Here is a 72089-nt window from a genome sequence, read left to right on the forward strand (position 1 = left end):
AGCCAAAAATAACAAGTGCTCAGATGGACCTTTTCTTTTAAAGAGTCGAAAAAGAACGAAAGTGACTACTCTGGAAAATCTATACAGAGGGATTACCAAACCAATCGCAAAACTGCAATATACACCTTGGTGATAAATTAAATAGAAATTACCAAGGACTTATGTACGACAGTCAATCTTCCCGAATGCTGTGTTCAGTGCATTACAATAAGGCGATATACTCGGCTTCCTATGGATAAAGGATTTAAGCCTATTGTGGTCTCCCAATATATATGCGATGGTACGGGGGGCACAAGTCTGTGCTAGCACTTGTCGTATCAAGGAGAAGGAATCACCTAACCTTCAATGAAAACGATAGCCACTAGTTTTAACGACACTGGAACACGTCTCTAGCCTAGACCTCTAGAGATATTGCGTTAAGTTCCAAAGCGTTGTTAGGTTCATTGAAATTTATTTTAAAGTTGATCTTATTTATAGTTTGCCTTTCAATAATTCACCGCGTGATGATGATTTGAAATTCCTAAAATGGAATCTACAATGATAAACAATCTTTGTTTATTTTGAGCAATGGAAATTCTAGCTACTAGGGAAAGAAGATAATAGTGCTTTTAAACAAAGAGCAAAGAGCACACACTAGTGCATCTTTCTAAATCATCTTTTCTCACACAAATCTAAAAAATGCTAAATGCAAATGCATGTATTTGTTTTCGTTCTCCTTAATGTGAAAATTTCCAAAAAGGAAAACTAAATGCAGCAAAGACCTGAAATATTTCATTCAAAATGACATTTTCGACAATTTCTTCTTCAAAAGAGAAAGGAAGACTCAACGACACTTTTCAATTTTGAACAAAAAAATGCTTTCGACATTTCAAATATAAACAAATCAAACCAATACATGAAGAAAAATTCAATTGATTATCAATGGAAGGAAGAATTCACGACACTTCTCTTTTCGACACAAAACAACAATTACGACACTTTTGTATCAAAGCGAAAAAATGATTTAAACAACTTTTCGACAAAGGATTGTAAATGATGAAAAAATACACAAAAACATTCACTAATCCTAATGTAATGGAGGCTGATCTATGTGATGCAAGTGAGCTTCAGTAAGGAGGCAATGTTCATATATAGCAGAACAACTAAACAAAACTGAAAACAAGGTCAAAAACCCTCAATTTCTAGAATGGAAAAAGAGTTCAGTCAATCATCGCACCTAGATTTCATAGAAACAGAGATGCATCACACTTACTACACTCAGGAGATGCGATGCATACTGAGTTACAGTGGAAGATAATGCGATAGTCCAGGGAGCGCAACATGGGTTTTGGCTCAGATGTGCAGCGGTTTTCAATGAGTTAAGCTGGGTTTTGATGAACAATAAAGAGCAAAGTATAGTGGAATGTATTGAGAGGTTACTGAGCTACCAAAAGCGCATATAGATGTGTTTGTAAGTCAAATGTTTAATTGATAAACTAAACCAGAGATTGACTGAAGCAACATTCATCTACTATGCAATTGCAGAGCAAGAGCAGTTCGAAGGCTACCTGGCTGACTTCAGACTTTGTCTATAGCTTATAAAACAAACAATAACAACAAACAAACAAACATCTATTCTTCCCTAGCGGAGTCGCTAATTTGTTTATGGGAAAACTAGTATTCCTATAGAATGCTAGCCCTCTAGGTTTGGCAGCTACCCTAGAAACAACAGTTTAAAGCAATCCAATGATTTCTTCTATGTGTAACAGATAAGAGAAAGATAATGGAACCAACCTAGAACTTCCGCTTAATCCCTTGCTTGCTCTCTCTCCTCTTTGACAAATCCTACAACTCCTCCCCATACTTAACACGCTTGGAGAGTACCCGCACAAGTACAACAACAAATAACCGTCAAAGCATCGTGATCTATTACAACATAAACATTACATAATCAGATATATAATGAACAAATGATAGCATTCACAAATGATAACATTCACAATTGCACAATCATATGGAAGAAAACTTGAAGAACTTTATTAATAGAAGGGAGAATTACAACCTAGTTGTCTGAACCAGCATCATCCTCCCAGCTTCAATCCCTCTTCACCTCATGAAATAGCAAGATCACACCAACAATACAATGCTCTTTCCTCAATTATCAGCACTTCCTTTCGATTCACAATATTCCAGCCTCTAGATCTCTTAGATGTGGGATCCATTTCTAGATGTGTGCAAGGGTGTGAGTCATCCATGGGGTTTGATTAGTGTCATTCCACTTGTTACAATTGGTTCCATTTGGAGATTTCTTAGATCCCTTATTCATCCTTGGGTGAATTCAGAGAGGCAAGTGGCACAAGAGAAGTTTCTAGAAGATTCCATGAGCAACCACCTAGCAAACTATCTCGGACATTTGTCCATCCTCGCCCATCACACCCTATAGAAGGCCTAAATAGTATGCATCGCACCCTGGCAGTGTAAAACTCAGTATGCATCACAGTTTTCCATTGTAGCAATCAGTATGGTTCAATTTAGGTAATTTCTAGATGGTTTCTCAGATGGAACTTTTGGGGAATGATGTATTCAGATGACTATGTTCTTTTAGGGTATGAAACAACTCTTTTAGGGTTTTATGAGCCCTAGTTTATCGACATATAAGTTTGGGGTTGATGTGCCCAAATATGTCTATAACAACAGGACCTGACTTAAGCTTAGAATTGTGCCATGTGCTCTGGAGAGAGAAAGAGATAAGCTTAGTAGGCACAGGTCCTAGTTTCAGTGAGAAAGGAGGTGACACATTGTTTCTTGGAAGTGCGAAATGTGCCAAGGAGGCTCATGATGGGCACAATTCGCATCTGTAGTGAGCAGATATGCCTCACTGTTTGAAATCAGAGAGGTTGTCTATTTTCCAGAAGTGTGCCTTGCTCAAAACAAGCTCATAAATTTTTAAGTGAAGGTTTGAAACAACTTAATAACACAATGTCAATGAGAGAGAAAGGCTACAAGTGTTTATAAGTTTAGTCGCAATCATGATTAGAAGTTGAAAGGTCATGGAGTGCGAAGAATATATAGAAACGCCACTTGTAAGGAAGGCCCAACATGTAATCCATGGAAATGGATTCCCAAGGTCAACTAGGAGTAGGTAGAGGAGTATATAGGAATTTCTTCTTGATGGTTGGTTTGGAAATGGCACAGGCGGTGCAAGATCTAATGTACTTCCCAACATCCTAATGAAGTTTCGGTGAATAAAAATACTTCTGAACTATGGCCACTGTTTTCTCTACTCTGAAATGTCGAGCGACCCGACTATAGTGCACCTCCAAAATCATCTTGCCACGCTCGGTTGAAGGAACACATATGTGTCCCAGGTGGCATAATAGTGCATCATGGAGGTGAAAAATTGGAACTTGCTTCCCTTCCAAGAATGTCTAGTATGTGCTGCTGATTTCTGGATCTTTATTATAAATATGCACCCACCCCAAAGTCTCGTGCCCATAGGAGTCGAGCACAGTGATCAGTTCCATGACTAGTGGTTGCCTGAAGCAGTGTGTAACATTATTGGTGCTTCCCTTCTTCTACTTAATGTTCAAATGGAACTGTTGCAGGTATGTGGACCATTTCTGCTGGAAACCGTTTTGCAACGTCCCTTATGTCTATATGAATTGCAGGGATCGGTGGTCTATCTGGATGTTGTTTCCTTCCCCGGAATGTAATTCTTCCATTAACTGTAGGCCTGCACAATGGAATAAATTTATTTGTCATAAGTGGGATACTTTCATACTGTGTCTGAAAGTGAGACATTGGATGTCCCTAATGAGTAATAACTGCACCAATAGCATAGTTGGAGGCATCTGTCTCAATATCAAATGGTTGCTACATGTCTGGTAATGTGAGCACTAGTGTAAAGCAGAGGTAATTCTTCAACTAGGAAAACACCTTCTGTTTGGTTTCAGACGAAAATTAGTTTGCTTTCACTCTGCCCTTCGTGACTTGACTTAAAGGCCGTGTGATATGAGAGAACCCCAACACAAACCTACTGTAGAAATTGGCAAGACCTAGAAAGATGCGGAGCTCTGTTAGAGTGGTTGGGGTTGGCCAATCCCAAATGAATTGTATCTTGTCTTGGTCTGCATGAACACCCTGCTCATCAATAATATACCCCAGATATTGAATATGGTTCATGCCAAAAGTGCATTTCTCCAAATTGGCACACATCTTGTGTTATCGCAGGGTTTGAAGTACCTGTCGAATATGTTGGAGGTGCTCTTCCCAGCTCTAGCTAAAGATCAAGATGTCATCTAAATACACCACCATGAATGCATTGGTGAAGGGTCGCAAGATATCATCCATCAATATGATGAATTTTGCAGGGGAATTCATCAACCCAAAAGGCATGACCAACCATTCGAAAATGCCCTCCTTGGATTTGAAGGTAGATTTCCACACATTGGAGGGTTCGAAAGGCACCTGGTGATAACCGGAATACAAGTCAATCTTGCTAAAATATTTGGCCCCCTTAAGCTGGTCCAGAAGTTCATCAATCCGTGGGATTAGGTATCTATTCCAGACATTGATCTTGTTCAATGCTTGATAGTCAATACAGAGTCTTCAGGTCTCATCCTTCTTCTGTAACAATACAATTGGGCTCCCACATGGTGATTAGCATGGCCTCATGTGCCCTCTATGAAATAGCTCCTGGACCTGCTTCTTGATCTCATCATTCTCCAGAACAGAGCATCAATAGATCGGTCCATTCGGTAGCTTCACGCCCGAGGTCAGATCGATGGAGTGCTTGACCTAACAATGCAAAGGTACCCTTGTAGGTGAGGCAAAAATGTCCTTGTACTCCTCCATGACCTTATTCATCGGTTGTTGTTGTGCAGAGGACTCCTGTCTGGAAGTCATGGCCACACCCTTCTTCTTTCCCTGAGGGCTAATCATAGGGAAAACAAATTTCATGAAATGGGAAATGATCTTGTTGCATTTCTTTGCAATGATCAAAGAGATGGTGGTAGGTGGGGCTACCTCCGGTATCCTATACAACGTATTTCCCAAAGTAATCATCACAGAATAAGGTTTAGACTCATATACAACATGCCATTTCCACAAGTATGGTTGTCCTAATAATACATCACAAACTTCAAGAGGAGAAACATCACACAGTACCTCATCTGTGAAGGGCTTGATGTTGTAAGGAAGGAGACATTATTGGTTGATGCAAAGATCTCATCCTTGATGAAGCTACCCGATGGTGTATGACTGCGGATGTGCTAACATCGGTATGCCTAGACTCTTCATGACCTCTGCTGAAATGAGGTTATTTTGGCTCCCATTGTAGACAATGAACTGTAGAAAAGAACTCTTCACCCACACCTGTGAGTGGAAGAAGTGTTCCCCCTCCTATGGATCTCCAAGCTCGTTATTCTGAATCTTGGTGGAGTCCACGGTGGCACTGGGCTTCGTGTCAATGATCTTCTTCCCTTTTTCATTCCCCTTGTCAGGTTCTAACTCATAGTCGGAACACGCGTCTGATTCGGAAGCCTTCAACCCGACCACTAGTGACGGCTTGGCCCAACAGTACTTGTGTTGTGAGTGAAGCTCTTATGGAACTCACACCATTTTCCCATGTCATTCTTTGTCTTCATAGTGTTGTTATTTTCTTTCAGCTTTAGTGGGTTTTCTTGGGTCTCCTCACCTTGGCTTTGGCCTTTGCTATGTGGTTCGGGGGCACCTTTTCCTTGCTTCAGATTCACATATCCAAAGTCTCGCTTCTTCTGTTTAAACTTCTGCTCAATCTTGACAGTGTATCGGTATGTTGTGCGAAGCAAGGAAATGTCCAGGAACTCCATCTCATCTTGGATGTACTTGTGTAGGAATTCACGGTACTTCAGTACCAAATGTCGTTCATAATCCTTTATACCTAATTTTTTTCGAAGGGTATGGAAAAAATTTATGAACTGTGAGACATCTTGATCGCTTCCCTTCTGTAGTGTGGTCCACTTTATGTATTTATAATCATAGCTCCCAACAGGGTAATATTGGTCCTTAATGGTGTCTTGGAAAGAATCCCAAGTGGGTGTGGCTGAAAATAGTGAGGATTCCCTCTTGTCCTTTTGTTCACAATAGGTTTCCCACCAGTCCTTGACATGTAGGGCAATTTTGAGAAGTGAAAAAGTAATATTTTCTCTATTGGAAATGTCATGAACTGAAAAATATCCTTCCAACAGATTCAACCATTTATCTATGGCATCTGCATCTATCTGTCCCTCAAATATGGGAATCTCAAATTTAACTTATACCTTAAAAGGAGTGGCGCCTCCAGAGTGGCTGTTAGATGAAGATGTGTCACCTGTGGGTAGTTATCGAAGGATCTGGGCAAAGTTATCCATCATTGCATTATTTTGTCGCTCGAGGGATTCGTTGAGTAATATTTTGATATAATATCCTACCCCCTCATATTTATTTTCTTCCGCCATGGGAGGTCCTCAGGGTTTGTGAGGCTGGTCTTGCAAAGGTTCAACCAGATCGAGCCCTAACTTCTTATACCCTGACCTCATTGAGGACATTCAAAGAAAAATAGAGAAAGAGAAGACTGCTCTGATACCACTGGTCTGAACTTAAATAGGAACAAAACAAATTATATATATAGCCATACATATAGATATGTAGTAGAAATAACACTTCATTTCATTAATACTAGAATGTTGAAATATGCTTATAAACAGAATGGAAATAAACTTGCTCAGGTGATGGTAGCTTATCTGTGAGAAGAGATTTGGTGGCTACATGCCTCTGAACTATGTTACAATGAGGCTCAATGGCCTATTTATTGTTTAACAAGGGAAAACCCTAACCCCAGGAGATGGAACGCCAAGAGCTTGTGGGCCCTGTTGGGGTTAGTTGGGAAGCTAGCTTTCCGGGGTCATAAATTGGTCATATTATCTCTATTTGGCATGTACGATATCTTGTTGGAAAGGTATCTCCAAGTACTAAAATATTTTCTATTGTATACCTCAAAAAAATGTTTTTTATGGGGTCAAAAATGCTTCAAGATTTCAAGGCCTGAAAAACTGCTAAAAAAGTAAATGCTGAAATAAACAAGGAAACAAATGAAACTGAATGGAGTTCTAGATGGAATAGGTGGATGGCCACCAATATCCACCTATATCAACCATCCAATCACTTCATTGTAAAAAAAGGAGTAAGGCTTGTATGGTCAAAGGAAAGTGAGGAAATTTTCTGGCAATTAAAGCATATTTTTACCAAGGCACCAATATTGAAGATTGCATATTTGGACAAATATTTTCTAGTGTGCACTAATGCATACAAGGAAGGACTAAGTGGATTTATCATATAGAAAGGGTATGTAATTATCTACAAGTCTAAGAAGCTCAATGAGAATGAGAAGAATTATGTTACAAATGACCTAGATGTTGTAGCTATAACTGATCACCTAAAGATGTAATGACAATACTTTCTTGGATCGCTCTTTGCATTGCATGATTGGTTTCTTGAATGTCGCTACAAATTTTGATGATTCTTTCTTTATCCCTCCTGCCATCTATGATTCACCATAACATTTCTATCACACCCTTCCCGATATCCATTGTATCAAACAAATGAACTATTCTTAGGTCCTCATAGTAGGGAAACATCATGAATTGAGTGGGATAATTTTTCATTCCTTGTCGAAGCCCATTAATAATAGCTTCATGACTTTCATGATGAAGCATAGAAGAAATCACAACAATAATTATCAAATATGATAAAATAAATTATATAAAAATGAAAATTCAAACATTATATATATGATACATAAACAAATTGCATACCTTGACGATTTTTGTTATATTCCAACTTCCATACGTGAGGTGTCATTCTTCATGGTTTTAATCTAGTCTCTTATTTCCCATTTAAAAGATGTTTTTCAGTAGATTTATACCTATGGTTCTTAGAGAGGATGTGTCTATACCCATAAAACACCTCCTTTCTTAAACATTTTGAACGACGAAATTTCATCTGAGGACCACAAACTGGAGATGCAAATTTACCCTTTGTTTGAAGACCTCCATTAGAGATGGATTAATGCCAATTATATGAAAGGATTATTTAAAAAATATTCATGATATCTTCAAATAATTATATACTATTAAAGTGCAACATCAGAACGTTACATACCACAAAAATGTGTTACTCCTAGGGCATCATGAATTGTCCATAAAAGTGTTCTATGGAATTGAAATTGCCTCTGCCTTATTGTTTTACAGATGTAATACATAGTGATTCAAACCCATAACTTACCTAATAATTGTTTTAAATTACACATAATTAATACCATGATATGCACGTATATAAGTAAATGAACAAATATAAGATACTATGCAAAAAACAAGACCAATGAAAATGTTACATTCAGAAAATTAATGTAAACAAATACCTGGAACAAACATTGTCAACATTATGTTCTCCCTCTTTATTGACATCCAAGGGGGAAGGTTATTATTGATAACAAAAATTGGCCACACTGAGTAAATAGACCTAAGCTCTCCAAATGGATTAACATCATCAGATGTCAATGAAAGAATACCATCTCTACTTCTCTTCTATGCATGGTAATCCAAAAACTGTGTTATGTTTTCATACTTGAACAATCACTACAAACATGGAATTATGTGAATATGATGAAGAACATTTTGAGGCACATATTTTTGTTTTTTGATCGATTCAATATCTATTGCTCTCACATTGCAAGCAATTTGTATTTGATGCATGTTTTCCATAATTTATAATATGATCATTAGGACACGCATCTATAGCTTGATATTCCATTCCAATTTCTTTCATAATGGAATATACATCTCAGTATGTGCAAGGTAAATTATCTCATGATAGTAACATAATTTCACCTAACAATATACAACATAAAAAATCAATATAACAAATATTAATCATAAATTTTCCATTCTTATTTTACACATTAATTAAATAAAAAAGGAAAAAAATAAATATTTTAAGTATAATATGTGATGAAACATATTACATACCTTAGGATCTGTGTCATACAAGTGTTTGACAAACCATTCAAAACCTTTAAGTTCACCAACAATAATGTAGCGGAGATAAGATTTTATTTTAGCCTTCATAAAGTGGTGTTGTTGCCTTTTCTAGCAAAGGTTCATCAAGAATATTATCATCATTGTCCTTATCCTCATCATTGACTGGTCGAGCGAACAAGTCTTGGATCAATTCATTTGTCCCATCATCTTGAGACTTGAACTATGTTAGTGTAGTCATATTCTTCCATAAGATAATTAACTTGGTCTTCAATATTTTCTCCATGTTCCTTAGCTTGTACAATATTTATACTACTACTTAGGGAATTTGAACATTGTCTTGGGGGCCAACTTGAATTTATAATTAGAAATAATCATTCAAATTAAAATTAGTCTACATAACAAATATTATAACAATGTAAAATTTTACAAATACAATTAATATAAACACAATAGATAATGAATATATAGCTTACCAAGGGATGATATTCCTTCATCTTGCCTTTGATGTGCCCATGTTTCCCACAATGTCTTTTAGTTGTTTCTCATAAAAATCTTACTGTATGTAATCTCCCACATTCAACACAAGGGAAATAACATATATACCATCATCCCCTTAATTTTCCCACAACCTAATGTTTGTTGACATTATGCCCCACAAAAAAACTATGCAATGGTTATGTTATAAAATTGAGTAGCATATTAGATATATTATATTTTGTAATGCGATTGATATATATAAGATTAAAGCATTTCTTCACTCGTCAAGTGTAGTGCCCACTTTAGTTTCCTGACCCTAATACGACATTATCTTAGACACTCTATTCTTCAAGGACCTCAGATTGAAGATCTGGACCCATGACACTATTATTAGTGATTGAGATAGTCATGGTTGTGATGTTTACGAATGCTATCCATGGATATTATGGTAGCATGAATGGTTATGTATCTCTATCAGTATTCTGATGATTGCAATATTAATAGTTAAGTGGTCTCTATTTGAAATTATGATGAGGGTAGTAAAGAATATGTATGCGCTCTACTAAAGGCATAATGAGGATAAATTTTATGGGTAGGTATATTTCTACGATGTTACGATGTTGATAGCTTAATTAATATGTATGTTTCCATTGATGATTATTGATGATAGCCATAAAGGATGTGTCCCCTATGTTACCTACTTCCTTTAGTTCAGACTTACAATGGACAATGATGAGAATGACCAGGAATTGTTAATGATGCTATTATGATAATTGACTAACATTGAGAAACCGTGTTACTGATGATTATTGAGTATGGCAGGGAACCATCAGAGGCACCCGCATATGACATGTCGATGACACCTGGTTTGATGAAAATTTATATTACTTTATCTGTGAAAGTCTAAGTCGATCTTGGAATCTGCCATATATGTTTAACTATATTCTGATGATATATTAATGGTTGCAGGCACAGATTAGTTGCTTGACCAAATTACTCACATATGGGTGATGGGGTTGTACAAGTGGATGGAACTACATGGGAGGGGTGGGACAGAGTCCCTGATCTCACCCACTAGCACTCCCACCGTGACTTGGGCTGGAAGGGTTGAACACCTTCGCCTTGAAGATCACGATGCCATGAGGGCAGGTTCCAAAGTTGGTTCGCTCATGAGGACTTTACCGGGGGGCGCGTATCAAGGCAGATTCCTTGATCCCCGACACCATTAGTCTCACTATAGCAAGCAACATAAGAGATGACAGTGGTCTATGACGTTGCACTATACTTTCCCCTCGTAATCACTGGATGCTTGAAGGGCAAGTGGTGTGGCACCCTTGGAACTTCAGGGGAATTTCTTGAAGGGCACGACCAACTTGGCACCCTTGGCATCACAAATAAACTATTAGGTGTGGCACCCTTGGAACTTCTAGGGAAGTTCTTGAAGGGCACAACCAAGGTGGCACCCCTGACATCACAAATAAACTATTAGGTGTGGCACCCTTGGAACTTCTAGGGAAGTTCTTGAAGGGCACAACCAAACTGGCACCCTTGACATCACAAATAAGCTATTAGGTGTGGCACCCTTGGAACTTCTAGGGAAGTTCTTGAAGGGCACAACCAAACTTGGCACCCTTGGAATCATTAAAAATAAATAATAATAAATTAATATAAGCAAGGAATGAAAACTAGATAAATTTACATCAAGGGTAAATGATGATTATAAACCAATGTAATTAAATCAAAAATAAAACTTGGAATAAGGAGGATCATAGGAAGAATTAAAATAAAGTACCTTAAAAACTCTACCCGTCCCATTTTGGAAAATACTAGGAAGATTATGTGGTTTAATTAGGAAAAAGGGGAAAGACAAACATAATAGTAAGGATAAAGATTAATCCTAAACTAATTTAAACCTAATTAAAAAAAAGGGGAAGGTGAATTAAAATGAGAATAATAAATTAAATTTAGAGAAATGTAGAGAAGCTCCATGTGTCAACAACCAACATAAGAATATCCATCTAGGAGATAACCTGAGTTAAATTAGGGAGTAGTTTGGGGATAAAATCTTGACTCATTAATTGACTTCAAGTAATGAACACAAATTAAGGAATAAAAGGGGGGAATAAAGAGACAACTAGGAGAAGAAATAGGAATCTTGTTGAGGTGAGGAAAATATTAGTTTTAAATAAAAATTTAAGTAAATAATTTTGGGAGACCTTGATGTGAGAATGACACATGGGTGGGTGAATAATCAAGTTATTGAATTATAACAAAATAATTAATTATGCATGACATGACAAGTGTCACCTATGAGGACTTCTATAAAAGAAGGGGCAAGCCATGGGAAAAAGCACTTTTGGGAACCCTATTGTTGGATGGATGAGATGTTGTGAGAGCAGTGATTATGAAGCTATAGTGAGTTTGGTGAGGTAGAGGATTTAGAGAGGGGACTTTTGAGCCAAGGTGTGCTCTCCTCTACCATCTAGTGCTTGTCTCCATTGTACAACCCCATTGCAGCTCGGGGGTCCGCGGGGAAGAAGAGTACCCAAGGAGTAGGCTGGGAGGTTAACCGGTGAGTCTTCACATTCAGATCAAGTGCGTCATCATTCACTCGCAGAGGTGACCAGCTACCAGGGAATACCAACAACAGCAGAGCAAGCAGAGTCTCGCCTTCTGGTGAACGGTACATATGTATTTCATTACTATTGATCTTAGTTAAAGGTATGAAAATGTTAGGGTGCAGGAATGTGTGTGCTAAATAAATTGAATTTCAATGCGTTTCCTTTCTGGTTGCCATTGCTGTTTTTATTAAAAAAAAAAAAAAAAAAAAAAAAAAACAAAAAATGAAAAAAATGTGTACATAGTCTGAACATGGTCCTTACACTTGGTATCGGAGCACAAGTTGAACACTTGGTATCAGAGCACAAGTTGAACCCTTGAGGCCTATGGGCCCATGCATGCTATGTGGGTATTCTACAATATATGGCATGTGATGGATTGTAGCTGCACTCTCCACAATAGCTTGCGGCATATCTTCAACCAACTGATTAACATTCTCCACACACATATGCTCATTTCACCACCTACACTGTGTCACTAAAAATATTAGAAGGATCGTGCCCTGAAAAACCGATAATCTTTAGTGGTTTTGACAAGCTTTCAACGTGACCTTCAACTATGCCCGTTCCCCCACCATATTGTTTTATTAACCAGTCGTGACAGCCTCTAAACAGTCACTGGATATACGTTTAGCAGTTGAGATTTCAAGGAAATACACATGGACTCTTCACACTTGTTTTCTGTGCTACACGTTCCACAAAAACAGACATTTTCCCACTGTACCCACGTTCAACAAGACAAGGAATGTGGCCCATATTTGACTAGTATTGAAGGTAACTCGAATTCTTCATCATCAAACTCTTCCAAAAATGACAGTGTGGTATCTCGTCCCTCTTTCCACAAGAGAAATTGAGCATTAAGGGCTCAGCTGTGGCAACTTTGTTCTTAGGGAAGTATGGTTCCCAGACCTATGGAAAAATGACCCAAAATGAATCTGTCATGTGCCCAAAATATGAACAGTTAGAGGTAAAGGCCCACGTCCAATTGTAGGAGAAACTTTGGCCAATATGAAACTCTTTCTACATGATTCCAGAATTCGGCCCAAAATTTCAAAGCAATTGGCAGTTTCCAGGATGAACCGAATTCGAAAGTTTTAGATGTAACCCAGATCCATAGATGATTAGCACAATTCGGCCTTCGGATAATTTCGGTCTTATGACAACCCTCTTTACAAACTTTCGACTTTGATTAAAAATCTGATCATGGCAGATCGGGCCTCACAGAAGGAAAGGCTGGAACTTTAGCTTCTCTAAGATTGAGGCTGAAATGCGTGTTTCTGGATGATCCCATGCCTGATTTTGATACCCTCCTTATAAGTCTTCCCTCTACACGTGGTTGTCGTATCCTTTCACACTTAATTGCTAAATTACAACATGCCTTTTCTTCAAATCGAATCAAATACATCTAACTTTCAGTTGATTACAAAATGTTAAGAGACAGAAATCCTACAACATATATACCTAACATTTTCACCTTGGAAACAGTTTGCAATGCCTTTAAATATATTATTGAACAGAAACTCTCGAACGTTTCATATGCAGAAGGCTATTGCTCAAAACGTAAATAGGTGTTGACTAGTGGGCATGACAAAACAATCACTGACCTGCATAAAACCTGCCTTGCAAAGATCGCAAGGCATTAGCAGCCTGCTCTTCTTCCCGAAATTGCACATACACGTTCCCAACCTATACAACCAAAACCACCTGTATCTTTCAAGTGCTTTTAAATTGCCTAGAAATGCTCATTCAATTCTTGACATACTGATCTTTCTCTTCTTAAATCTGGATATTAACCGATATCCTTTGAAAGGTTGTGAACTTTCCTTTAAAGCAGGGTCAACTCTACCAGCTATGTCATTTAATTGCCACTTCACTATGAATCACCTTTGAAAATTGCAAGTAAGTTTTATATGATCTGCTTTATGCATTCGAATCCAAAATAAATCAGAGCTCAGGAGAAGTCAAGCTCAAGAAAGAGTAAAAGGGCAATCTCAAAAGGGGTTTATTGACATTCTATGTGGCCTTCTTTCTCTTGGCCCTTGCAAAGAAAAATAGGGATCACTACGAAAAAGATCAAACTCTGTGGTTTTGTTTTGACTCGTATTCCTCTAAGGTCATTTGCATCTATTTTGGAGCAATTTTGTGGCATTCCTCCTGGAGCTCATACTTTATGATTCGAGACTGTGCCATTTTAGTACTCTTGCTCAACATTACCCTCTCGCTTCAGGACAATACATATAATGTCATTATATGGCTCTTTTATGACCTGTGGTAATGGTGTGGTTCGCAGATCAAATAGGATTTTCCGTAAAAGATCATCACAAAGATGCGATCTTGCTTTGTGGCACGATGACTTGAACCTCTCTCTGTGAATTTGCATTTCCTGAGACCTTCGTCAATCTGTTCCAGATATATACTACTTGCTATTGGCTACAAGTCTCTCGCTTCAAGAATCTCTCATCCTTATGACCATACTCTTGCTCTCAGATATGGGTCTCACATTGGATGAGATCTCGCATCCGCAACAGAAATCGCATTCCCTGGAAGAAAAAGGTTTGATTTAAAGAGGCCTTGAGGCACATCTCACTCTAAGATGATGGCTTGATTTTGAAACTCCTGGCAAATCTCAGCGTGATCCAAACATGTATGGACTACTCTCAGGACCATTCTCTGTATTGGATATCTGTGTTATAGAATTATGGTCTCTATAAGGCTTCATCTCGGCAAGTATAACTCTGGCACTATTATATATGGGCAATCTCAGCATCATATATAAGTGATCCTGGTATAATGCTTCATCTCCTCACCATAAATATATTTTCTCGAAGTTCATGTTTCATAATAGTTATGACTCATCAAATGGTCTCAGCACAACGTTACAAAGTATTTCCGCCCCCTAAGATCCTTGTCTTGCACTGTTTCTATGACTTACATTTAAATCTCTGGCCCGCTTGGTATCTACACACTCCGTAGACTTTGAACTTTCGAAAAAACTCTTGCTCCCGGTCAAATTAGCCTCTCGATCTGGCTACAAGACGTTGACTTCAGTATCGCTTCACGCTGCAGTTCATTTTCAAAACTACCTTAGGGTTCTATGATATGCCACATGATATCGCTCACCCCTGCAGGAAATTTGATGCTCAACATATACATATATATATAGATATTCATGTTCCGCTCTTGACACTACAGCATCGATATAACTAGACTTTTTTTCAGCAGCATGAATCTGAGTATGATTATGGGCATTGCATCTCTGTCTATAAATATCTAGCTTCAGTCAACGCTATATTTCTTTAATGCCTTGTTATCCTCCAGTCCACGGTAACTTGATACTATTATCATCATGGTTCACTCTAATGGCATGACATTCACTCATTATGTCTACACAATCTCCATGGTTCGATCCTTTTGTTGTCCTGGAGACTCGCACTCTTTATGGTACAAATTAAAGTTATGTCTTATCGAAATGAATGGCAATGTTCAGTACCTCAAGTTATATGGTCTTCATCCCAGTGACCTATATCGACCATGTTAGGATGGACGAGAGATATCACTTTGTCTAATATGTATTGTTGTAACCTCGTGGTATAACACATCGCAGATATCAGTGACCTATCAATTACAACATAGATATTTAACAGCAATGCATAATATCCAGAATTTTCAAGTTTGTAATTTAAAAAAAAAAAAAAAGGTGTTCTGTCACACATTCTCCCGGCTCAATGTTGCTATAAATTGTGATAAACGCTCATCCTTTTCCAATTTGCAAGCTTTTCGTGTATCCTTGGACTTTGCATATATTATCACCTGAATTAGATCCCTGCGTAGGAGATTTTGAGTGCATGTGGGAATAATGGAGATTCCATTTGGAATGTCGAGGTGAGCGCCCTTTAAGAAATGCAAACGATAATTGGCATCCTTGCATGCATATTCCAAAGCTGGGTTATCATGAATTCTCAGACCTTTTCTAAACCATATTAGAGAATTCCCCTGCATTATTTTTCCTGTTAGCAATGCTGGTAGCGCTGTAAAGGGCAACGGTATTTTGAAGACCGAAGAAGCTTGTTTGCTGCTATGGATTTGAGTATAATGGAGATGGGCATGTGCCAAAAACTTCGATGGCTTTATGTATATTGAAAATTCACTCTCAGACGAACAGCATTGTTGAAATAACGAGCTGGAGGCCATTTTTCTAAATTTTTATGTAGTGCCTTTTCTCCGACTTTCTGCTCTAATCCGTGGGTAATAGGTGGATCCATCTCCATTAAAAACACCTCCATATCTCCACACATGTTGGCCGGACAGATCCCGATGTGCTCCACTTGCATCGATTACCGGTTTCTTACAACGTGTTAATTCCCCATGTCAGAGTCAGAGTTTTAGCATTTCTGGACGTTGTAATGATGGCGCGCTGCTATCTCGATTGTTTATGGTTTATCTTGGACATGAGTGTTCTCCATCGGTTAACATTCCTTCCGCTGTTTGCAATGGCTCACGTATCAACACTTTTATTTGATAAGAATCCAACAATGGCTTGCTTTAACAAAAAGTGGCTCCTATGAATTCTGGAAAAACTCAGAAGAATGGGATACGACAATGTAGATAGTGGTGCTCAAGTCTAGACTTGCTGCCAATGCTGCATCCATGCCTGCTCTGTTAGAAAGGATGAAAGTATGAATAGAGAAGATAAACAAGCTTGATCAGTATAATGACAACATTGACTATGTTTTCCCAAGGAAGCTGACTCATTACGGATAAAGGCACTACTGATTGGTAATTATACTTTTCATTTTACAAAGATTGCCTCATATGTTACTGTTGTTCAAATCTACACTCTGAGGTACTGCGGATAATTGCAATATGAAGCCATAACAATGTGGTTATGCATGTCCAGATAGTACGTGATCTAGTAATGATTGTGTCTAGGAAAATGAATTAGAGGACAAACGCCCTCAAAGTAAGCTTAACAGGTCGATTTACCAACTAGGAAAAGTAGAGCAATGGGTTAATATTATAAAATGATTGAATTCTGCTTATACTGGGTAATTGACATCGATTTTCGCATTGTGTCGCTGTTTAATGAAAGGCTGACTAAATGGATATCAGAGAACAACACATTAGCAATAGTGAGATGGGAGAGCGTAAGCATCCATATAGGGAGGAAATAAGAGGAATCTTTAGGACTGGTGGATGAGTCGGATTGGAATTTGCTAAAGATGTTAGATATTAGGTTAGAGCTCTAGAAAAAAAACATCAATCAATCATGTCTTGATGGTAGAACAACCATGCTATATAACATAAACAATTGATAATATATGGTACTAAAGGGTCAATGTTCAATTATTTTCACATAATTTATCCCATCATTCCAAAATCAAAGATGAACCACGAAAGATAAAGATATATAAAGCGATCATCCCTAATGGCAACTTATGCTAATGTGGATATGTGAAAATCCATATATATATATATATATATATATATATATATATATATATATATATATATATATATATATATATATATATGTATGTATGTATCCTAAATTTAGTATTCCTTTATAATTCTTTATATAACATTTTTGAGATTATATTTGTATATTAAATTCTTCTTTCATTTTTTTTCTATAAATATCAACTAAATAAACCTAAAAAAAATAAATATAATAAATAATAATAATAAATAAAAAAATTATCTTCCTAAATAATATGCATAAAGGTTATTCATAATATGCATGAGGGTCATTCACAATAAATGTCATCATTATTAATTTATTCATTCAACATTTATATATTATTATATTTTGTCTTTATATCATGGAGGAAATTTATCATGGACTTTTATGCTCCATTGGTATCAAAGATAGTTTGAGATATTGAACTTGTCATTTCTACCATACTTGTCACTGTGATCACCCAAAAATATTCTTTTCCATATTGTTAGTTGGTTTTTATATACTATTTTCATTCGCTATTGTTTAAAAATGCATAGTTTAATTGTTTATATTTTGGTTTCTTTCATGAGGATCTAGTGATGCAATTTTTGGCAAGATTATGATTTTTTTGGTTACTTCAATGCATTTTGAATGCATAAATGGATTTATTACCTTTAAAAACCCTTTGGGGTGCTCAATCTATACATACTATAACTTGTAATTCAAACAAATTCCTATTGGATTTCAAGCAGAATTGATTGCAAAAGAGCAAAGGATTAGAAGAATTAGGCTTGACATTAAAAAATAAATAAAAATAAAAAAAATTGTGTTGCCAAGTTCTCTATGTAATTGTCGTGCATTGGAATTGTTGTATCACTCTGCAACGCATACACCAACATCATTCCATGTTGTACAATAGATGTGATTTCTATGTCATATAGTTGCCATATCATATTGATGTGATTTCTATGTCATATAGTTGCCATATCATATTGTTGTCCATTCGTCACAACACATAGTTGCAACTCAACCTTGTGTTGCCATTTTTGTATCATTATATGAGCAATTTGAATATTTAGAAAAAAATGTTTATGCTTTGTTAAGAAAATTGAGGCACGACAAAACCATACAATTAAGCATGGAAGACCTCATTCACTCAACTACCAATAATTAAACTACAAAATTTAAAATTTCTTCTCCAAAGGCCAATTTAGAATGGACAAATTAGAGACATGCAAGTGGTAGATACTCAATTCAAACATATCATTGATTGATTAGAATCATGATAAGTTGAAGAGAAAATCAAAGCCAAGAATCATGAAAACTAGAGAAAAATAAAAGTGATAAAAAATCACTCATATTAGAGCTTTTATAAAAAAATGAAACTCAAGAATCACAACAAACTAAAGAAATATATAATTGATTTAAAGGAACACATATAAAAACTTTCATCTAGTGTAATTCTCTACATACAACCACTCCACAACCAAGTTCTTCAAATGCATCTATTGTGACTAGTCCAAAGTACTGATTGTAGTTCCTAACAAAATTCAAGATTTAGAACATGGTAAACAAAGGTGGATTACGTCATAGGTGAAATATCAACAATAATTAACACAATTATTATTGACCATTACAAATATTGAAGTCCAAGCTTAAGGTGGGTAGTTCCTCCTATGAAAAGGCATAGGCATCCCCTATGAATTTGAGTTAATACAAAATTATTGCTATCTTAATTGCATGATTGAATGAATAAAACTAGAGAGATTTCTCCTAAATTAGTCAATTTGTCATTTGAAGGAAGGTGGGTGTTATTAATTGTTGCTTTAAATGGTTGTGATTTTGATTATGATGATTTTGTTGGAAAAGTTTATGTATGACTCTTCCTTTAACTATTAATTTTAATAATATCTATAATGTATGTTTTGTACATTTATACAAAAAAAAAGTGGGTTGCAATGGTCCCCAGATATAGTCCTTCAGTTATAACGGAATTCGTGTTATAGATACCTTGGGAAAATTTTAACCTGCCCACCAGAGGATTGGCAAGAGTTTCAGGAAGAGTTCCTAAGATTATGTGTCGACGTTTCTCCTTTATGTTCTAAGGACTTCGGGACGAAGTCCATTGTTAAGAGGGGGTGTATGTAGTGCCCACTTTAGTTTCCTGACCCTAATACGACATTATCTTAGACACTCTATTCTTCGAGGACCTCAGATTGAAGATCTGGACCCATGACACTATTATTAGCGATTGAGATAGTCATGGTTGTGATGTTTACGAATGCTATCCATGGATATTATGGTAGCATGAATGGTTATGTATCTCTATCAGTATTCTGATGATTGCAATATTAATAGTTAAGTGGTCTCTACTTGAAATTATGATGAGGGTAGTAAAGAATATGTATGCGCTCTACTAAAGGCATAATGAGGATAAATTTTATGGGTAGGTATATTTCTACGATGTTACGATGTTGATAGCTTAATTAATATGTATGTTTCCATTGATGATTATTGATGATAGCCATAAGGGATGTGTCCCCTATGTTACCTACTTCCTTTAGTTCAGACTTACAATGGACAATGATGAGAATGACCAGGAATTGTTAATGATGCTATTATGATAATTGACTAACATTGAGAAACCGTGTTACTGATGATTATTGAGTATGGCAGGGAACCATCAGAGGCACTCGCATATGACATGTCGATGACACCTGGTTTGATGAAAATTTATATTACTTTATCTGTGAAAGTCTAAGTCGATCTTGGAATCTGCCATATATGTTTAACTATATTCTGATGATATATTAATGGTTGCAGGCACAGATTAGTTGCTTGACCGAATGACTCACATATGGGTGATGGGGTTGTACAAGTGGATGGAACTACATGGGAGGGGTGGTACAGAGTCCCTGATCTCACCCACTAGCACTCCCGCCGTGACTTGGGCTGGAAGGGTTGAAACACCTTCGCCTTGAAGATCACGATGCCATGAGGGCAGGTTCCAAAGTTGGTTCGCTCATGAGGACTTTACCGGGGGGCGCGTATCAAGGCAGATTCCTTGATCCCCGACACCATTAGTCTCACTATAGCAGGCAACATAAGAGATGACAGTGGTCTATGACGTTGCACTATACTTTCCCCTCGTAATCACTGGATGCTTGAAGGGCAAGTGGTGTGGCACCCTTGGAACTTCAGGGGAATTTCTTGAAGGGCACGACCAACTTGGCACCCTTGGCATCACAAATAAACTATTAGGTGTGGCACCCTTGGAACTTCTAGGGAAGTTCTTGAAGGGCACAACCAAGGTGGCACCCCTGACATCACAAATAAACTATTAGGTGTGGCACCCTTGGAACTTCTAGGGAAGTTCTTGAAGGGCACAACCAAACTGGCACCCTTGACATCACAAATAAGCTATTAGGTGTGGCACCCTTGGAACTTCTAGGGAAGTTCTTGAAGGGCACAACCAAACTTGGCACCCTTGGAATCATTAAAAATAAATAATAATAAATAAATATAAGCAAGGAATGAAAACTAGATAAATTTACATCAAGGGTAAATGATGATTAGAAACCAATGTAATTAAATCAAAAATAAAACTTGGAATAAGGAGGATCATAGGAAGAATTAAAATAAAGTACCTTAAAAACTCTACCCGTCCCATTTTGGAAAATACTAGGAAGATTATGTGGTTTAATTAGGAAAAAGGGGAAAGACAAACATAATAGTAAGGATAAAGATTAATCCTAAACTAATTTAAACCTAATTAAAAAAAAGGGGAAGGTGAATTAAAATGAGAATAATAAATTAAATTTAGAGAAATGTAGAGAAGCTCCATGTGTCAACAACCAACATAAGAATATCCATCTAGGAGATAACTTGAGTTAAATTAGGGAGTAGTTTGGGGATAAAATCTTGACTCATTAATTGACTTCAAGTAATGAACACAAATTAAGGAATAAAAGGGGGGAATAAAGAGACAACTAGGATAAGAAATAGGAATCTTGTTGAGGTGAGGAAAATATTAGTTTTAAATAAAAATTTAAGTAAATAATTTTGGGAGACCTTGATGTGAGAATGACACATGGGTGGGTGAATAATCAAGTTATTGAATTATAACAAAATAATTAATTATGCATGACATGACAAGTGTCACCTATGAGGACTCCTATAAAAGAAGGGGCAAGCCATGGGAAAAAGGACTTTTGGGAACCCTATTGTTGGATGGATGAGATGTTGTGAGAGCAGTGATTACGAAGCTATAGTGAGTTTGGTGAGGTAGAGGATTTAGAGAGGGGACTCTTGAGCCAAGGTGTGCTCTCCTCTACCAGCTAGTGCTTGTCTCCATTGTACAACCCCATTGCAGCTCGGGGGTCCGCGGGGAAGAAGAGTACCCAAGGAGTAGGCTGGGAGGTTAACCGGTGAGTCTTCACATTCGGATCAAGTGCGTCATCATTCACTCGCAGAGGTGACCAGCTACCAGGGAATACCAGCAACAGCAGAGCAAGCGGAGTCTCGCCTTCTGGTGAATGGTACATATGTATTTCATTACTATTGATCTTAGTTAAAGGTATGAAAATGTTAGGGTATGTTTCCTGAAATGAGTGGCAGGAATGTGTGTGCTAAAAAAAATAAAAAATAAAAAAATGTGTACATAGTCTGAACATGGTCCTTACATCAAGAAGACCCTACAACCTTTTAGAATCGTTGTATTTATAGCGAAAATGTCACAACATCTCTTAAAAACAAACATATTTATAAATTTACTTATTGTTGGAATTCCAACAGAAATGACCAAGTCAAAGTTGACTTCTAAAAAAATGACACAACCTTCCATTAATAGCTTAATAGATAAATAAGAAGGTTGTTTTTTGGTATTGCGATGACCATCAAATTTCTTTGCTCTTACGACGGTGTGGAGAATACCATTAGAATTATGACATGTTGAAGACATGTCAGCAGAGTACCGACAAATTTTGGCTACGCAAAAAAAAAGTGACATTAATTCTTATAACTTTCAATAGTACAACCTATTTTAGCAATACCATCATACTTTTCCGTTGCAATTTATTAATATATATAGTATTTTAGGTATCCCAAAACTATAATCGATATCTATAGACCTATATCAGTGACATAGGTCTCAACAATGTAGCATAGGAAGTGTTATAGGAAAGGTTGTTGACTATATGTTATTCATGCATGAGAGTTTGCAGAGAACAAAGAATTGAAATTGAATATTACTTTATACTTGAAGAGTTTAGAGATGTATTTACAGATACCAGGGGATTCCTCCCAAGAGAGATATTGATTTTTCAATATAGCTTATGATAGGAATAATACGTGTATCCAAAGTCCCATACAGGATGAGTACTCCATAGATGGTGGAATTGAATTTGTAGCTAAATGAAATGCTAGAAAAAGGATGCACTAGACCAACTGTATCTCCTTTGGGAGCATGAGAATTGTCTGTGAGGAAGAAACATGGCACTCTCAAATTGTGCATTTTCTATTCGTATATGAACAAGGTGACTTTAAAGAAAAAATATCCATTTCCATGGATCAGTAACTTGTTTGAAAAATTGATAGTAACCACATTATTTTCCAAGATATATTTAAGTTTTGGATATCACCAAGTCATAATACAGTATCAAGATATTCATAAGATAGAACTACAAACAAGGTATGGGAATTATCAATTTGTAGTCTTATATAAATTTATATTAGTCTTCATTGATGGTTGTATACTTACTTTTTTGAACGCTAAGGAGGAGAACAAGGAATACTTCATGATAGTGTTGCAAGTACTCAAGGAGCACCAATTACATGCTAATTTCAATAAGTGTGCCTTCTACCAGAGGTAGATCCATTGCTTGGGTCACATGATTTCAAAATAGGGAATCATAGTGGATTAAGATAAGATAAAGGCCATTATGGACTGGCCTAATCTATGGAATGCATTAGAGGTGATATATTCATAGGATTGTTAGGATATTATATGAGATTCATCCAAGAATTTTCCAAGATAAACCATCCAATCACTTCATTGCAAAAAAAAGGAGTAAGGCTTGTATGGTCAAAGGAAAGTGAGGAAATTTTCTAGCAATTAAAGCATCTTCTTACCAAGGAACCAATATTGAAGATTGCATATTTGGACAACAATTTTTTGTTGTGCACTAATGCATCCAATGAAGGACTCAATGGATTTCTCATATAGGAAGGGTATGTAATTAGCTACAAGTCCAAGAAGCTCAATGATCATGAGAAGCATTATGTTACACATGACCTAGATGTTGTAGCTATAACTGATGACCTAAAGATGTAATGACACTACTTTCTTGGATACAATTTTATTTTAATGAAAAGTTATAATGGGAGAAACTATATGTTCTAGTAGCCTTGTCTAATTTTTAGGAAATTTAGGTGCTTAACACTAATATGAACTTGAATTCTATCACATAAAAGAAAAAGGAAATTGAGTGATAAACACAATAAAATGAAGTATGCAAGTAATGCATATGGTAGCATTTAGTATGTGTGAAACTTATTTGAGGGCCATAATAAATGATACTTTATAGAGTGATGATTATTTAAAATATATCAAGTATCACTTGCGACAAAGGATTGAAGGATAAACTTGTGTATGGTATCAATTTATTGCGGATGTATTATTAATGTACTAGGACAGATTGCATATACTAGAATCCAAATAGTTGAAGAAGTTCATCATGGATAAACTTCATGAGAAGCCCTGTGTTAAACATTCGAGCTACAAAAATATGATTAAAACTACAAGGAAATTGTATTACTAGTGTGGAATGAAGGAGGAAGTCATAAAGTACATCATGAAATGTTTTGAGTTATAGCAAGTCAACGGTGAGCATAAACACCCAACAAACTTGTCACAACCTCTACTTTAAATTCCAGAACGCAAATGGGAGAACATAACTATGGAGCTCATTATAGGGTTGTCAAGAATTTAACATGATGCAATAATGGTAGATTTAAATTAGTGATCAAGGTTGCTCATTTCATTGTGGTAAATTTCACACATAAGAAAATTAGTATTGTCAAGATCTTCATGAAGGATATATTTATATTATAATATGTTGAAGTTCATTGTTATTAATCGAGATGCTAAATCCAAATCAATAAAAAATGGAAATATTAATGTATTTAGAATAGTGTATGCTCGCAATTTCATATTCTCAAATACAAGACAAGATCACTGAGAAATGTTTTAATCTCAAGCATTCATCTTGATAATTGCTTGATCTAATCTCGCCCATCCATCACTTTGGAGATTAGTGTTAAGGATTTTTCTTAATGTTAAGTTGTAAAAGCAATGCTAAGGAGAGGAGAAAGACACATCCTACAACAACACAAGACATTGAGAGAGGTATCTCAATCGTGTGTGGAGAAGGATTTCCATATTCTAGTGTGCCAAGTCTGAGGAAGGTTCAAAAGTGAAATATTAGAGATCTAGATCAACCAAGGATATTGAAGACAAATATAGGGCTTGATAAATTAGCTAACATCTAGTGTATATTGTGATTATAAATTTATTAGTTGACCCATTATCCCATGACGAGAGCCCAAGTAGATTTTGATTAATTTATTAATAAAGAACTAATTTTATTACGTAAAATCTATATGTGTCACATGTGATTAATACTGGTGTAATTATCCATCCACTAATGGTGTTAAGAACCTAGTTGTGTACTTATTCACTATATCTATAATTTGCTAGGTTCATGAAAAATTTAACATGCTACCTAAGATAAAACTCTAAAAACTAATCCTTGGATCATGCAACAAGCTTGGTTTATATAAGGATCCCCAAAGCCATATTTAGATGTGATCATGCAAGGTAAAAAGTAAAAATATAAATAAAAAAATCATAGGGGTCGTATGTTGATGTAGCTACTAGGTAAATCCAAAATTAAAGTTAATTTAAAAAAATGAAAAATGAAAAAAGGGGTCTACCACTGTGGTGGCCGACTTGCTAACTTCCAACCGACCAAGTTATGGAAACCATCATGCGCAAAGAGACCTATTATCTGGTTGAGGCTAAACTAGGAGAAAACTACGGCGTTAGGTGTCATAGAAGTTGTCGAACATTGGGTTGTTGGAGGAATTGGATGCAAGTGGAAAAATTAGACCCATTTGTTAGGAGACCAGGCCATGGTCATTGTAGAAGAAACCATGTGAGTGGATCACATGGTCAACTGTGCAACGCGAATGTTGCGTGAAAGAGGGATACATGTGCAAGTGTGTTAATGTATGCAACACATGAGGCCACACCCACTAATATAAAGAAGTCGATGTGGGAGATGCACAAGGATGAGGCCTAGATATAGTAGAGTGGGTAGAGTGTTATTGAGGGTCAACATTTGTTGTAGGTTAAAAATCACACAAGGTGACCATGGAAAATTCATAGTGTGATATGAAGACCTGTGGGAATGCCACTACCACTAAGGATAGCCATAGACAGTGTGTGGGAGCACGAGGGATGTGAAAAGTCGAGGTTAGCTACCCAACGTCAAACAATTGTTCCATAGATCATATTCCAAGGTATCACAGGAGTCGAGCAGGCACTGGGGAAAGAAAACTCGAGATGTTGGTTGTAAAAGAGTAAATCCAATGGGGACAATCACCAAAAAAGTAGTGGACAATTTGAGCCATCATGGGTGTAGTAAGGGTGTGCTAGCAGTAAGGATAGGCCACGGGGTTACAAATCATGGGAGTGCATAATTTCCAACAACCAAAGAGAGTAGAAAAACTAGAAAGAACAACACCAACATTGTTTCAAGGAGATGACATGGAGGATTGTGTCATGGAAAGAGTGTCACGCTAAGTATGATCGAGTATTTACAAGATTTAATAGCTAGAAATAGGTTGTGGGAGGAGTTATTAAACATGGATAAAATTCATTCAGTAAAGGAATTATTGTGACAATAATGAGTTGCAAATGGCTAACGTAGCTTGTAGTAGCCTGTAGTGCTGGTTAACAGAGGTCATACAAAGTCTACAAGTTTACCGAGTTTACTATTAGGATTGGAAGAGGACTACTCTCAAATGGAGAGAGGGAGACCATTACAGTTAGGGGATTAGAAACATATTATTTTAGTGGGTGTCTCAAAGGATTGAGATAGATCCATAAGGAATATCCTAGTAGATATATAAACCAACAGCAATGTTACAAAGACTTAACATAGGGGTTGTGGTAGCAAACTAAAGGGTTTGGAGAAAATCCATGGTGAAGAGGGATGTTAAAGATCAAGATACTTCTAGGAACAAGTCCATGTAGAAATTTTGGAAATTCTCTACAAATCTTGCTATGAGACCTCTATAGAAAATATGACTATAGGTTAACCCGATAATGCAATATACCAACGCAAAATACTATAATATACTTCTACTATCAATTTGTGGAAGCTTAAAAGATTGAGCAAGATTGAGCTAAACACATATAACCAGAAGAAGAAGAATCAATGTACAATACACATGAAAATACTTTGGGGAAAGCCTCAGCTAAAAAACCCCACTATCTGTATTATCATACAAGGTGGGAATACATTAGAATTATACAAATCCTTAGCTCTCACAGCTAGCCAGCTCTTAGTACAATCCTCCTGGATGCTCATAGGCAATCAAAGCTTCTCACAAGCCTTCTCCTCTGCCCTCCAAGCTCCTATTTCCTTGCATTGTTTCTCTTGGGTGATCCTCCTATTTCCAAGTGGAAAACTCTCAACCAAGTGGAACACTGATCTCTCACACTTATCTCACACCCTGTATGAACTGCGCAATCATCAAGGAACCTTATTCCTTCTGCATGCATGAGTTTCCTTTATAAGAGAAAACATGTAGCTGATAGTACACTGTCCTTGACTTTTAATCTCAACTGGGTCTTTCTCAGAATAGAAATGCATGAGTTTCTGATGAAAGAATCTTCAGTTATCTGGAGTACACTAGTTGAGTGCATGCATGCATCAACTGACTGATAACTCACAATTAGTTCCTCAAACAGTTTGGAACTAATTTAACTGGACTTAACTCAGTAAACTGAGTTAATTAATTACAACTCAAATATAAATCAATCTAATCTCCTTAATTAAGGGATAATCTCCTTAATTTAATGGATAATTGTTGCATGACTGCAGAAAGACTTCTAACTTGAATTTCTCCAACTAATTTATCCATAATGAATGAATTAATTATTTCCAAGCAGCCGGTGAGACTAAATTCGAATTTTAATTCAAGGACAAATTAAAATTGGAATTTCTGGATTCTATTTTTATCATTTCTTGTTGCTATTTTCAACACTTACTCTCAACAAGAAAGGAATTCAACTCGATCTCGATCGTGAACCTTTGGAATGTTATGCATACAACACTTCTCTCTAGTGTTGTTGCTCCAACAACTCCATAAACAAAAAAAACATCCAACCTGAATCAATATGATTCATCTGTCATCAAAGTCTCTGACTGCTATTGCCTTTGTCGACTGAAAATTTTGCGCTTCGATTGACTCTGCCTTTCTGCACTGTTGTCAATCCTTCTCTGCGATCTTCAGTATCTAACTACTCCAGCCTCTGTCACTTTGATCTCTCTGCATCAATCCCATTGATTCCTCCCGCTACTATGTACTTTGGGCGCCCGTAGCAAGGTACGATCCATGAGATAAAACCTCTCAATGGTCCCTCCCCAATTTCAGCCTTCTTGGGACTATCACTTCATATCGCCCCACCTCACACCGGGAGGTATGGCTGCATGTGATCCCTCTGCCCACTTCTCCAATTATGACTCCTCCATAATTTTCTGAGACTTCTTCTAGGGTTGCATATTGAGAGGTAATTTAATCTCCCTCTCAACTACCAAGTCTCTAACATTTTGCTTGCTCCTCAAGGCTTTGCATGCATCTTGAACCTCAAGAGCATACAGGTTCTTAACTCGTGTACTGATCTGTTTCACCTGCCTCGTGGTGATGTGTCTAAGGAACGTCTTTCCTTTACTGAAGACAACATCGTAGCCTTTGTCCTCCAACATCGCGACCGATACCAAGTTCTTCTTTAGTCCAAGCACATACTTCACATTTGTTAAGGTGATAGGAGCTCCATGCTCCCTTTGAAAAGCAACCGTGCCCACTACTGAAACACTATATCTTCAGTTGTCACCCATCTCTATGCGCATCTTGAGGTCTTTCTCCTCCAAGGTACTGAATAAACTTTTATCGTAGGTCATGTGGAATGAGGCTCCACTGTCAAGATACCAAACACAACCCATCATCGATGACACCATGCATGCAATGAGGGTAAAGTCCATTTCGAACTGAGAGGCTAATACCTCACCTTCGGATCCTTCCAAGGATCCCTTCTTGGACTTCTTCGATGGGAAATTAGTAGCATAATGTCCCATCTCGTGACAATTAAATCATCTCACTTTAGATTTGTCACCCTTCTTACCTCCATGAGAAGAATTTGATTTGGAATGGGAATCCTTCCCCTTCCCTTTCCTTGCCTTACTCGCTAAGGCCAGATTTTCTTCATCATCATCCTTGGATGAAGAAACATCTCGTGTGCTCCTCCTGATCTCCTCCTGCATGAGATCCAACCACAGTCGTTCCCAATCCGACAGTTTCTCCTTTCCATTCACAGAGTCCTGGCAGCTATTCCAACTCTTTGGAAGGCCAAGGAGAGTGAGGCTCACCATATCATCATCGGCAGTAGTTATTCCCACACTACCAAGCTCATCTCTCCAAGTGGTGAGCTTGTTCAGATATGTGGAAATAGTATCTCCATTCTCCATCTTGATTCTTCAAAGCTTATCCTTGAGTGCCAATTTTCTCCGGTCATTACTATTCTAGTAGAGGTCCTTCAATGTCTTCCACATTGAATATGGAGTATCCTTCCCATGGAGACTCGAGACAATATGGTCTCAAACTCCCTCAAGGATGATATGTCTCGCCCTCACCACACACTTCTTCCACTCAGCTAACTCTTGTGCATTAGTTGAACCTGGCTTTGGGATTTCTTGATCAATGAAATCCTTCAAGCCATTGTCTTCTAATACAGCCTCCATGCGATCTTTCCATGCTATGTAATTCGAGCTACCTTCCAAGGCATACTCGAGTTTCAAGCAATAGAACGCCATTGGCCAACTGTGAAGTATGATATGAATTCGATTTGCACATGCAACCCCGAACTTCAAACTTTGAATTCTCTTCTCCGTATACTGTTCACAGCTCCAATAAACTTGGCTCTGATACCATGTAGAAATTCTGCAAATTCTCTACAAATATCGCTCTGAGACTTCTGTAGAAAATCTGACTGTAAATTAACCCGATAATGCAATATACCAAAGAAAAATACTATAATCTACTTCTACTATCAATTTGCGGAAACTTAAAAGATTGATCAAGATCGCACTGAACTCATATAATCAGAAGAAGAAGAATCAGTGCACAATACACATGAAAATACTTTGGGGAAAGCCTCAGCTAAAAAACCCCACTATCTGTATTATCATACAAGGTGGAAATACATCAGAATTATACAAAGTCTTAGCTCTCATAGCTAGCCACCTCTCAGTACAATCCTCTTGGATTCTCATAGGCAATCAAAGCTTCTCACAAGCCTTCTCCTCTACCCTCCAAGCTCCTATTTCCTTGCACTATTTCTCTTGGGTTATCCTCCTGTTTCCAAGTGGAACACTGATCTCTCACACTAATCTCACACCCTATATGAACTGCGCAATCCTCAAGGAACCTTATTCCTTCTGCATGCATGATTTTCCTTTATAAGAGAAAAAATGCAACTGATAGTACACTGTCCTTGACTTTTGATCTCAACTAGGTCTTTCTCAGAATAGACATGCATGAGTTTCTGATGAGAGAATCTCCAGTTATCTGGAGTACACTAGTTGAGTGCATGCATGCATCAATTGACTGATAACTCACAATTAGTTCCTCAAACAGTTTGGAACTAATTTAACTGGACTTAACTCAGTAAAGTGAATTAACTAATTACAACTCAAATATAACTCAATCTTATCTCCTTAATTAAGGGATAATCTCCTTAATTTAAGGGATAACTGTTACATGACTGCAAAAAGACTTCTAACTTGAATTTCTCCAACTAATTAATCCATAATGAATTAATTAATTATTTCCAAGCAACTAGGGAGACTAAATTTGAATTTTAATTCAAGGACAAATTAAAATTGGAATTTTTGGATTCTATTTTTATCATTTCTTGTTGTTATTTTCAACAGTCCAAAGGGAGCATGTCTTCAAGGATGATTTAGAACCAGGTGGAAAGGAATGCTTATAATTCAGAGGGAGTATCCATGTTAGTGGATGTAGTTCCAAGTAGAAAAATTACATCCCTTTCCAAAATGGAGTGTTGATGTTTGTAGATCTCACAGATACTTTTGTATAGGTCTAAGCGTCTAGGTGTGTAGAAGGCACCCAAAGTCTCCTTAGGACACTTACTCAAGTATGAGTAAGTTGCTATTGTAACATATCCTAAGCCTAAATTAGGAAAAACACATAATTAATTATGTTGACTATTGAGCTAAAGAAAATTAGGAAAAGTGATGTAGGTGCATCTAACCTAGGGTTGAATGTTTACTAAAAGAGTTAGTTTCCTAAGTTAGGATTTAATTATTTATTGTATTTTCCTATAGTTTTAGGATAGAATGAGAATTATTGTATATAGGAGAAGGTTCGAGAGTATTTTGGAAGATGAGAGATTTGTGGGTTAGTCAGATCTTATCTAGAGATAAGGGATTAGGTGAGAGATTTTATGGATCATGAAAGATACTTTGGGAGCTTGTTTAGGATCTCAAACCTACTTTGGGTTCAAATCCACTTGTATAAATCTAGGTGAGCCCATGAGGCACGGAAGTGTGTAAGTGAGTGAGAGAGAAAAATAAGAAGCCAATAGTTCTCTTGTAAATATTTTATCTATTAATAGATTATTTATGATATTTTATGTGCATAAGTATTGTGTGTTTTTCATAATTATTTGTGTGTTAATTATTAATTTGCAGCCCTAGCTTGTGGCATAATTTTGGTATCAAAGCGAGTGTAGTGAAATGGGAGGCTCAGGGAAAGAACGCCTATCTTCGGACAATCAGGCGGAGAAATTTTGTGTATATGAATTTGATTATAAGCATATTTACACGCTTTTGTGGGTTTGATAGAAATTGAGATTACATAATTTCTAGATGTTTGATTTTGTTGAGCGGTTGTTCAAATTGCATGACTGTTTTATATAATTTTCTAAATTCCAATGTTCAGTTTTATTTTATTATGAAGTTGTGGTATAGATCGCTCTCTTGAAAATCGTGGTTCTTCTTATTAATGTTTAGGAATTGAATTCAGTACAGGCATGAATTACATAGTATCATATGGATATGATTACCTCGGGTTGAATCGATTCATTAAAATGATTCTGAAATGGCAAAAAATGAATAACATTCACATGAAAAGAAATTTATAAGTGACTTTGTTCTATTTTCATAATAGGTTATGGATCTGGGCAATTCTATTGGGGCTATCATTCATTCCAAGTATATTGTTGAATCCTTCCAGTTTAAGATGGACTATACAATGACAGTAGAATCTAAAACGAGTTGATGAATTTTATATTTCTATTCAAAGATAATTTTAAGGATGGAAATTTATTTTAATGTTTAAAAACTTTGGCGAATCTCATTAGTTCATAATATGCGACATGTAAAATGCTTAACAATATTTTTGTAAAAAATATTCAAATTTCTAATGATTTTATGCAGTGTTTATATAAATTTTTGGTGATTTTTACAGTCAAACAATTTTATACTATAAAATTTGGGCAGATAATTTTTAGAAAAAATGGAAATTAGCTAATTTTTTTTTGGAAAAAACATAGAAAATTAGCCCAATTGTGAATATTAGCCCTAAAATTTTCCAAGTTTCTATTCCAATCCAGTCAATTGTTAAAATGCCAATCTTATATGGAAACTTGTGTTCATTGGACATCTAATTAAATTATGAATTAGTTTTCCACATTGGATAAACTTGAGATTGGAAGTTGCAAGATCTGACTCAGATTTTGAAGCCTAGTTATGAGGGTTAAAGTGTCTTATAAAGTTGCATTGTGAAGCTATTTTAAGCGCAACGGAAGCATGGTGAGAATTATGAGAACTGTGCAGTAACTTGTTGCCATTGTGAATAAAGTTGAGTTGTAAAGCGGTCAAACTTGTTAATTACTTCAAGCACAGAACATCGTGAAGCCTGTGCAACATAAGTCAAGGATGAGGTTGCGTAGAGCAAGGAGTTGTATTTGCACATCATTCTTGCTAAAAGAGGAGTCTTCCATCGTTACTGTAGATGAGAATGACCTGTTGTGTCATAATTCTTCTTGCTGGAAATTGACTAGGAGAGGTGAAAATCTCTCATGTGAAAGGTAGAAAAGTTGTTGAATGGTTGACGGGTGAGGAAAAAAAAAAAAACTCTTTTTGAAATTAACTAAGGTACCTTGCACGTGACTCAATAAAACCAAGCAGAATTTGATAATTTAAAATTTCTATAAGTGAGCCTGTAGATTTATATTGTAGTATTTTTTCACAACCAACTTTGGTATTCAGTGTTACATTGGGTGAATATATTAATACTCAATATCAATTCTTTTGAAAGTAAATAGTAAAGGTGTTGTATTAAAGGTGAAAGTAAATAGTAAAGGTAAATTGGTGTTGTGTCAAAAGGTCATAAAGCATGGTGGTTTTTATGAAGATAGAGGATAAGTGGTTAAGGAATGAGAAAATCATATGGTTAGAATAAATGTTGAATGATAAATGGTGAGTTGTTGCACACAGTTTTGAGTGGGTGATATATGGTTTCATAAAACCATGTGTGGGTTTGAGAATGCATAGCTTTATTTATTCACAGATTGTAATGATGGTAATGTATGAAATGGTATATGCACATGGTTTATAAAAAAAATCATGAATAGTATATATATGCCATATAGGTATTTTAATTTTCATATGGGTTGAAATCTCTCTTTAATTAAATGAAGAGTGTAACTAATGATGAAAATTTAATTAAATGAAGAGTGTACGTGAGGGTGAACATGATGGAGAATATGAAGATGACTATGGAAAGTCATTTGCAAAATTTAGAAAAAAATCCACAGCAATGCCATAGCAGCTGACATAAATGATGAAGAATTTGAGAAAGATATTGTTGAGTTGAAGACATGACGTGATGTGTTGATGGAGCTACTACAAAGTCAGAAACATAGATGGATAGTGAAATGGATGGCTAGATGGCCAATCAAGTAGTTGATTGCAAGAAGACAAAAGCGCAAGTTGAAATTTTTGTTAAAGGAAGCAGAAAAACTCTAGATAACTGAGAGGAATGTATGCATTTGTGAACCAAAACAAGGATCGATGCTTAGTGAGGATGATGTTGAAATTAAATTTGTTGATGTGAACGTGGATTCATTTCCCACAGATGGTGCCACAAACTGTTTGGAATATAAACATAAAGACTTGAAGGCAAAATCATCTGTTGAGGCTATGAATCCTTATGTTTTTAAATATGACAATTGGTTTGTGCATGCAGGATGTGTTGCAGATGGTGGACAGGATACTAATTTTGTTTCATGCAAGGATGAAGACTAGTCTATTGAAATGTTTTTTGAAAGAGACCATAAAATTCTTATGAAATGTGAAGAAGAACTACAATTGCTAGAAAAGATGTTGATGGAACCAGAATCTAGACAAGTTGGACATAAGGAAAAGAATTGTTCAAGCGATGAAAATGTGGCACCTGAATGTAATTTACAATTTAATGTTGATGAATATAATTTGATGTTCCCAAATAACAACAGTAAATTTTAGTCAGAATCTAGATTGGAAATTGAAATTGAAAGATTAAAGAAACTAATGGAAAAATCGCATAAACCAAGATATTGCAAGAAGAGGCAAAAAGACAAAAAACATGATACATTTGACTGCATAAGTATACATCAGCAAAAAAGGAGGAGAATTGCAGCAAAAAATTTGGAAACCCAACGATTTAATAGACACAACCATTGAAGCAGAACAACAAAGAATGGATGATCAACAACAAACTAAAGTTTGGGATCCAGGAGGAATTTTATAAATTTATGAAGACATAAGGTCAGAAGACCATATTTCTTTTACCCGGGGAGTATGATACAGGAGCATCTAACCTAGGGTTTAATTTTTACTAAAGGAGTTAGTTTCCTAAGTTATGATTTAATTATTTATTGTATTTTCCTATAGTTTTAGGATAGAATGAGAATTATTTTAAATAGGAGAAGGTTCAGGAGTATTTTGGAAGAGTTGAGAGATTTGTGGGTTAGTTAGATCTTATCTAGAGATAAGGGGTTAGGTGAGAGGTTTTATGGATCATGAGAGATATTTTGAGAGTTTGTTTAGGATCTAGAACCTACTTTGGGTTGAGATCCACTTGTATAAATCTAGGCTAGCCCATGAGGCATGTAAGTGTGTAAGTGAGTGAAAGAGAGGAATGAGAGGCCAATGATTAGGCCAATAGTTCTCTTGTAAATATTTTATCTATTAATGAAATATTTCTTAGATTTTATGTGCGTATGTATGGTATGGATTTCAGTTTTAGGGTGTGTGTTAAATTTTTAAGTTGCGGGACCTATGGCATGTGACATAAAAAAGTAAAGTATTTACTTTAGTGATTATGTTTTAATCTCAATTTTGATCTCAAGTGACACAAGTTCTAATATTGACCATCCATCACTTTGGAGATTAGGTTTAGGAATTTAGATAAATGTAAATTTATAAAGAAGTGCTAAGTATAAGAGAAAAACACACAATACAACAACATAAGTGATCTAGAATCTCTGATTTACCGACATTATCCAAGATCTATTCTTTGGTCGATGTTAACAGAATTGCATGAAAGAGCATGTAAAAACCATAGGTGCAAATACTTAACGAAGAAGTAACATAAATGATACCATAAATACAATTCACACAAAAAGGTTGATAACGGAGTGCGTCCAATGTGGACTATATCTCTGGGCTCTGTTTCAATAGTGGGGAGGTCACTTCATTCATATCATCAAAAACAAAGACAAGTAAATGGAAAAAACACCATTATACCTCCATCCTGGGAGTGACTTGAAATTTGACTGCCCAAATGACAAAAACCATTGCACCAACATGTTTGTCTCGTCCTCCTGAAACTTTTGATTGTAAACATAACCTACTTCTGAAAGGTGCATTGTTGTCTCAATCTTCATGCCCTTCAATTAATGATGAAGGTGAGTTTCTACCATGACTCGTGAATTTCGCTGCCTGAATGCAAAAACTGACTACACCATTCTGATCGTTGTCAAATTGTGGTTAAAATGAGTATAAAGTCATCCACATTCTGCCACCTGTAATTCTGACCCCTCAGGAAATCTTTTTGATTCATCACAATATCAAAATGGATTATATTATGAATATTCCAAGGAATATTCCCTTAGAATATACCTCTTGAAATCCACACCCATGCACGGCTCCTAGTTCCTATGTTCTCGGCTCTGGTCCGCTGGTCCATTGAATGAGGAAGTGCATTTTAAATATAATTTTTTTGCGCGGATATAACAAAGGTTGGTCAATTGGCACGATGGTTGGAACATAGTAAACAATATTGTCTCTAGGTAGGGGTCACGGGTTCGATAATTTGAATTTATGCAAGAATGAATTGAAATATAGATATAAATAGAAAATCAGAGCTACAGTGAAAATATAACTTTAATTCATTAATAACAAAGTACTGAATATTGTTAAATGTGGAATGGAAATAAACTAGTTCATGCGATGGTAACTTATCGCTGAGAAGGGATGTGGTGGCTACATGCCTTCTGAATTGTGTAACAATGAGGCTTGAAGGCCTTTTTATCATTAAGAAATAATGGTAAACCATAAACATCCAAAAACCTAACCCAAGGAGATGAAGCGCCAAAAGCTTGTGGGCTCCGCAGGGGTTAGTTGGAACGTCAACTTCCCGGGGCGATAACTTTGGCATAAGATCTCGGTTTGACTATCAAAATACCTCGTTTCAAAGATCTTCAAGAGGAAGGACGAAAAAGATCAAAAAACATGTCTTGCACTTTTTTGGTCTCTTCATTGTCCCAAAAAAAAACGTCTTTTAGGCCCTTAAAACGACTTCAGAAGTTTAGGACCCAATAAAATGCCAAAAATAGTAAGTTGTAATACAATTAAGGAAACGAAAAGAAACAATGGTGGGGATCCAATATCCACCTAGATCATTCGACTCCCCGACGCCCCAATTGCAGGTTATTTTATAAAATAAAAACAAAATTTGTATGTCGGTGGCAGTTTAAACCATTGTGTAATATAACCAAACCACAATATCAAACATGCGACCCTTATAAATTTTTAATTCCTATTGAGTCCGTTGGAATGTTTTCGATGTAACCGTTAGTTTTCATTTTTGTTAGCCATTTGGCCCTTGTCACATAATTTGGAGTCGTTCGTCGGATTTGGTTCACCATCACTATTATATTTGGGTTCAACTGGGTTGGGTATCAACAATTATAGCCACTGGCAGGTTGGACTCTTGCGAGCCCATTTTTCCTATGTCATAATCGTATAAGTGTTGAATGAAACCATTTTCTATCGAATTTATTCTACCTCCGACTGCTTGATAACTATTCTGCCAGTTATAACTTGGTCCGCATATATTTCACTGATGCTAACACTGGTTTAAAATAACAATAGGTTATATATAAGCTTGACCTCCAAGATAAACATCGTATAACTGTCGATCTACCAATAGTTAACATAACCATTTACAATTTTAAAATTTGCCACCAAAACTATAAGAACTGTGTGCTATAATATGTATGTCATCGCTCATCATGTTTGACTGTTGGTGTGGGTTGGCGTGACTTCCAAATATGGTGTCCTGCCACCCTATATATATATATTTGTCAACAATGCCAATTAACCGCCACTGTTATATTTGGGTTCAACTGGGTCAGGGGTCGATGATTATAGCCGTTGGTGCGTTCGACTCCCTTCGGTTTAAATTAGCATAATTGCATGAAAGAGAATGTAAAAAACATAGATGCAAATACTTAAAGAGGAATCAACATAAATGAGACCATAAAGATAATGCACACAAAAATCTTGAAAACGGAGTTTGATCAATGTGGACTATGTCTCTGTGCTATGCTTCAATAGTGGGGAGGTCGGTTCATTCATCTCATTAAAAAGAAAGGCAAGTACATGGTAAATACATCATTATACTTCCATCTTGGGAGTGACTTGAAATTCGACTGCTTAAATAACAACAATCACAAAACCAGTAGGTCCATCTTGTCCTTCTGAGACTTTTGACTTTAAACATGACCTACTTCTGAAAGTGGAATTGTTGTCTTAAACTTTGTTCCCATAAATTAATGATAAAGGTGGATTTTGGCGATAACTCCTGAATTTTTCTTCCCATATGCAAAAACTGAGTTCACCATTGCGATCCTTGCAAAATTATGGTTAAAATGAGTATAACGTCGACCACATTCCGCCACCTGCAATTATGGCCTCTCAAGGAATCTTTTAGATTCCTCACACCATCAAAATGGAATATACTATGAATATTCTAGAGAATATTCCCATAGAATATACCTCTCGAAATTTGTGCCCACAAATGATTCCGCAAGCTTGGTTACGGCCATGCATTGTGTTCTACCTGCCCAGCCCCTCCTAGGTCCTCCATTCTCAGCTCCAGTCTGTTGGTCCGTTGAATGAGGAAGTGGGTTGTACGGTAATGCCTTGACTGTTGTAAGAAGTCCCAATTAGACCTCAGACCTTTTGGTGTAGGAGTCCCAGCAGTGGGTTGTACGGTAATGCCTTGATTGTGGTTTCACACAAAGGCAAGTAAGATGACTCTGTTGGTAGCAAGGGTGTGACAGTTGCAGTAAGTCAAGGAAGGTGCATGAGAGGTTCTAACACAGTGAAAGTGAGGTGAGTGCGCCCCTTGGAAACCTGTAATAGTACGCAGCTTGGAAGGGAACACACGATCAAAGATGCATCACAACATGGAAGGTAAGTTAGTGAGCAATCAAAAGTGATGGTTAAACCAACAACACATTTTAGAAAGATTCATACATACTTATACAAAATAGTCCATACATGCATGCGTAAGAAAACAAATACATATATCATTTAGAGAACCAGATAACTTGAATACAATACAACATATGCATGAAACGTGTTGGCTCTATTATATTAAGAAGTGTAAATTCCAATCATGCAATACATCCATGTCCAACAACTAGTTTGGATAGCGGAACATTACAGCCACAACCGCCTGCTCCTCCAAAGAGATATACTAGCTCTGTGTAGTGGAGAAGCCAAGGCGCATTACAATATTGTCCAAGCTTTCTCTAAGATACTCCTATCGAAGCTTGGCTGACCAAAAGCCTCTACAATGAGTTATGAGGGAATATTTATAGTAAAGGGTGGGGTGGCCCTTGACATTCACCTTTGTGACAGTTCAAATACCCTCATGACGCTTCATCTACTCTATGATTGTTACATCCAACTATCGACACTTGAACTTACACTTGACAAGATGTTACATTACAATGCACATGTACCCATGTGAGACAAAATGACTTGAGCAAGCCATGTAAGACATCACTATGAATCAGACAACTGTTGGAAAACCAGCTCTTCGGAATCCTCATAGTGGTCGACAATAGCGAACTGATGGCAAGATCGGTAGTCTGTGATGGTGTCCGTGTACTCTAATGTGACATCTTTTTGGAACCTGACTCTTGCCTCCATAGCATCTGGGTACACTGCTCGAGCTCCTCTATCCAACTCATCTGATAGCATTCACATCACTGTCTTTAGCGCGGCCAGACCAGCAACATACTTTTGCATGGTGTCCGCACTTATTGACAAGTCTGGGTTGGTGGCTATGTGTATCAACTCGTCAAAGTACGAGTCAAACTCTAGTTGAACCTGTGCCTTTGTCTATGCCTAAGTGAGAGTCCCAATAGATGGGATCTCATGTGCACGCACAACAACATCCATACTCTTGAATACACCTGCATGGGAAGCCTATAGACTAGTGATGAGCTGCGGGAGCTCTTCATAGTTCCGGATCTAACTCTGGACCTGTGCCTTCAGCTCAAGCACTCTAGGCTTCATCATCTTAGGCAAGTAAAGCAGGGCTCCCTTGTATCTCATCATCCATGTTTGCATGTAATCAACGACAGCATGCACATTCGACAATATACGTGCTCTTCTAGCACATCGCTACTGCCATCCGTTGAGATGGACGACTGCCTTATCCATGGTACCAACATGGAATACAACGACCGCATGACTGTGTCAAGGGACAATACTTCATCCGGTATTTCCTTCTTCAGTTATGCTCGGGCGGATGCTATAACCAATTCTCCTCCCTACTTGGCCGTCTGTAGCTCCTTCGCCATTCGCTCGTTCTCAACTATTAGGAAGTGAACACTCGAGCTCGTGGCTTCGGCATATGCTCTAGTAGCATCGGCCAACGTTGTTGGATGTTTACACACGTCAGAAACGATCACTCATTCCTTGAACTGCACAAGAGATGTATGATCATCCGGAGTCGACACTCTGCGAGATTGCACAACTCTATGTTGAGACTCATCAAATGAGATGTTGTGCATCTCTCCTTCCGGTTGATCTCCAAGGATCTTAGTGTCTCCTTGGTCACCTGGAAATTGCTCATCTTGTGTATGCGGTGAAGCTGGTGGGTTGACCTCTTGGTGGTGAGACATGAGGTCGATGTCTTGGTCTAACCCTGCTGCTCCATATCCGTATCCATTTGTTCAAGTGCTCGCTCTATCTCCTGAGCAAAGTCCTGCTCCTGCGATGGTTCACCCTGTCTACCTGATGCCAACCGTTCTGATGAGTCCTCTACCTGTACGGGCGCTATTTCATCCGTCTTCACAAGTTGTGCCCTTTGTTGTACCTATTCTTGTTGCGCTTCCCTCTCCTATCTGTGAAGCTCCTGTTCCTTCTGGAGTTGCTCCTTCAACTCATGCAACTCCTTCTCTGTTTCCTCCATTCTCCATTTCTCTCTCTGCCTTTGCACGTTTCTCTTGTCACGTTGTTGCCTCTTTGCCTCTATAGCCATAGATTCTTTTTCCACAAGTGGATCTGCTCAGAACTTGCAGCTTTTCTCTTCCTCCATGCGATCAACAATCTTCCTCTTGCCCTTGTCGCACACTGGTATGTTCACCTCTACTGCTACTGATGCTTCTGGTGCTCTTGGAGATGCTGCTTCGCTAACCATCCCATAGCAAAGCTGACCGGTTCATTGAGTCTAGAGTAATTGCAACAATATCTCCATGGGTCCTCCTCCGCCCAATGACATGCCCCATGGATCTAGTTGCACTGTACTCTCGTGTAGTGATCTTTCACAAGACAATGCAAGTCATACGGATTGTAACTTTAGAGGTTGAATGGATACTTATTCATTTGTTCTGCTTCTACATCCGCATCCTTGAAACTCTGTATCTCGTATAACCTGATCCACAACGGAAGAGTGGGCCAATGTTCCTTCTTCTTCTGGTGTAGCCTAGCTGTCAATCTTGCTGAGATGTGATATTCTACTTCCTACATGACGATTATGTCCAAGGAAAACTTCGGTAGAACATGCGAGGGATTCTCCACACTGTACATCCGTATGAAGGTGTCAGATGGTGAGGCATACCAATCAGCTACGTCTATCAGTGATTCCATTGTTGCCTTCGACATGCAGGGTGGATCCCATTCGAATATCATCTTGTAACCTGGGGCGAAAAAATGATCGGATAGCCATGTGATAACTCCTATGAAGTTTTATTTGGACAACATCTTAAGATAAGTGTTCACAGTAGTCTCCATCGGTATCCATTCCCACTTCAAACCCAGGAACTCCTGTCGGGCACAGATTGCATCCAAGATGTAGGCATACATGTAGATCTTTGCTTGCATACCTTTGGGTGGGTGTCGAGCCCTTGATACATGTTCCTTTAGCTGATGAGCCAACATGCCAGACTAGTTACATGCTTTGCCTTCTCCGGCCAGTTGGTCCAACGCGATCACCCAACTTTCTGAGAAGGTTTCAATGCTTTCTTGGCCATATAGTCAACATGCAAAGATGACCAAGTATTGATACGCCTTCTGCAGTATCTTTGTCTTGTAGATCTGGTTGGGTGTCATCCTGAATTTAGCCGACTCCTTTATCCAATTCTTCAAACTATCTCTAGAGTTGGCATTACTGCTGGGTATGCTTAAGGGTGTCTCTATGATGGTCACGGGCTTTGACATCTGATACATCTTATCATAATCCTGTGCCCTGAAGGTAGCAATCTTCGTCCCGTTGACACTCCTCAATGTCATCGTCGCGGGATCAGCGTGCGAGACGATCCAATGTATCATGTCCGCACATGGGAACGCGAGGTATCTGCATGCAATCTGGTACAAGCCAGACTTGTGAATGTTCACATATAACTGGCGGTCTTCGAGGTCTTCCCTAGATGTGCCTACAAATGCATCATTGACCTCTTTCCATTTCAGCTTGATGTCCTTGTATAAAATCATTTTGGTGTCTTCATAGATTGACAGACTTGTAGACACTCACTCAACTGCTGCTCCAGTTGCACTTCCGTCAGTTACCTTTGATCCTACTCTCTTGGAGGCCATTGATCCCAAACTACTAAGAGGCGGACGAAGACCTTCTAGATATGGAGACAAAGTGACATGCATGGCAAGAAATCAATCAATGAAAACCAAAGAAAACTTGAGGAACGACATGCAACATACCTGGGAATGGACTAGCGAGGATTGCACAATTTCTGCTCAGAGGTTGGCTGGCTGCTGGATTTGGGCAATGCACAATCTAGGCTGCCCTGCTGGAATTGCACAATGCACAATCTCAGTTGGCAGTGGTCGCAGGCCCAGTGACTGCATTGCATAATTTTTTGGGCCAGTAGTCAATGTCCCTCAAAATTGCGCAATGCAAGACTGGAGGACAACTCATGGGCAAAAATGCGCATTTCCTAAAGGGAAGACAGAGCCTTCCTTCTTAGGATTGCGTAATGCTTTCTTAGTGAGGTAGAGTACGGGCCAAGGCTGCCCAGACCCTTCGATGGGAAACTAAAATCAAATGTGATTGTGAATGCGTGGTGATACGAGTGTAAGAAAGAGTAAATGATCATGCTTGCAAACAGTGAATGAAAGATTCATAAAATGGAACAGCATGCATGTGGGTGAAGCGAGTCGCCGAATCGGCGATCGTTCGTGTAAAACAGTTTCATGCATGTGACAGCAGTGAAATGTTAACGAAAACTGAAACGGTGCTAGTTTGCGCAATTTCTGGGCAGAGCATTTAACTGCTGCCGAGGATTGTGCAATTCCTGGGCTAAGCAACCCTGCTGGGAGGAATTACACAATTTTCTCAGTGAAGCTTGACTGGCAGATTTGCGCAATTCTGGAGCCCAACAGGCTGCGAGACAGAATTGCACAATTTTTGGAGGGAAGCCTGGTTGCCCTTCAGAATTTCACAATTTCTTGAGGGAGCTACTCAGCCTGCAGCCGGACCAAGTCCGAGGAAACAACTTGTGAGGGGAATGCAACAAGCTCTCATGGACAGGCTGCCATTCTGCAAGAAAATCACTAAATCTTTTGTACATGATGAAGCAAGACATGCTGCTATGAAAGATTGGTAGGGAGGCTCCAAAACAAAGCTAAGGAAAAATTTTGGAGGGTGGTTTTAGCCGCTACAACACTTAGCGACACATTGGTAGAACTCCAGCTCTTTGAATGGACCTTGTTCATGAAAAGCAAGTCTAACACCTCCGGAAGTATTGTTCAGTTCTCAATTCGTCTTGGTTTCCACACTAGCTTGATTGTAAGATGTAGCATCTGCCAAGATATTGGTCGATTGACACACATTCCAAACCAAGGCAACACAATTGTTTCGATTGGGGTTGAGGGGTATATTGGTGCACAAGCAGTATAGTCGTTAGAGTCTTAGTTTCATCTCTGGTGTTGCTTTGCTGTCAGCAAGCTTGAACAGTACCCCGACGGAGTCACGCAAGAACACAAGCATCGCTCCGCTGCCAGCAAACTTGGTCAATACCCCGGTGAGTTACTTGCATCAACTCTCTGCGCAGGAATCCTTTCTCTTCTTTCGCTTTATTCATCTTCATTTTTTCATTTTTTCATAACTGTGCATAGCACTTATTCATTTCAGAGGCAGAAGAGGGATCCCAACTTATTGAGAGCATAAGAGGTTGTTCCTTCAGATAAGTAGTTTATTATATACTTATGACGTGCTTGTTAAGGTTTTCTCCATCACCTTACTCTACTTGACTGAGCTGACAAGGGTTAACCCAAAACAACTTACTAGAGTACGTGACACTAGTTAGCGCGCAAGCGTTGTGTTTTCACTAAGGTTCACTTCGAACAATACGTATTTTCCATTGACGTATCATGGACTAAAAGTAACAAGTTCTTCATACAGAGGCAGGATGACAGATAACCAAGTAGTGATAGTTGCACAAGGCCTCTTGTACTTTACCCAGCTTGTTTCAAGAGTCATACATGGTTTCATGTGAAACTAACCTACGAACAAAACAAGCAAACAAACAACAAAGCAAAGCAGAAGTAGAAGCAAATGAAAAGCAAAGTAAGAAAAAAAATAGAAAAAAAACAAGAAAAGCAAGTAAGAAAACAAACATGAAAGCAAACAATACTCCTACTCCTACGCTAATGGTGCATGGGCCTGATCACGTGAAGTGATATTTCCAATGCAGCCACCGGCGCATTGGTTGACCCATGTTGGTGAAGGCTTGGTCCGCGAGCAACCCATTTGTGTGAACCAACAAACAAGAAATATATAACAATGAAGACAAACACACTTCATGTTTCAAAGTGTCCACATGACATAAGTAAGTGCAAGTGCATGGCATGTGGTCCGTGGACTTGTCACGGTGTTGTGCAACACTACGTGTAGCTTTGAAGCATACACATACTCTTGACTATGACATGCAAGAAAATGAAAGAAACAAAGACAACTTGTGTTGTTCACGTGTGCTGGAAATATAAGATTCCTCCAATGCATGAACGATGGGATCTTGCAATTAGAGTGGAGAAAGCATGATATGTGTGTGAGATTGATCTTCAATGCATACAGATGAGTGATGAGGAGCCTCGGGTGATTGAACAATTTCCTGATCGGAAGTGAAACCAACATCAGGACAGCGAGGGCCTGATAGAGCCATCAGCTCGGGTTGAAGTGCCTCGACAGTTTAGGGGGTTTTGACTTCGTCATCAGATAGATCATCATAAATCGGTGGCTTCGAAAAATCAACTGCGATAGAATCATGATCGTGATCGAATATGGGAGTAAATGGATCACGAAAACCATGATTATAAAAATCAATGATTTCATCGACATCCTCATGATCTGATGAATAAAAAAGAGGGGTAGATGAGAAGTGAACAAATTCATCCTCTACGTTTCTGGAAAAGGCAGATGAAAGATCAAGTGGATTTTCAATGAATAACTCATCCTCTCCGTTGTTAGAAGCTGGACTGACATCCGGTGTGTCCTGCGAGTGATCAACAATGAGTGCATCCATAGATGAAGATACACATGCGAAATCATGGATGGTGGGTTCACCAAATATGTCAGGAAAGAATGGAGGAGGCTTGGACGGAAGGGAGTCATCCTTTGCGGAGTGTTGATGCTCAAGCTCCCAGTCATACTCTGCATGAATGACAATGCATGTTGGTTGTGCAACACCAACTCCGTTTATGGCTTGATCCTTGTTCACAACAAGTGTAGAGTCCGGAATGGAATAACACAAGACAATATCATCCGGAGGAACAATCGAGTACGAAGATGGAGGTTGTGGTACAAAATTCATATGACAACTCGATGGAATCACAACCAAATTTCCACGAAAATTAAGTGAAGTGATGTTGGGAGGATGTGACAGCTAAACAGATGTGTGAGCATGATCCCCTGCATCACTGTGCAGTGGTGGAACTGTTTGATGAGGGGACGACAGACACTCACTTGTGACATTGACCGCATCTGTCTGCGATTGCGCAACTCCATTACTGAAGAATACTGAGCGAGGCTTGAGTTCAAACTTCTTCTTAGGATGGGTGGATTTCTTAAGGCAATACTCGAACCTATCCCAAAGAGAGAAAAATTTCATCTGGCTCTTCGAAGCTTGAAACTGCAAATCACATAAGCGCTGCCAAAAATCCATAGGCGATTCATGCGAAGCCTTCCGTTGTAACATTTTTTGGTCAAGATGTTCTATATCAAAATGATAGAAAGTGTCTTCATTGAGATCATAGAAGTGCTCAAGTGGGTGCACGTTGTCAACTGGTAGGCTGCACAACCACCGATGTGGAGATTCGCGAAGTGTGTATGTAAGCAGCAAACTAGCATGTTCGTCAGAACATCCATCTTCCTCATGAAGCATGGAAAGGAAATCATGTAAGAACTCAGGCCAGGCCACTTCGCCTTCATCATCATACGTGTATGTGGTCAAAAGATCGAAAACTCCCTCGTGATGGTAATGGATTCGGCATGCGAAAAACATCATGGAGGGAGGAGAGTGCAAGACTCCATGATAGATATGCAAAGGTTCAAAATAGGATGAGAGGACACAACTTATCATCTAGCCCTCCTTCTAGCACCAGAAATGTTGACAGTGTTGGACCCGCCAACATGTTAGGGAATCTCCCCGGTAAGAAGTCCCAATTAGATCTCAGACTATTCGGTGTAGGAGTCCCAACAGTGGGTCGTACGGTAATGCCTTGACCGTGGTTTCGCATAGAGGCAAGTAAGATGACTTTTTTGGTAGCAAGGGTGTGACAACTACAGTTAGTCAAGGAAGGTGCATGAGAGGTTCTAACACACTGAAGGTGAGGTGAGTGCACCCCTTGGAAACATGTAATAGTACGCGGCTTGGAAGGGAACACACGAGCGAAGATGCATCACAACATGGAAGGCAAGTTAGCGAGCAATCCAAAGTAATGGTTAAACCAAAAACACATTTTAGAAAGATTCATACATACTTATATAGAATATTCCATACATGCATGTGTAAGTAAACAAATACATATATCATTTAGAGTAAACCAGATAGCTAGAATACAATACAACATATGCATGAAACATGTTGGCTCTGTTATATTAAGAAGTGTAAATTTCAATAATACAATACATCCATGTCCAACCACTAGTTCCAATAAAGGAATGTCACAACCACAGCCGCCTGCTCCTCCAAAGAGATATACTAGCTCTGCGCAGTGGAGAAGCCAAGGCACGTTACAATACTGTCCAAGCTTTCTCTAAGATACTCCTATTGAAGCTTGGCATACCAAAAGCCTATACAATGAGTTATGAGGGACTATTTAGAGCAAAGGGTTGGGTGGCCCTTGACATTCCCCTTTGTGACAGTTCATCTACCCTCATGACTCTTAATCTACTCTATGACTGTTGCATCCAACTATCGACACTTGAAATTACACTTGACAAGACATTACATTACAATGCACATGTAACCATGTGAGACAAAATGGCTTGAGCAAGCCATGCAAGACATCACTATGACTTGGACAACTGTTGGAAGACCAGCTCTTCGACATCCTCATGGTGGTCGACAGTAGCGAACTGATGCCAAGATCGGTAGTCCGCAATGGTGTCTGTGTACTCTAAGGTGACATCTTTTTGGAACCTGACTCTTGCCTCCATAGAATCTGGGTACACTGTTCGAGCTCCTCTATCCAACTCATTTGATAGCATGCGCATCGTTGTCTTCAACGTGATCGAACCAAAAACATACTTGTGCATGGTGTCTGCACTGATTGAAAAGTCTAGGCTCGTGGCTATGCACATCAACTCGTCAAAGTACGAGTCAAACTCTAGTTGGACGTGTGCATTTGTCTTCGCTTGGGTGAGAGTCCCAATATATGGGATTGCATGGGCATGCACAACAACATCCATACTCTTGAATACACATGCATGGGAAGCCTATAGACTAGTGATGAGATGCGGGAGCTCTTCATAGTTTTGGATATGGCTCTAGATGCGTGCCTTCAGCTCGACTGCTCTGGGCTTCATCATCTTAGGCAAGTGAAGTGGGGCTCCCTTGTATCTCATTGTCCATGTTTCCATGTAATCAACGACAACATGCACGTTTGACAAGATACGTGCTCTTCTAGCACATCGCTACTGCCATCTGTTGAGATGGACGACTGCCTTATGCATGGTACCAAACTTGGAATACAATGCCCGCATGATTGCTCCAAGGGACAATACTTCATCCAATATTGCCTTCTTCATTTCTGCTCGAGCGGATGTTGTAACCAATTCTCCTCCCTGCTTGGCCATCTGTAGCTCCTTCGTCATTCGCTCGTTCTCAACTATCAGGAAATAAATACTCGAGCTAGTGGCTTCGGCATATGCTCTAGTAGCATCGACCAACGCTGCTCGATGTTTGTGCATGTCAGACACGGTCACTCGTTCCTCTAACTGCGCAGGAGATGTATGATCATCCGGAGTCGACACTCTGGGAGATTGCACAACTCTATGTTGAGACTCGTCGAATGAGATGTTGTGCATCTCTCCTTCCGGCTAATCTCCAAGGATCTCAGTGTCTCCTTGGTCGCTTGGAACTTGCTCGTCTTGTGGATGTGGTGAAGCTGGTGGGTCGACCTATTGTTGGTGAGGCACGAGGTCAATGTCTTGCTCTAACTCCTGCTACTCCATATTTGTATCCATCTGTTTAAGTGATCGCTCTATCTCCTGAGAGAAGTTCTGCTCTTGCGACGGTTCACCATGTCTGCCTAATCCTAGCTTTTATGATGAGACCACTACCTGTACAGGCATTGTTTCATCCGTCTGCACAAGTTGCGGCCCCTACTGTACCTGTTCTTGCTATGCTTCCCTCTCCTTTCTACGCAGCTCCTGTTCCTTCTGAAGTTGCTCCTTCAACTCATGCAACTCCTTCTCTATTTCCTCCATTCTCCATTTCTCTCTCTGCCTTTGCGCTTTTCACTTGTCGCGTTGTTGCCCCTTTGCCTCTATAGCCATAGCTACTTTTTCCATAAGTGGATCTGCTTGGAACTTGTAGCTTTGCTCTTCCTCGATGCGATCGAAAATCTTCCTCTTGCCCTTGTTGCGCACTGGTATGTTCACCTCTGCTTCTGCTGCTGCTTCTAGTGCTCTCCGAGATGCCGCTTCGCTAACAATTCCATAGTGAAGCCGATCGTTCATTGAGTCTGGAGGAGTTGTAACAATATCTCCATGGGTTCTCCTCCACCCAATGACATGCCCCGTGGATCCAATTGAACTATACTCTCATGCAGTGAACTTTCACAAGACAATGCGGGTCATACGGATTGTAACTTCGAAGGTCGAATGGATACTTCTTCATTTGTTCTACTTCGACATCCGCATGCTTGAAACTCTGTATCTCATATAACCCAATCTGCAACGGAAGCGCAGGCCAAGGTGCCTTCTTCTTCCGGTGCAGCTAAGTTTTCAATCCTGTCGAGATGTGAAATGATACTTCGTGCATGAAGAGTATGTCCAAGGAAAACTTCGGTAGAACATGCGAAGGCTTCTCCACGCTAGACATCCCTATGAAGGTGCTGAATGGTGAGGCATACCAATCAGCGATGTCTATCAGTGCCTCCATTTCTACCTTCGACATGCAGGGTGGATCACGTTCGAATATCATCTTGTGAACTGGGATGACAAAATGATTGGATAGCCATGTGATAACTCCTCTGAAGATGCATTCGGACAACATCTTACAATAATTGTTCACAGCATTCTCCACTGGTGTCCATGCCCACTTCAACCTCAGGAACTCTTGCTGGGCACAGATTACATCCAAGATGAAGGCGAACATGTGGATCTCTGCTTGCATACCTTTGGGAGCCTGTCGAGCCCTTGTTACCTATTCCTTCAGCTGATGAGCCAACATGCTGGACCAGTTACATGCTTTGCCTTCTCTGGCCATTTGGTCCAACACGATCATGCAACTCCGTGGGAAGGTTTCTGTGCTTTCTTGGCCATACAGTGGACATACAAATATGAGCAAGTATTGATACGCCCTCCGCGGTATCGTTGTCTTGTAGATCTAGTTGGGTGTCATCCTGAATTTAGCCAACTCCTTTACCCAATTCTTCAAAATGTCTCTGAAGTTGCCATTACTATTGGGTATGCTGAAGGGAGTCTCCATGATGGTCACAGGCTCCGACATCTAATACATCTCATCATAATCCTGTGCCCTAAAGGTAGAAATCTCCATCCTGCTGACACTACTCAATGTCATTGTCGCGGGATCAGTGTGCGAGACGATCCAATGTATCATGTCCATGCATGGGAATGTGGGGTATCTGCATGCAATCTGGTACAAGCCGAACTTGTGAATGTTCACATATACCTGGCGGTCTTTGAGGTCTTCCCAAATGTGCCTTCAAATGCAACATTGACCTCTTGTCATTTCATCTTGATGTCCTTGTCTACAATCAACTTGCTTTTTCTATTCCGGGAAAAAACAACTCACGCATGCATGTCAAGGTTTCTTGGTCCCGGGTGGAACCGGTCAACTCAAATGCACATGCAACAGTATGCTTAGCTGGGAGGAAAAAATCGACATTTCTGGGAGGGAGCTGGACTAGATGCCCAAGAGATTTGTGCAATTTCTGGGCAGAGCAACTGACTGCTGTCCATGATTGCGCAATTCCTGGGCTGAGTATCCCTGTTGGGAGGAATTTCACAATTTTCTCAATGAAGGTTGACTAGCAAAGTTGCTCAATTCTGGATCCCAACAGGCTGCCAGATAGAATTGCGCAATTTCTAAAGGGAAGGCTAGTTTCCCTCCAAAATTACGCAATTTCTTGAGGGAGCTTCTCAGCATGCAGCTGGACCAATTTCAGGGAAACAACTGTGAGGGGAATACAAAAAGCTCTCATGGACAGGTTGTCATTCTGCAAGAAAATCATTGAAGTTTGTGTACTTGATGAAGCAAGATATGCTGCTGTGAAAGGTTGGTAGGGAGGCTCCAAAACAAACCTAAGGAAAAATTTTGGAGGGTGGTTGTAGCACTACAACACCATCCAAACTCCGTCACACAATTTGGAGTCGTTCATCAAATTTGATTAACCACCACTGTTATATTTGGGTTCAACTAGGCCAAGGTTTGGCGGTTATAGCCACTGGCGAGTTCGACTCCCTTCGACCCATTTTTCCTGTGTCATAATCATATTGGTCTTGAATGAAATTGTTTGCTACTGAATTTTTTGTATCGCCAGTTGGTTGATAACTAGTCCATTGGTTGTAACTTGGTTCGCGTATATTTCACCCATGCTAATGTCGGTTTAAAATAGTTGTAGCTTATGTATAACCCTGAATGCTGAGATAAAAATTGTATAACCATCGAGCTTCTAACGATTAAAATAACCATTTACAATTTTAAAATTGGCCACCAAAACTATTGAAATTGTGTGCTATAATATGTATGTCGTCGCCCACCATGTTTGATTGTCGGTGTGGGTTGGTGGAACTACCAAATATGGTGGCCTATCACCCATATATATATATATATATATATATATATATATATATATATATATATATATATATATATATATATTTGTCAATAATTCCAACCGTCGATTGTGCCATATATCAAAACAAACCTCCACCATGTTTGAACTACTACCAATACTTGTGCCAAATTTGATCGTCCAGGTTTAATTTGGTGACTAACGGGGTGCCATGTGGCACCATTTTATTGAGCCACATGGCCCCCTCTTATTGGGCCACTTATCTTCCACCAAGTTTGGTGAGGTGGGCCCTCTAGATTTGGCATTGGCACTAACTTTAGCAGTGATTCTAATTTATCTGGCAGTCCAACAATTTTAGTCGAAGTCCACCAAATTTAGTTGGATTGCCAAAGTTGGTGTTGCTCCAATTTTAACTTGTTGTCTACTAAACCTGTCATTTTTGCTAACTTTAATCATAACTTTCACTAGCCATAAATTATGCATATGGACTCAGATCATGGCATTGTTTGCACCATTGGAATCCTGGCGATGAGATCTTCGATCTGACATTGGTTTTGTTGAGGTTCGAAGACTTAAATTTTTGGTCCATTAGGGATCCACTTAGATCAACAAGACATTAATAGAGGCAACTCTGTGGTAAGTGGTGAAATACTTTCATTCCAGTGTGTTAGGTCCAAGGAAGGTACATGAGTACAACATTGGAGATTCAGATCAACCAAGGAGATCAAAGACAGATCTGGGGTTTGGTCAATTGGATCAAATATAGGGTATGTTGTAATTGTAAATTTCTCAATTGGGCCATATCCCAAAGACAAGAGCCCAAGTAGGTTTTGATTAATTTATTAGTGAAGAACCAATTTTATTGGATAGAATCTATATGTGTCACATGTGATTGAGATTAGTGTAATTTTTCTTCCATTCAATGTGTTAAGAACTTAGTTGTGCATTTATTCATTAGATCTATAATATTCTAGGTTAATAAAGTGTCAAGTGTTGGCTTCACAAAAAATTTAACATAAACTTTGATTTAGAAACTTATAAATTGATAATTAGAAAAATAATTATCATGATGAAAGGTGTTTTCTATAGTTGGTATGAGAACTTTGTGTAATTCCTCTAATGTTCAAATTATTGTTATATATATATATATATATATATATATATATATATATATAGTAACTGGGAGTTATAAAAATCTATATTTCATAGGAAAACATGAATCCATCGATGTTAGAGAAGGTGTCAGAAAGGTAGCATGAAAGAGAAACCATTGTATATTGGTTGGGTGGTCCCCTCTCCCCCTTTTTCCATCATGTTCCTACTAGGCGGGTGCTAAAAATAATGAAGGAAAGGGGGAGGTTGTGTGCATGGTTTCACTTGTTGTGGGTAACCGTGAAATAGGGAATCCTTTAATGTGTGGATGTGGTTGCATGGAGATGCATTCTACATCCTAGTGCAAGGGAGATTTAGTTCCTTTTATTCTTAATATTGAGTTGACATATGGTGTGTGTGTGTCATTCCTTAGGTTTTATCATGCATCAAGAGGGATCAAGCAATTTTTGCATCCGAGTATGAGGTAAATATGCAATTCCTTTCATGCTCAACATGAAGTTCACATGTGACTTTTAAAATAATTATTAATAATAATAAAAAATATTTCAAAGTGGTCCAAAAATAAAATATTTCAATCTCCATCATAATATTTTACATCAACTTTATAAAGAAAGAGAGAGTAATTGAAAGTACAATTTGTTTTAGAGAGAGAGTAATGGAAAGTACACTTTTTTTATTAATCCAATCCGTACTTTCTACTTTCCACACTAAGAGAGATATGTGTAATTCCTTCAATATTTAATTTGAAGTTGACACATGGCCAATAGAGCTAGTAGCAACCAGTAGGGCCAACCAATAGAGGTCATACAAAGTGCATGATTTTACTAGGTTTGGCAGCAAGATTGGTAGAGGCCAAGCTACAAAGGGAGAGAGGGAGACCATACAAGTTGAGGGATTGGAAACTAATTATTTTAGTGGGTGTCTCAAAGGATCGAGACAGATCCATAAGGGAGACCAGATCTACAAACCAACAATAATGCTATAAGGACTTACAATAGGGGTTATGGTAATAGACCAGAGGGTTTGAATAAAATTCATGGTGAAGAGGGATATTCAGGAGCAGGACACTTCTATGAAAAAGTCCAAAGAGAATCAATATTCAAGGATGATTCAAAATTAGGTGGAAGGGAAGGATTTTAGTTAAGAGGGAGTGTCCATGGTAGCGGATGAAGTTCCAAGTTGCATAAGTACTTCGCTCACCAAGAGGGATATTTGTAGCTCAGGAAAGTACTACACAGGCCTAAGTTTCTAAGCATGTAGAAGTATCCCAAAGTCTCCTTAGGAAACTTGCTCAAGTACGAGTAATTTGTATTGTAACTTAACCTAAGTCTAACTTGGGAAACACAATTAATTGTGATGGATATGGAGCTAAAGACACTTAGAAGAAGTAAAATATTTATTTTAATGATTATGTTTAAATATCAACCATTAATCTCAAGTGAGGAAAAATATAATCTCGGCCATTCATCACTTTGGATGTTAGGGTTAGGGATTTATCTTAATTTAAAGTTATAAAATCAATGCTAAGGAGAGGAGAAAGAAACAACATACAACAACACAAGGCATTGAGATAGGCATCTCAGTTGGATGTGTAGAATGACTCCTATTCTATTGTGTTGGGTATGAGGAAGGTGCAGAAGTGTAGTATTGGAGATCTGAATCAGCCAAGGAGATCAAGGATAGATCTAAGGCTAGCTAACAGGATCAAATATGGGTATGTTGTAACTATAAATTTCTATGTTGGGCCATTATCCTAGGATGGGAGCCCAAGTAGATTCTGATTAAATTTTTAATGAAGAACTAATATTATTGAATAGAATATGTATGTGTCACATGTGATTGAGATTGGAGTAATTTTTCTTCCACTAATTGTGTTAAGAACCTAGTTGTGCATTTATTTAGTAGATCTCTAATCTGTTAGGTTAATAAAGTGTTGGGTGCTAGGCTCACGGAAATTTTAACATCAACTTTGACTTAGAAACTTATAAATTGATAATTAGACAAATATTTTTTATGATGAAAGACCTTTTCTATTGTTAGTATGAGGCACTTTCTATTGCTTTGGGCATGATTGTGCTTGTTGTGTGTAATCATGAAAGAAGGAATCCTTTGGTGTGTGGATGTGGTTGGATGAAAATGATTTCTACATCCTCATGCTCAAGAGATGTAATTCCTTTTGTGCTCAACACTGAATTGACACATGGAGTGTGTGTGTGTGTGTGATTCCTCCAGATATATCATGCATTGAGAGGATCGAGTAGTTTCTACATCCTAGTATGAGGTAAATACACAATTCATTTCTAGACCAACATGAAGTTCACATGTGACATTTGAAAAAATATTAATAACAAAAAAAAATCGGTATAGACTATAGATAGAATATTTCAATATCCGCCATAATACTTTATATCAACTTTATAGAGAAAGAGTAATTGAAAAATAAAAAAATCTTATTTAGCCAATAGGTACTTTCTACATTCCACAATCTTTGAGAAAAATCAAATCTTTTAAAATAAAAAGTGAAAAAAAATTAATAATAATTAAAAATAAAAAATTTTTTTTTATTACCCAATAGGTACTTTCTACATTCCACAATCTTTGAGAAAAATCAAATATTTTAAAATAAAAAGTAAAAATAAAAAAATATGATACCCTTCAAATTTATTAAAAATTTAATGTTAAACAAATCTACCTTAATAATAATATTTAATACTTTACCTAAATTACATATAACTACCTTTATTGAGCCTCATTTAAGTTTACTATTTTCATTTTTTTAACGCACTTTTATCATTCGTGGGAGGAATTATACACTAGCTTACATTGAACCCATTTGGATATTTTTTTTATTAACATGTTCTACACGCTGTGGATAATAGTTTTCTCCTTTATTTAATGTACTTTTTGAATATTTAATATATTTTTGTAATTTTGTTTTGCAAATTCTCACATGCTTTAGGAGACGGACATACTTCAATTAACATTCTTAGGTCCATGATCTCTATATTGTGTGCCATGGAAATTTATAGCTTTTTAAAACTAACATAAATTCATTATTTTTGATCAGTGGGATGGTCAAAATTGTGCGAAGCTCGTTTTTTTGAATAACAAAGTTTGTCTCGTGGAATAGAGTAATTTTTTTAAAATAGTTTTCATTCTTAGCCCTTTTCCTACCCTCCATTCCCCACCCAATCAATTTGAACCTAAAACTTAGTGTAAAATAAACCTCATATAAACCAAGTACTCTATATATCAGGAATAAATTTTAACTAATATATAAATTCATCAATTAAAATTGCAATTTGGTATCAAAGAGGAGCCGTAAATTAGATCACATGTTTAAGGGAAACCAACGTACAAAGAGCACTCAGGTAAATCCAAATCATTAACAATTGGAACCATTAATGTATTTAGAGTTGTCTATGCTTGCAATTTCAAAATATTGTAATTTGACGAACAAGAAATAGCATCGAGACATGATGAACAACAAACAATTCCATAATGTGGCAATAAACAAACCATGTTGCAATGTGAAAACATTGAAATGTGACAAACAACAAAAAACATTTCAAAGTAAAAGGAATAAATGGCATCACAATGTGATGAACAACAAATGACATTGCAAAATTTTCACATATAATGAACATCATTGCAATTTGAAATAGGTTTACCAGGTTTACTATGTTGACCCATGTTTACTAGGTTGACCCAGGTATACTAAGTCAATCATGGTCAACCATAGTCAACTAGTATGGCCTATGTTTACGAGGTCTATTATACATTAATAACATATTAATTAGACATTAATCTATACATTAACACATGTCACATATGGTTGACTATGGTTATCATGGTCAATCATAGTCAACATGAGCATCAAATTCGACATGGTCGCTATGGCGAACCATATTCACCATGGACATTAAATTTGATATTGTTCCCAATGTGACAAACAACAAATAATGTTGTAGTGTGATGAACAAGAAACAATGTTGTAATTTAACGAACAAGAAATGACATCACAACGTGATGAATAAAAAATAATGTCATAATGTGACAATGACATTAATAAATTGTAGTCAATCATAGTCAACTAGAAAGACCTAGGTTTACTAGGTCAACCATAATCAACCATGGTAAACAATAGTCAACTATTTTGATCAGGGTTTACTAGGTCAACCATAGTTAACCTAGGTTTACTAGGTTGACCTAAGTTTATTATGTTTTTTAGACTTACTAAGTTGACCTAGCTTTTTTAGGTTTACTATACTTACTAGGTTAACAAGGGTGAGGTAGGTTTGCTAGGTTTACCTAAGTTTATTGGGTTTGCTAGGCTTATTAGGTTTACTGGGTTGACTTATGTTTATTCGGTTGACCTAAATTTACTAGGTTTAGTAGATTTACTAGGTTGATCGAGGTTTATTAAGTTGACTTATGTTTACTAAGCTGACTTAGGTTTACTAGGTTGACCTAGGTTTACTAGGTTGACCTAGGTTCAACAGATTCATTATATTTACTAGTGTCAGACCAGAAGGTAACTCCTCAAATGAGATTATTTTTATTCATTGTAGCTATTCATAGTTATATACATGAGGGAGTGACTGATGAGTTTCATCTCCCGATGACTCTTCATTTTCTCTTATTAATTATTTACATTATTTACAATTGTTCACCCAATCCCTATGATTAGGTGTCAACATTCTCCCCCTTAATCTGAAGGGATGTTGGTGAGTCCAAGCATCGTTCTGAATCTTTCAAGCTTTTCTCTTCCAAGCACTTTGGTGAAGATGTCTGCAATCTTCTCATTAGTGGAACAATGGTGAAGATGGATTGTTTTGGCCTCAACATGATGTCGAATCAGATGATATTTTGTATTGATGTGCTTCGTTCGATCATGGAACTTTGGGTTCTTGGCCAACTTTATTGCAGAGGTATTGTCAATCATGAGTGGAGTCGAATGTACTTGTTTTACCTACAAATCTTCCAGAATTTTCTTGAGCCACACAATTTCTTTTGTTGCCTCAGTTGCTGCCACATATTCTGCCTCTGTTGTGGAATCTGTTGGAACTGATTGTTTGCGTGATCTCCAGGAGACAACTCCTGATCCAAGACTCATAACATAACCAGAAGTAGATACCCCAGTTTATTTGTCTCCATCGAAGTCTGAATCAAAGTATCCAATCAAGTTGAAGTCGCCCACCTGTGTATACTTGAGTCCAAAGTCTTGAGTTCCTTTCAAGTACTTTAGAACTCGTTTTGCGGCAGACCAATGTCCCTCACAAGGTTTTTTCTGGTCTGGTCTGGTAGTAGTAAGGTAGTTGAGACTTCCTACAAGCTGTCTATACTTTGTTGCATCTTCAAATTCTTTTCCTTCAATGGATGTGAGCTTTAAGTTTTGTTCCATTGGAGTAGTTAGAGGATTGTATTCAGCCATGCCAAAAATCTTCAACAAATCTCCAATGTACTTCTTTTGAGAAAGGAATATGGACTTCGGATGTTGAGTTACTTCAATACCAAGATAGTAATGAACATAGCCCAAATCAATCATTTCAAAACCTTTCCTCAATTCTTTCTTTATGGATGCAATGTAGCTCTCATTGTTCCCTGACATCAAAAGATCATCTACATATACCACAAGATATACAACTCTTTTGCCAACTTTCTTGAGAAACAAAGTTGCATCATCAAGATCATAATGTTTGAAATTGGGTTTCAGAAGATGCTCATTTAGTTTTTCATCCCAGGCTCGCGGTGCTTGTTTGAGGCCATACAAGGATTTCACAAGTTTGCATACTTTATGTTCATGTCATTTCACAACAAATCCTTCAGGATGGGACATAAAAACATTCTCTTTTAGATCTCCATTCAAGAAAGCACGTTTTACATCCATTTGATGGACTTTCCAACCATTGTGAGCTGCTAGGGCAAAGAGTGTCCGGATTGTAGCCCATTTTGTTGTGGGGGAAAGGTCTCATCATAATTGACCCCTTCCTTCTGTGCAAAACTTTTTGTCACAAGCCTGGCTTTGTGCTTTTCAAGTGAGCCATCAACTTTATACTTGTTCTTGCAGACCCACTTGCAGCCAATTGGTTTGGTTCCCAATGGAGGATCAGTGATGCAGGAGCATTCGGCTCATAAATATCATTGTATTTTAGTAGACATAGGGGGTCTTGTGTTTTAAGGGAGTTGGTTTCCTGAGTATTAAATTAATGTAATAATTAAGGGTTTTCAAGTAAGTTTGTGAGAGATATTTAGAATAGGGATTAATTAAGTATTGTGAGGCATATTTGTAAATGTTCTCGAATGTAGGAGAACATGAGTGATGATGAGTGATTAGTGAGGATTGAGAGATTTTGAAATATTGTAAATCTTAGATTAGGAATTGGTTTCATGATTTTGGGGATTAAAGAGAATCCTTAGGATTTAGTTGAGTTGTTGAGATTCCCAAGGGATCATTGAGAGATTTTAGGACTTGATGAGCAGATTAAGGATCTGAACCAGAAATGGGTTACAAAACCTTTTGTATAAATGTAAGCCTAAAAGGCATAGAATAGGGTTAGCTAGCTAGGAGTTAGTAAGTGAGTTAGTTAGTTCGAGAGTTAGATAGAATTTGATTGTAGCCTATGGGCAAATAGAGTGAAGTAGTGTCAAGAGGCCACTGATACAAAAGATCAGGCCGAGAAGGAATTCATTGTGTAAATATTTACCTATTAATACAAAAAGCGTAATTTCTGAGTTTGTGTGGATTGTATTGTATAATCGAATTATAAAATATGCATAGTATCAGAGTATTTGCATAGCACAAGTGTGCAGGAAATTCGAAAAGAATCCGAGAGAGAGGACAACGCACAGAGGAGTATTGCGATGATCAGACAAGTTGGAATCTGATTGAATAACCAAATCAAAGCTCAGGAGTGGTAGCGTTTAAATAATATGCAGAACAAAGCTCAAGAAGGAGTCAAGCTGAAGAACAATTGAAGACCGTAAGGCGAGAATAATAACACAGACAGAGAAGCGAGAAGACTATTACACGGTGAGAAACAAAAGAATGTAGCAGCAAAGCACAGTCGTTGGATCAGTGAGATCAACGAATGAGAGTGAGGGAGATAGATGGCTAGGATTAAGTCGTGCAAAATAAAGTCAAGAAATGAAGAGATCAGATGAAGCCACATGTTAATGGACACGAGGTAGTATTCACAAGGGGTAAGTGGTATCTCACGCGCTCAAAAGGTCGTAAATGGTATTTGGAAAATTCACATGATCAACCTTAGCGGTTGACACGTAGCAAACGATGGAAAGAGAAAACACTTTTCTCGCGTGCCCTCGACCTGATATCGGTCATGAAAGTATCTGTGCGAGATTACGCGATAGCCGTTCGATGGGATGGGTCACATCGACGGTGGAGATTAGCCGGACTAGTTGACGAGCGGACGACGCGATAACCGTCAGATTAAGGAATGAGATCGACGACGTAGATTTGAAGTGCAGGTTGAGCATCAATATATGTGCAAAGGTTTGTGGAATGGCAGAAATGTAAGGTTTTAAGTATAGTTTATGAAATATTCCTATTATACAAGAGTTATACTAGAAATTAGAGGAATTAATGTTTTATGGGTTAAGTTTGAGTTTTAACCAAATTCTAAAGACCAGGGTATGGTTGATAAGCGCTGGAGGTGGAAATAACCCAAAGTCGAAACATGTGGGATAGTTAAATGAAATGTTTATGCATAAAGTATATTTAAGGAGCCTTAAACCTTGACTTGTGAAGGTTTTACTAGGCAAGAGTATTAAAATTCCTGGGACATGTATATGACATGCATTTTATTTGCATATTGTGGGTAGTTGTGGCTTAGGCTGGCATCAATCAGCCAGCTTCCAAGTGCCATTCTTTATCAAGGCATCATACTCCTTTTGCATCACTTCTTTCCATTCATCATAAGAATCCGCTTCTTTGACGGAAGTTGGTTCAAAATCTGTAGACAAATTCAATTCACAATCATAAGAAACATCCATATCAACAGGTGAATCAGAGTCATCTACATCACCTCCATTTGGTTGGGTTGAATTTCTAGTTCCTGTCTTTCCAACCTCATCAGGATGAACACTTTCAAGTGTCTTTGTCAGCGACTTTGGGGACCTTTCTAAGATGGTCCAGGCTACTCAGTTGATTGAGTGAGGACTGAATCAAGATTGAGTCTCCCAATTCTATCAATCACATCACCCAAAGTATCATCAGTGGTTGGAGTTTCATGTGGGGGACAGAGTGCTTCAGAAGAAGATTCCATAGGTTGATCTAGTATAGGAATCCCCCCTTCAAGATGTGGAATCTGATTATCAGATTCTTGAAATGATTTTGCATTTGTGAATCTATCCAAGTGATCAAGTTGCCACTCAACAACATTGTCAGCTTTGGATGATTCAAGAAAGATTACATCTTTAGATACAACAAAATTTTTATTGACTTCATCATAGAGCTGGTATGCTTTGGAGGTGTTTGAATACCCCAGGAAGATACACTTACAACTTCTTGCGCCAAGTTTGTTTCTATGTACCTTTGGTATCAAGGCATAATAGGTGGAACCATAGACCCTAAGATGCTTTACCGAAGGAATGTTCTCATACCACATTTCATAAGGAGTATTTTTTCTAATAGCATTAGATGGACATCTATTCTTTACATATAAAGCACATAGAACTACATCAGCCCAAAACATCAATTTTACATTCTTGAAAAACATCATGGAGTGCACCATATTTAAGATTGTCCTATTCATTCTTTCAGCGACTCCGTTCGGTCGTGCAAGTATCTGTGCGAGATTGCGCGATAACCGTTCGATGGGATGGGTCACATCGACGGTGGAGATTAGCCGGACTAGTTGACGAGCGGACGACGCGATAACCGTCAGATTAAGGAATGAGATCGACGGCGTAGATTTGAAGCATAGGTTGAGCATCGAAATATGTGCAAAGGTTTGTGGAATGGCGGAAATGTAAGGTTTTAAGTATAGTTTATGAAATATTTCTATTATACAAGAGTTATAATAGAAATGAGAGGAATTAATGTTTTATGGGTTAAGTTTGAGTTTTAACCAAATTCGAAAGACCAGGGTATGGTTGATAAGCGTCGGAGGTGGAAATAACCCAAAGTCGAAACATGTGGGATATTTAAATGAAATGTTTCTGCATAGAGTATATTTAAGGAGCCTTAAACCTTGACTTGTGAAGGTTTTACTAGGCAGGAGTATTAAAATTCCTGGGACATGTATATGACATGCATTTTATTTGCATATTGTGGGTAGTTGTGGCTTAGGCTGGCATCAATCAGCCAGCTTCCAAGTGCCATTCTTTATCAAGGCATCATACTCCTTTTGCATCACTTCTTTCCATTCATCATGAGAATCCGCTTCTTTGAAGGAAGTTGGTTCAAAATCTATAGACAAATTTAATTCACAATCATAAGAAACATCCATATCAACAGGTGAATCAGAGTCATCTACATCACCTCCATTTGGTTGGGTTGAATTTCTAGTTCCTGTCTTTCCAACCTCATCAGGATGAACACTTTCAAGTGTCTTTGTCAGCCACTTTGGGGACCTTTCTAAGATGGTCCAGGCTGCTCAGTTGATTGAGTTGGGACTAAATCAAGATTGAGTCTCCCAATTTTATCAATCACATCACTCAAAGTATTATCAGTGGTTGGAGTTTCATGTGGGGGACAGAGTGCTTCAGAAGAAGATTCCATAGGTTGATCTAGTATAGTAATCCCCCCTTCAAGATGTGGAATCTGATTATCAAATTCTTGAAATGATTTTTCATTTGTGAATCTATCCAAGCGATCAAGTTGCCGCTCAACAACATTGTCAGCTTTGAATGATTCAAGAAAGATTACATCTTTAGATACAACAAACTTTTTATTGACTTCATCATAGAGCTGGTATGCTTTGGAGGTGTTTGAATACCCCAGGAAGATACACTTACGACTCCTTGTGGCAAGTTTGCTTCTATGTACCTTTGGTATCAAGGCATAACAGGTGGAACCATAGACCCAGAGATGCTTTACCGAAGGAATTTTCTCATACCACATTTCATAAGGAGTATTGTTTCTAATAGCATTAGATGGACATCTATTCTTTACATATAAAGCACATAGAACTACATCAGCCCAAAACATCAATTTTACATTCTTGAAAAACATCATGGAGTGCACCATATTTAAGATTGTCCTATTCATTCTTTCAGTGACTCCATTCTGTTGGGGATTATAAGGCACAGTTGTTTGATGTTTGATCCCATGTTGGTGAAGATAGTTTTCAAATTCATTTGAAGTGTATTCTTTTCCATTATTAGTGTGAATAGAGCCAATATGATATTGTGCATCATTTTCAATCTATGTATGAAAGTTCTTGAATGTTTGAAAAGCATCAGATTTGTTCTTCAATAAATAAACCCAACACATTCTGGTGTAGTCATCAATAAATGTCATCATATATTTATTTCCATTTGCAGAAGGAACAGGCATTGGACCACATAAATCTGAATGAATGAGTTCAAGTTTTCTATGTGATCTGGAATGTGAATCATGAAAACATTGTTTGCTATGCTTTCCTAGAATGCAAGCATCACATTGCTTAAGTTTCCTAGGAATTGTAGGAAAACCAGTAACACCATTTTTTTCAACAAGCGGAGGCTGTCATAGTTCAAGTGTCCAAATCTAGCATGCCATAATAAACTTGATGGAAATGTACCTTCTTCATAATGAGAATTGTATGAGAAATTTTGTGCACGAGCAAAGGTACCTTGCAGCTTGAGAAGCCTTTCTTCTTCTATCCCCATCATGACAAGTGAGTGATCTGATGCTTTTCTCACCTCAACCTTGCCATCAAGCATATGAATGGAGTGTCCTTGTTGGCGGGATGTGGACCAAGGATAGCGAGTTTATCCTCAGCTGTGGGAGATATAAAACATGATGCAGAAGAAAGTTTGGAAGACCAGGCAATTTAAGCCTGACTATGCCAAGCCCTAATGGCTTGAGTTTTGATTTGTTTGCAAATTATACTACTCCATCAACATTGTCAGTAAACTCTTCAAAAAAATCTCTTCTAAAGGTCATGTGAAAAGTTTCTCCCGAATCAAGCAACCAATCATTTTTCCAAGAAGCAAGTGAAGCATTAAATAAGTCTTCATTTACTCCAATATTACAATGTGCCACAACATAGTGAGCGGATTTAGGTACTTTACCTTTCTCTTTGTCATTAGTTTTACCTTTGGGTTGGTTTCTTTCCTACTCAATTCTGTCCCAAGGCAACTTGCATGTGGATGCATCATGTGATCCATCTCTTTTGCAACGTATGCAATGCAAATCTGACTTTTCTCCTTGAGAGTGTCTGCCCCCCCTGCCTCTGAAATTTCTTCTTCCTCTTCCTCTTCGACCACCTCTTCCTCTGGAAGAATCTTGAGCAAGATTCTTCTCTCTATGTGCAAGACACACAGTCTCTTCAGAAGACTGAGGAGTTGTCTTCTTCCCAAAAGCTTTCTCTCTTTCAGCAAATTTTTTCACAAGGGAGTCAAAGGTAATTTCTTTGAGGTTTCCATTTGCTTGCAATGACTCAAGATAATTTGAGTAAGTGGGATAAATTGCCTAGACAAAAGCTATCAGAGGAATGTCGAATTCAAAATTAGTGACTTTGATATCATGCATAATAGATTTTACTTTTGATGCAAGAGCAAGAGGATCATCATTTTGTAATTCAAGGCTGAACAATTTAATCATGAGTTGAACAACTTCAAGTGCAAAGTGTGAGTCATAGAGTTCCTTCAGTTTTTGTAAGGCTTCGAAAGCATTTGAAAATGGTGAAATATGGCGACTCACCTCTTCATTTACTGATGCTGCAATCAAGGCATAAGCCTTGTTGTTCTTATTTTCCCAAATGGTGAATTCCTTGTCTGAGGTAGGTTGTTCTGGTTCTTTGTCTTCGTCTCCAACACACACTCCTTTCCACAGCTCATTAAAAATGAGAGTGTGTTTGATTTTCCGTGACCATTCTGGATAGTTCTCCTTGCTGGTGAGAAACACTCCCACAATAGTTACCAATGAATGCATTTTAAAAAACTGTGCACTACAAAAAAAATATACTTATGCATAAAATATTTTCACTTCTGGTGTTAAAGAAAAACTGCACTGTAATAGCAATACTCTGAAAAAAAATGCAATTCTGTTAGCAATATGACAGAGGTATTATTGGGGGAGGGATTATATGGGGAAGGAGTGGTATGAGAGCGTGGAGGGTCAGCGCATTTGTATGGAGGGGTGTACTGGAGCAGTGTACTAGAGCAGCTGCAACATACTATATAGGAGGATAGGCAGCATGTATTGATACCAGCGTGTAGTCTCTGAAGAATGTGGATTGGGCGATTGTGAAAATGAAATGCTGCTCTGCGACAAATGTGACAAACGTTACCACATGTATTGCCTTCACCCTATTGTTGCTAGAGTTCCCGCAGGAAGCTGGTTTTGCCCAAATTGTAAGGCCGATCCCATTAAATAATTCCCTCTTGTGCAGACCAAAATTGTCAACTTCTTTCACATTCAGAGGTCTTCCCAAGCAGCACACACATCCCTCCTTGAGTCGAGAAAAAGGAAAAGGCGTTCTACAAGTCTGATTGTTTCGAAGAAAAAGAGACGGCTATTTCCCTTCACACCGAGCAAGGATCACGCTAGAAGGCTGCAACAAATGGGTTCTCTAGCCAGCGTGTATTGTATTGGGAGCAGCATATCTCCAGCAACGTGGAATGAGCAATAGAGAGGCCCAGAGGTCTGCGTAGTCAGGCCAGGAGATCTGGCAACGGAACCTGCATAGGCCACCACAACGAAATGCTTGGGAACGGTGACGGTTCAACACTCCATCCTGACACACGACAGAGATGGCCTTCAGTCCCCTCAATGACACGATGCTCAGGAGGGGAATACGAGAACAATTATGCAGCAAGGAAATTATGAACTGGGCGCAGCAGAACAATTATGCAGCAGTGATTAAAAAAAGTACCATAGGGACAGTATGGTAGAGAGCCCAGAGAGTGTAGAGAATATGGCAGAGAGCGCAAAGAATAGAGGGACAGAATATGGCAGAGAGAACAAAGAATAGAGGGATAGAATATGGCAAAACCTGATACAAGGAGTTACAACACAAATGCTAATTTTGGGAGTTGGATCTGATACCATGTCAGGCCAGGAGGTAACTCCTCAAATGAGATTATTTTTATTCATTGTAGCTGTTCATAGTTATATACATGAGGGAGTGACTGATGAGTTTCATCTCCCGATGACTCTTCATTTTCTCTTATTAATTATTTACATTATTTACAATTGTTCACCCAATCCCTATGATTAGGTGTCAACAACTAGTTTGACTTACATTTACTAGGTTTACTAGATTTACTAGGTTAACCTACATTTTCTAGGTTGACCTATGTTTTCTAGCTTGACCTGTGTTTTCTAGGTTAACCTACATTTTCTAGGTTGACTAGGTCGACCTATGGTTTATTATGTTGAATCAGTTTTATTAGCTTTACTAGGTTTACTAGGTTGACCTCAATTTACTTGATTGACTTAGGTTTATTGGGATTACTAGGTTTTACTAATTTGACCTAGGTTTACTAGGTTGACTAAGTTAACTAGGTTTAGTAGGTTGACTAAGTTTACTAGGTTGACCTAGGTTTTTTTTTTATGTTGATCTAATTTTACTAGGTTTAGCAGGTTGACTAGGTTTAACATATTTATTAGGTTGATCTAGGTTTACTTGGTTTATTATGTTAACCTAGTTTTACTAGGTCTACTAAGTTGACCTAAGTTTACTTTGACCTAACTTTACTTGTTGAATAAGTTGACCTACATTTACTAGGTTTACCTCACTTTGCTAAGTTTGCTAGGTTGACCTATGGTTCACTGTTTTGACCTAGGTTTACTAGGTTGCCTTAGGTTTAAGGTTGACCTAGGTTCGTTAGGTTGATCTATGGTTACTAGAATTACTAAATCAACCATAGTCAACTAGGCTAACATAAGATTTACTAGGTTGACCTAAGTTTATTAGGTTTACTAAGTTTACTATATCAACCATAGTCAACCATGGTGACCGTGGTTGGCTATGGTAAACCTTAGTTGATAATTATGAACCCTGGAAACAATGGATAATTATGATAAAACATGAAGAACCATGGTGAAGTCAATCATAATTAACTATAGTTAGATGTAGACAACCATGTCCATCTATGGTCAACTATATGCTGACCATAATAATCTCTCTCTAACCATAACTTGAACATATTTAGCAATAGTTAACCACGACCCCATCTAGGTCTGTTGTCAATTAGCACAACCAGATTAATAAATTGATTGAAATAGGTTGATGATCTTTGTTTTTCATCTTTCATAAACTTAGAGATAGCATTAAAAGATGGAAAATGAAGACAATCACTGTATTTCAACCACTTTATGAGTATAATTGTGATAGTATATATAAATTCATCCATTCAAATTTCAAATTCACTTTATGAGTATCATTGTGAGGACAATTGGACAAGTCACTGGACCCGACTTCATCCATCGGAGCGCCTTCATTGGTGATTGAGTGACTTGGGAGGGCACGGGGCATTAGTTACTCCTAGAGAAGACACATGGAAGACATGCTGGGAATACATTCATTATGTTTGGAAGAGCTGGTGGAGATTATGGTACAGGCTAAACAGGAAGCTCTTTCCTGCAAAACCTTAGTTCTTCATACTCTATTGGAGAATCCTCTGCACATCATTGAGGAAATTTCTCTGCCGGAGGGGGAACGAGAAAACATAACAGGCAATAGGGTGGGGGTTGCTCCTGCACACAAAAAATAACAAGGCTTTGAAAGCAGTCATGTGGGAGCCACCGCTCACGCTCAGGGAAAATTGATATTGGGAAAGTTTGGATAGACTGAAACTTAAGGCTCTTGTGGGTCGGTGGCACCATTTGAGGATGAATGGAGAGCATATTAAACGTTGGGTGGAGACTTGGTGGTTTTCGACATTGAAATATAGACCAAAAATCAACATGTTGTCCAACGGGTGGATCTGCTTCCATTTCCTGAGCACTGACTCATAACTTATTCTGGCATCACCCTGGGTGAAGGGTAGAGGGGTCATAGCGCTACAACGATGGAGAGACGATATTGACCCATTCAAGAAGGTTACGAGGTAAAACCTGGTTTGGGAAAAATTGTCAAGGCTGCCCCTTGAACTTTGGAACGAGGCGACCATTAGGGATATAGGAAATCGTATTGGCAAGTTTTACTATTGGGATGGGGGGAGATTTAGAAAATTGGACAAGCGAATGGCTTGGGTCCTAGTTGAAATGGATTTTGGGAGGGGTTTGCTGGCAGAATTAGAGATTAGGTGGGGAAAATCTAATATCAAAATCTCCATATATTACTGGGGAAAATCTAATATCAAAATCTCCATATATTACTGCGGGATTCCCTTTCGCTGCCTAATCTGCCACGAGACAAGGCATTTAAAACACGTATGCCCTTGGAGATTCTCTATGGGAGGACATCGCAGCTCGATGACACCAATGAATATTGAAGAGTTGGGCACAGAAGGTGATTCCGCAGGCTTTTAGACGCATTTAGTAGTCATGAAATCAGGTAACCCTTTACATCCGAAAGAATGTGATCTGAATTTACAATCATCAACCATAATCTATTTACAAAATATCTCTTGATAGTTCAGATAACACATGTTTGGGTGGGGATTTCATTCTTCCTGATCTTGGGGTTGTTTATGGACCCATAGAAAATTGTATTCTGGTCGTGCCACCCATTGGTACGACTGCTCGACCTGGGGGGGATTAGTTGGAGCCCATTCCACCTCATAAATGTGACAAGAAGGAAGGCCCTAGTTACACTCGGCCCGGACAGACCACCAAAGTTCCTAATTTCTCGAACACCACTGTCGATCCTATGGGTGTCCCCATCTCTTCGGATAAGGAAATTGAGGTATTATCACAATCCTTGAGCTATGGTATGAAACCCCTTGAAATCAGAATATCCTTCTTCCAACCAGGGAAGGGGAAGGATGTGGTAGCTCACCTTGGGCATTCTACAAACAAGAAAAAGAGGGCTATAAAATACAAGAAAATATCTTCATGCACCCTATATGTCCCCTTCCTTCCCGAATCGAGAGATTCTTTGGTGGGTGGCACATTAAAAGAGTCTGAAAAAATATATGGGAAGTCTCTGAATGTAGGGTCCCACACTGTCCGGGTCCTTAGGGGAAACACCCATCACACAGGTGCCTCCATGATCATTATGTCTCTGAACATTCGGGGCTTGGGCACGACCCATAAAGTGCGAGCACTCAGGGAATTGATCTGGGTATACAATCCCTCAATTATTTTTCTTCAGGAAACCATTTGCACAAAAGAGAACTCATGGTCTACTATGTTTTCTCTCTATCCCAACTGGTTTGTTTGCACATCAGATGCAAAGGGTCACTTTGGTGGCCTGGGAGCGATGTGGAACCCCAAGCAATTCTCCTTCCTTGCTTTCTGTATTGATGCAAGAATTCTCTTGACTAGGCATTTGTCGGGATCCACTCATAGAATCCATCTCATAAACCTCTATGCTTCGTATGTTGGTAGGCATACTTTCTAGGATAAAGTTGGAGCTTTTGGCATACTGGTTCATACGGGTTGAAGCTTTGGAGGTCGAACGGGTACTTCATCTGTTCTGCTTCGACATCCACTTGCTTGATTCTCCGGATCTCATATAACCCAATCCAAAATGGAAGAGTGAGCCAAAGTGCCTTCTTCTTCCGTTGTAGTCTAGCTATCAATCCTGCCGAGATGTGATACGCTACTTCCTACATGGCAAGTACGTCCAAGGAAAACTTTGGCTAAACATGAAGAGGCTTCTCCGCATTGAATATTCAGATGAAAGTGTTGGACGGTGAGGCATACCAATCTGCAATGCCTAACAACACCTGCATTTCGTCCTTTGACATGCAGGGTGGATCCTGTTCAAATATCATCATGTATACTAGGGTGACAAAATGGTCAGAAGTCGTATGATTACTCCTTTGAAGCTGCATTCAGACAACAACTTGAAATACGTGTTCACAACAGTCTCCATCGGTGACCATGCCCACTCCAAGCCCGAGAACTCATGTCAGGCACAGATTGCATCTAGGACATAGGCGGACATGTAAATCTTTGCATGCATACCTTTGGATGATTGTCGAGCCTTCGTGACTTGTTCCTTTAGCTGATGAGCTAGTATGTCAGACCAGTTGCATGGTATTCCTTCTCTAGTCAGTTGGTCCAATGCGATCACCCAACTCTAAGGAAAGGTTTCAGTGTTTTCTTGGCCACTCATTCGACATGCGAATATGACCAAGTATTGGTACGCCTTCCTCAATATCTTTGTCTTGTAGATCTGATTGGGTTTCATCCTGAAATGAGCTGGATCCTTTACCCAAACTTTCAGAATGTCTCTAGAGTTAGCTCTGATGTTGGGCAAGCTGAATGGAGGACTCATGACAGTCACAGGCTCTGACATCTGATACATCTCATCATAATATCGTGCCTAGAAGGTTGCAAGCTTCGTCCCACTGACACTGCTCAAGGTTATCATCTCGGGATCAGTGCGAGAGACGATCTAGTGAATCATGTCCACCCATGGGAATGCGGGTTATCTGCATGCAATCTGGTATAAGCCGGACTTGTGAATGTTCACATACACCTGACAGTCTTTGAGGTCTTCCCCAAAAGTGCCTGTGAATGTTTCATTAACCTCTTGCCACTTCAGTTTGATGTCCTTGTCTAGATACAACTTCGTATCTTCATAGATCAGCAGACTAGAGGACACCTGCTCAACTGCTGCTCTAGTTGCAACTCCATCAGTGTCCTGTGATCCTATTCTCTTGGAAGCCATTGAGACAGATCAACACTTGAAAGATCTAGAGACAAGCAACATGCATGGCAAGAGATATGTCAGTGAAAACAAAGCAAATCCGGGGAAGGACACAACACATACCTAGGAAACTGATGAGCAAGATTGTGCAAATTTCACTGGGAGGTTGGGTGACTGGCTGCCAGAACTGCGCAAAAGGCAGTCTAGGCTATCTGGGAGGCAGGACTGGCTGCTGGATCTGCAAAATGTGCAATCCAGTCAGGCAGTTGGTTGCTGGGATTGCGCAATGCGCAATTCCAGCTGGGAAGGACTGCTGGCCCAGGGACAGATTTGCGCAATTTCTTGGGCCAAGTAGCCACTATCCTCTAGAAATGCGCAAAACAGTCCTGGAGGCTAGTGCTGGGTAGGAATGCACATTTCTGGAGAGGAAGGTGAGTCTTCCTTCCCCAGATTGTGCAATGCAGCCTTGGTGAAGGCAGAGTCCGGGCCAAGGTTGGCCTGACTCGTTGACGGGCAACTAAAAGCAAATAAGATAGTGAATGCATGGTGACACTAAGTGATAGCAGAAGTGATTGACAGTGCATGCAAAACATGAATGAAAGATTCAATAAATAGATCAACATGCATGTGGGTGAGGCAGTTCGCCGGTTCGGTGAACATCCGTGCAAAACAGTTTCATGCATGCGACAACAGTGAGATAGCAACGAAAACTGAAACAGAGCTAGGACAAGCTAGTATACATGTAAACGACAGCAAGTGTTTAAAGAAATCAAGCAAACAACACTCACACAAGCGAATACACAAAAAGTGACAAAAATGCTTAGAAAGACAAGTTGAGGCCACTTACCTGTGAATAGCTGAGCCAGATGTGTCGAAGAGTCTTGGATGTGCCATGGGATGTCATAGCTCCAAGATCAATGTGAATGAATGAGCTTTGATGCATTGTAGCTCCAAGATCAATGTGAATGAATGAGCTTTGATGCGTTAAATAAATAAGTTTGGTCTCATGACGTGCATGCCACAAATCTAGGAAAAAACAACACTTGGAAGGAAACTTCTAAAACAACTTTGCATGTAACCTTCGAATGCTACAAATAGCTCCCTGAATCATGGGATTTCCTTTGCATATTGTCTCTTGCTATTCTGGGAAGAGCAAGTCATGCATGCATGCAAGTCAAGTTTCCTCGGTCTTGGGTGGAACTGGTCAACCAGACTGTTCATGCATGCAACTGCTCAACTGCTTGGGAAAAATGCGCATTCCTGACTGGGAGCTGGGCTGACTGCCCAGGAGGATTGTGCAATATCTGGGCAGAGCAACTGAATCTGCCCAGATTTGTGCAAATCTTGGGCTAAGCAGCCCTGCTGGGGAATTTTGCACAAATCCTGTTGGGAGTGTTGACTGGTAGGACTGGGCAATCCTGGAGCCCAGCAGGTTGCTTGAGAGGATTCCGCAATTTTTGGAGGGAAGGCTGGATGCCCTCCAGAAATGTGAAATTTTCAAGGGAAAGTTGCTCAGCGTGCAGCTGGACCAAGTCCGGGTGAACAACCTGTGAGGGGAATGGATCGACTGTGATCGACAGGCTGCCTTTGTGCGAGGAAAACACTGAAGCTTGAGTACTTAACAAAGCAAGACAAAGTGTTGTGAAAGGTTGGTAGGGAGGCTCCAAAACAGGCTAAGGAAAATTTTGGAGGGTGGTTGTAGCGGCTACAATAGAAGGTTACGAGGCGAAACCTAGTTTGGGAAAAAATGACAGGGCTGCCCCTTGAAATTTGGAATGAGGCGACTATTGGGGATATATGAAATCGTATAGGCAAGTTTT

The sequence above is a fragment of the Pinus tabuliformis genome, chromosome J, assembly GCF_031772625.1.
Source record: "Pinus tabuliformis cultivar Carrire ecotype Pingquan chromosome J, CPIR1, whole genome shotgun sequence".
Taxonomy (NCBI): domain Eukaryota; kingdom Viridiplantae; phylum Streptophyta; class Pinopsida; order Pinales; family Pinaceae; genus Pinus; species Pinus tabuliformis.